Genomic DNA, 60,948 nt, shown 5'->3' with positions numbered 1-60,948 from the left:
CAAGGTCGACTTTCTTACCCAATACACCATGCTACATATATGTATGTAAAAATAAAAACCCCTGTGAACTGAAAAGGGTCCAAACTTAAGCTCATTTTGGTCCTTAATTGCTAATCCATAGGCATGTTTTGGTCCTTATTTGCTAATCCATAGGCGTGCACACCTGCCCCCAAGGCATGATTAGGTCAGCACTTGGCCCTCCCCTTGTCTGGGGCTGCCAGAAGCTGCTTCAGAAGACCTCTCCCTGCAGCTCCAGTGCTTTAGGGTTCAGCGCCCCTCCAGGGCCTTTATTTCCTTCTGGGCTCAAAAGCAGATACTGTGCCAGATACAGATGACCACTTTCTGGGCTCCAAAACTCACATGCACCCCTTTTCCTGGTCCCTCACATTTGCTGTGACCAACCCAAGCCTCAGGTGGTCGTCTGCTAAGACTATCCACTCACACTGTCGACAGAGCCCTTCCAGGAGCTCTGTTTATGGGGAATTGCTGTGTACTTGGCACTGTGCAAAGAACCCCCCCCATGTCGTCCTTCCAGACGCCATGTGCGGTGCCGAGCGGGCTGCGCTACCACCATTGTCAGAGACAGAAACAGGCTCCGTGAGGAAGGATAAGTGTGGGTTATGGAATCAGGGCTGGCAGATCCCAAACTTTGGCTCCCAGATACCATGGGGTCTTTAGGAAGATCCCTGGTCACTTCAGGGAGGAGGGAGAGGGCGAAGGCTGAGAATCGGGGTCCTGGGTCGGAGGAGGGAGAGGGGTGGTGGTGTGGGCTTGGAGGTGGTGTGGGTTGGAGATTGGCCGTTGAGCTGGAGATGCTCCAGGTGGTCTGTGTCCAGGTTCCTCTGGGGGCGGGGGGGCAGAGCCGGCAGGGGTGGGTCGGGGCTCCAAGCCAGCCCCGGGGGCGGCCGCCCCGACAAGCGGCCCTCGTGTGACGCAAATCGAAGGAGGATGGGGAGAGGCGTGACCAAGAGGCCAAGCACAGCTCAGGGTCGCAGGCGTCCCAGGAGGGCTCAGGAATATCATGTCCTGTTCAACTGCACGCTGATAAACCCGGCAGCCACCACAAGGTAGAAAAATGCCCTTAAAAGTCCACGCCTGGGTCCTGCCGGGCCGCTCTGGGGTTCCCGCGAAATGTTGAGTGGATCAGATGGCACGTTCGAGAATCAGCCCCGTGCCCGCGGGCTTGGAGAAGGCACTGAGGACACTGGGAAAGACGCAAATGCCATTTCAGCCCATCTCGCGGGCCCTGCCCAACGAGGGAGGACACAGAGACCTTGCAGAGGGTTTACGACCCGGCGCGGGGGAGCAGCCCTGCTGACCCGGGATCCGCCGCACCGCACTTCCTCCTCCAGGAAACCTCCCGTGAGCTGCCGCTGCTCGAGTCCCGTGCGGGCGGCGGAAACTGCGCCTGGCCCCGCCCCTCCCCGCTCCTCCAGGAGCTGCGGCCACTTCCGGGACTATCTAGGAAGGCGTGGAGGACCGCCGGGCTCGCCTCTCCAGTCGCAGCGGGCGAGAGTCCATCCCGGGAGCCGGGGGCGCCCTCTTCAGGTCTCATCTCCCCTCCCGTTGTGACTCATCCAGAACCCCGGGCCTGGCCCCCAGGCGTGCCTGTGGCGGGCCTGTGAGGTCACTGTCCTGGTGAAGATGAAGGCTACCGTCCCCGCTTTTTGGCGGTGTCTGCGGGGGCCTGCGCAGCGCGCATCTGATGTCATCAGCCCCCAGCAAGCCCGTTTTCCAGAGAAGAACCCGGAGGCTCCGAGGTGACTCGTGGCTTGCTCAAGGTCACACGATCAGTGACGGCACCAGATGAATCCCCGAGTAGAGCCAGCACCTCGGCCTGGCTGCCCACGCGTGTTACTGAACAAGGAGAATGCAGGCGTCCTCACCCTTACCTTTCAGGCAGACAGTCAGAATCCCAGGCCCACCGCACACCAGCAAGGACGCCTCAAGTAGGCGCCTGCCTCCCAGCTGACTTCGGACAGACACACTGACCTCCAGCCAGCACCCCTAAACTCGTTCTCACCCGGCGGAGTGGGGCGTCCAGAGCGCTAGTGGCCATAGGGCCCCCAGAGGATGGCCTGGAGAGGGTGGCGGGGGCTGGCGGAGCCTGGGGCCGCCTTCCCCAAGGGGCTGCACAGGGCCCTGTGCCGCAGGCTCCCAGGCCGGGCAGCCGCATTGCCGGGGCTTCTGAGTTGGAAACGAGGGCCCGCTGTCTCAGCAGGGGCCTGGGTGGATGGCTGGTCAGGGAGCTCAGGGATTCATCTGGTGCCGTCACTGATCGTGTGACCTCGAGCAAGCCACAAGTCACCTCGGAGGCTCCGGGTTCTCTTCTGCAAAACGGGCTTGCTGGGGGCTGATGACATCAGATGCGCGCTGCGCAGGCCCCCGCAGACACCGCCAAAAAGCGGGGACGGTAGCCTCCGTCTTCACCAGGACAGTGACCTCACAGGCCCACCACAGGCACATCTGGGGGCCAGGCCCGGGGTTCTGGATGAGTCACAACCGGAGGGGAGGTGAGACCTGGAGAGTCTGGGCAGCCTCGCAGGAGCCAGGCTGGGGTCCGGGGTCTGCCAGCTGTCCCGGAGGGCACAGGCAGGGCAGGGAGAAAGCACTGGCAGAATCACTGGCATTCAGCACTTGGAGCCACCCCGAGCTGAGCTCTCTCAGAGCTTCGTGGCCCAGACTCCCCTGCCCAGAAGCAGTGTCCCGGCAGCTCTGAAGAGGGCCCGGCAGGCCCAGCTGTACCAGCCCACACCTGTCAAAACCTGAACACCCTGGGTCCCCACACCCCAGGGCAAGGGGCTGGTGCAGAGGAAGCCCGGGCCACTGCTGCCCAGCAGGCCCCCCGCTGAATGGAGGCAGCAGAGCTGACAGGGCACGTGGGGAAGCCTGCTCATTTACAGAAGTAGAGGCCTCCCAGATACATAAGGGAACCGAGTTGCCAGAGACCCCTCGCCGAGGTGGCAGACAGGCAGCCTGGCCAGGCCTGTGGGCACTTCTAGACTGGCCCTGTCCTCGACCCCTGCTCTGGGTGCGCCCCCCCGCCTCCCGTGTTGACGATAGGGTATCAGTTCTGGGCAAGTCAGGACACCTCCAGGCCTCAGATCCTCCCCTAGGACACTCAGGCCGCCTGCCAGGCCCCAGGAATCCCGTGGCCCCATATGGCAGGTCTTGGTGGAGCAGCCCCACCATCCCTATCCCGCAGCGGGTCCTTGGGGATGGTAAGCTGCCCCAAGGCCTCACCCAGGTAGGTGCCGGCTCCCACTTCCAACAATCAAAAAGAATTTATTCCGGACACGTGGCATGCGGTGCTGGGCAGTGCCCACCGGGGGGGTGGGTGGGGGGCGGGTGCGGGGCAGGTAGGAGGCCGAGCCCCGAGCCCCCGCCCGGCTACTCGCGATAGTGCACCCGCTGGTGCTGGATGAGCTGGGAGCTCTGGCCGAAGGCCTTGCCGCAGGCGCCGCAAGCGAAAGGCTTCTCGCCCGTGTGGGTCCGCAGGTGCCGGAAGAAGTGCGAGCGGCCGCGGAAGGCTTTCCCGCAGTCGGCGCACTCGTAGGGCTTCTCGCCAGTGTGGATGCGCTGGTGCTCGATGAGCACGGAGCTCCAGATGAAGGCCTTGCCGCACTGGCTGCAGGCGTAGGGCTTCTCACCCGTGTGCAGCCGCTGGTGGCGCACCAGGTTGGAGCTCTGGCTGAAGGCCTGGCCGCACTCGCCGCACTTGTAGGGCTTCTCGCCGTTGTGGATGCGCAGGTGCTGCGTGAAGTGTGAGCTGTGACTAAAGGCGCGGCCGCACTGGCCGCACTCGTAGGGCTTCTCGCCCGTGTGGATGCGGTGGTGCTGGATGAAGCCCGACCAGCCGCGGAAGCGCTTGCCGCACTCGTGGCAGGCGTAGGGCTTCTCGCCCGTGTGGATGCGCTGGTGCTTCAGTAGCAGCGAGTTATACTTGAAACTCTTGCCGCAGGCCTCGCACCTGTGCGGCTTGGCCCCCCGCGCGCTGCCCTGCCGGCTCCGACCGAAGTTGACTCCCAGCTCGGCGGCCCGCTCGGACGCACCCTCGGGCCCGGCCGCAGCTTGCTGCACAAGCGTCACGCGCCAGGCGCCCCGCGGCTGGGCGCAAGGGACGGCCCCAGGCGGCTGGCCCGCCGGCCGCTCCGCGCTGGATTCAGGCCCGAAGCCGGCGCCGCACCGGGCCCTGCGGGGAAGGCTCCTCAGGAGGCTGCGCAGCGTCCCGCCCGCCCCCTCGTCAGGGGCCTGAGAGCCGGGGGAGCGTGGAGCCTGCTCCGGCTCGGGCTCGGAGTCTGAAATGAGAAACGGCAGAGGCGGATAGTACCCGCGTGCCCCCACTGTGGCACGGAGGGACGGGGACGGGGAGTGAAAGCAGAGCTGGACAGGGGGGCTCAGAGGGGACAAGGAGGGGCCGGGCACCCAGTGGATGGGAGACAAGCGGAGAGGGGCTCGGAGTGCCGTGCCCGGGAAGGCTGACATAGACACAGGGGTGGGGGGCGTTGCAGGGTGACCCAGAGCTGCTGGGACCATCCGCAGTCACCACGGTGGCCGTGCCGGTGCACGGAGCCACAGTGGCAAGACCGTGGGGTCACCCTTAGCCAGGAGGAAGCACTAAGTGTTGGTGAGGACCTGGAACCTGGGGGACTCCAGAGCTCCAGAGGGCGCCTCGAAGCCCTTGCCGAGGATGTGGTGCACAACTCCTCATGGGGCTGCCCCAGGCCTCGGTGGCAAGGGCGCTGCCGCCCAGCTCCCATGCCCACCCCAGGAACTTCCCACGCAAATCTCTGGCCCAGGGTCTCTTTCCAGGGACCTGACCTCAGACACCTGCTCCTCAACCCAGGGCCACCCAGGTGTGGGCGAGGGCTCAGCACTGTTAAATCCAGCCATATCACTAACATCGCCCAGAGGGAACCCTGGGAGCTTCTCAAAGGGGAGGTGCAGGGGACCTGGACTAACACAGCTCCAGCCAGGCTGAGGGGAGGCCATCTAGGGGATGCAGGAGGAGGAGGGGACCCAGGATAACTCTGGTGGATCTGGGGGGACAATGGTGCCCTGAGCCAGAGGCCCCAGCCCAGGCAGGTGGAGGGGAGGGAGGAGTTCCTGATTCACTGTGTCCGGCTGGGGCCGGCAGGAGTCCACGTGGGGCCACTGGGGCCGGTGGCCATGGGCTGCTGTCACCGCCTCGGGAAGCATCAGTGACTGGACTGGCATTAGAGTGGGGGAGGGGCCGCGGGGCAGAGGTGAGCTGGTACCAGGGAAGAAAAGGGGCCCCAGGAAGAGGGTGGGTGCCAGCACTGGGGATGCCACAGCGGGGGGGGGGTTGTGACGAGCCTGGCACACGCAGAGCTCTGGTCCCCCAGTAACCCGATTCTGCTCACTCACCGGGCCAGAAGGTGTCTCTGCCGATCTCCACTTCCTCTACGTCTTGGAGATCCAGGTCAGACGGCTGGGAGAGCACCTTAGGGCTGGAGCCAGGGGAGCCTGGGGGTCAGGGAGGTTGGGGCTCACCTCCACCCTCTGGACCACTGCCTCCGCTCCTCTCTGACTGCCACGTGCTCCAGGACTGTGGCCCTGACACAGGACACCTCCTGGCCCTCCCAATCCCAACAGCAGACCCGCTGCTTGGGCTTCTCTAGTCACGAATGCCCTTTACCTTCCTTCCCAGCTCGTTTCAAGAGCCTCCTCCTCCAGGGACCAGCATTGGGAGCTCATTCCCCTTCAGCCCAGTAAGCAGAGCCAAAACCTGGGGTGGCTTCAAAGCGGCCCTCCTGCCGCTGAAGGCGGCTTTGTCACCTTGGTGGGCTGTGGCCGGCGCTCCTCCCTGCCCCACCATCCTGCAGTGCTGCTCTGGAGCGGCCTCTCAAAGTGCTGGCCCTGCGGGCTCCCACACTGGTACCTCACAAACCCTCCCTCCCTTGGCCCCAGACCTTTCTGTCCCTCCGGGGCTCTCGGCTGTCCTTGACGAGCGCCCACAAACAACAGAGGCAGCTGCTTCCAGCAGGCCCAGCGCACTGGCCCCTGGCTTCCTCAGGTGGAGACTGAGGAATGGGCTGGGCCCATCTATGAGTCCCTCACCCCTGGGCACACCAGGCTTGGGCACCCAGGACCAAGACCCCCCTCCTATCCAAGACTTGGTGGGGGCAGGGTGGGGGGATGGCCTTAACGCTCAAGGAGCACAGACTCAAAAGGGAGGGGCGTGGGCTCTGCTGCCTGAGGCCAGTGGTCAACTCTCCTCAAGCCGGCAAGGGCACCAGGCCCCTTTGGGGGTCTCACCTGTCTCCTCAGTGCTGTGCCACCCTGGTGCCTCACCTGCCCTCTGCCCACAGCAGAGAGGGTGGCTGGGGGCTGTACTCAAGGACAGGTGTGTCTCTTAGCCCCGTGAGGCCAAATCTGGGTGTCCCCAGCGATGACAATGCACAGATGGGCACAGAAAGACACAGGGCTGGGGTGGGCAAAGGCTCCTGTCCACACCCCGTTCATAACACAGTGCCTGGCTGTGAGCTTCTCATGGGGCTTTCCAGCCTCAGGCAGGCCTGCCCCGGCTGTGGTGGGGTGACCAGCTTGGCCCAACACGGAGGGCGGACCTCCCCAGTCTGGCCAGCCACTCACTCACCCGACACGCCCGCCCGCCCTCAGGTCGGCCCCTGGGAGACCTTCCAAGCCCAGGCTGAGGGGTGAGGGGGGGCCTGACACAAAGGGCTGGGAAGTTCAGCAGGTGGGGGCAGCTGTGCGACGTCCCTTCCTCGAGAGCCGAGGGTCCAGAGCTGCTTGGCTGCTCCAAAGCAGGATGTGGGGGGTCCCAAACCACCTTTGGGCCTTTCGGATACACTCCCCATTGTGGAGACAGGCCTGGGGGCACTGGCCTCTCTGGGCTATGACCCTCACCCCCAGCTTGTGGCCACCATGTCACCGTCCCCTGGCAGCCACCATGTCACCGTCCCCTGGCAGCCACCATGTCACTGTCCCCTGGCAGCCAGGGGAGCTGGCTTGTTCCACAGATGGCCAAATGCAGGGCAGGCTCCAGTGTGGTGCTCCTGCAGAGGTGGCGGTGAGGACATCACCTGAGACAGCCTTGCCACCTTTGCCCTGTGCTGGGACACAACTGGAGGGGATCTGGCAGCACTTTGAGAAAGAAAGCGACCCCGATTCCAGCTTTGTTCCTGGGGCCATGCCCCGGCACTGACAGGCGGGATGTTCCCCCGGCTGTCACTTTAAGAGGGCCAGTGACATTACCAAGATAGGAAGCACGCCAAAGCCACTGCCAGCTGTAGGGGTGCCCGGAGCCACCCTCAGAGTCAAGCAACGCCAGGTGGTGTGCACCGTCTCCACCCTGCTGCGGAACAAGCCAACTCAGGATGGCCCCCAGCTCCCTGGGAACCTGCCCTGTTCAGGTAGCAAAGCACTTCCTAGGACCTTCTCTAGGGGAGGATGGGGGTGGCCTAGGGTCAGGTGTGGGCCGCACACAGTATGGGTCACTGTCATTCCACTGCCTAACCCTGGCTCCTGACACCTGCTCACATTCGGGCCATTTCTGCAGAGCTCAGTCACCTGCCACCTGCTGGCTGTGCCCGGGCCGTGCCAGGTCTCCACGGGGTGCACACCCAGACCCTGCTCCCCAGCCTGCTGGCTCTGTGCAGAAGTACCCCTGCCTCAGTTTCGCTATCCCTCACCTGGCCAGCGCCCTCCTACTGCTGTGCTGTGATACAGGGACAGTGTGGCCCGAACTGGAGAAACACCAGGGCTGCCCACCTGCTGGGGCTGGTCTTCCAGGTGGGGCGAGGTGGTTGTACACATCTGGGGACAGGCGGGAGGTGGGTGCTTTCCTGGCTGGAAGGGCCTTTCTTTGTGTATAAAATGGCACAGCAAGTGCTGTGTGCCCGGGCCCGGACCAGGGTGAGTTAGGGGAGCAAGCTAGGCGCTGGGGGGTGGTCAGTGGGCACCTAGCGTCCAGATCTCAGGTGCCAAGGCCAGGCACTCCATGTGGAAGATGCTGTGCCTGTCGCAGGGTGGCCCTGCCCTGCCCATGGGGTCCTCCCTAACAGCCTGGGCACTCAGTAACCCCCACAGGGCTGCAAGCCCCCAAGGGTCCCAGGCCTCCCCTCCCTCACTTCCTCCTGCCCACAGACTGCCCCTCCACCTGCAGGACCCCTGGGTAAACCTTCCAGAACCAGCCCAGGCAGTGCTGGCTCTGGTGGGCGTGGTCTTGGGGCACAACACAATCCCCGAGAAGCTGTGTGGGGACCCTCAGTCCCCCAAGCCCAGCCCAGCTCCTGATCTGCATCTCAGTGGGGACCACAGAGGTCCTGGGAGATGAGGAACTGTGTCCTGTTCCCACTGCCTGGTCTCCCTGCTCTGCAAGGCTTGGGCTAGGCCATGGCCCAGGTCCTTTGCTGTGGGACCCCAGCTTCATGTCTGCAAGGACCACCGCAGAGAACCTTACCCGGCGGCTCCCCATGCCCCTCACGGCCCTCCCCACTGATAAACGGCTCCTCCTCGGGACCTCCTCTGCTCCCCGACACCTCACAGCCCGGTGCCCAGCAATGCACCCACCAGAGGCTCCTGAAGTGACCACGTGTGCCTGTGGTGGGCCCCAGGAACCTCGGTCTGGCCCACTGCAAACTTCTTTCTGGAAGTTGGGAGGCTGCGGCTCCAAGTCCTGTCTTGATCCCTAACTGGCAGGATGGCCCTGGGCAAGTTCCAGAAACACCGAGGTCTCCCCTGCTTAGGAATCTGTGGCCCCGGGGCATTCCCAAGGAGCAGAGGAAGCTGGAAACGCCCAGAAGCAGCCCCTGCCTTCACCCAGTGCTTGGAAGTTAGGACAAGAGCTGCCCATTGCTGCGGCCTGGCCCCGTTCTCTCTACACCAAGCCTGTCAGCATGAAGACGGGATGAAGGCCACCCCCTTATCTGGCTCTGGCTACCTGACAGCCTTCCCAGGCCCCACTGTGCCTCAGCCACAATCTCCTCCTGCCACAATCTCTTGCTGGGGGCAAGCAGCCACACCTGCTGTTCTCAGGGCCCAGCTCGTCTGTCCTCCCTGGATGTTGTTTCTAGCACAGCACAGAGAGGGCGGAAGCTGCTGGTGCAGCCCCCACTCCCTCCCACGGGGCAAAACCCCTGGGGGTTTCAGGGCACTCGGACGTGGCTCCAGTGCCCAGGAGGCTTCCAGGCTGGGGCTGGGGACTCATGCCTGGCTTTCTGGGCCTGGCTGCCCACAGCTGGTGGAGACAGGGCCGGGGGTAGCGCAACCCTGCAGGCTCAGGGGGCCTGGCCCCAGGCCCCTCCATGCTCCCCAGGCCCACCCTCCACCTGGGCATCAGCTTCTTATCCTGCAGAAACTGGCCTGCAGCCACCTCAGCGTGTGTCCTGTGCTGTGCCAAGATGATCTGCTGGGCTGTGCCCTCCTTCAGAAACTGTCCCCCTAGAGAAGTCACACCTCACCAGGCCTGGGGGGGTGCCAGGGTGTGCCCTGAGTCTGCTGACCTCCTGGCCTTGTCTCTAGGCTTCTGTGTCCCCACTGGTAACGGGACAGGAGGACTCCTCTCAGCCATTGTACAGGTGACATGAGAGGGCAAGGGTGAGGAGCACAGCCTTCGGGGGCATGGGCTGGAGGCCCAGCCACAGCGTGTGCTGCGGGGGCTTGGGATCCTTCCAGGTAGCCCCTGGCCAGGCCCACCAGGACAGGCAGCCCAGGCAGCCCACAGGCGCCCCTTCCCAGCCTCCTCGTAGTCCCTGGGGAGTTGCTCGGCACACAGCAGCGGAGACGGCAGGGCTGCAGGCTGCTGCTCCTCGGGGGAGTGGATGCCAAGCCGCCTGGCTCCCTGCTCCTCTAACTCACCCTGGTCCTGGCTCCTTGGGGGAGCCCCCTGGCCTCTCTGTTCCCATCTGAGTGCCCACCTGAGGGCCCCATGCAGCGCAGCTGCTCTCCACAAGCCTCAGTGGTCCCTTCAGCCACCAGGACTTTGACTCCCCAAGAGGGAGAACCCTGTGCCAGGTTGACCCCATTCCTGGGCCAGGCACGGGCTCTCCAGGCTTGATCTATGTGGCGCCTTGCCCCTGCTATCAGCAGCTCATGTGCTGGGTTGGGCCACAAGGGCCGAGGCCAGGCCTCCTGTGGAACACCCAGCAGAGATGGAGCCTCAGGATCCCTGACCTCTGGGAGGGAGTAGAGCCAGGGGCACCATGGGGCTGGGACTCCCCCACACCTCAACTCCCAGAGCCTGCCACGTGACCATGAGGCCACAACATCAGGGGTGGAGCACGGCCGGCGCTCTGTCCCTGCGAGTCCCGGGGGATCACACCCAAAACCAGCTTGGCAAGGACTCTGGCTGCTCCACTTCCTGAATGACAACACACATTCAGAGGGGCGATGCCTTGCTCCTCATCACGCTGGATCCAGATTTTGAGGCCGCTTTCCCTCCTATACCTCAACTCAGGAAAGAAACAATGTGGGGAGCCGTCCCTAGGGAGCCAGAGCTCAGGCTTGGCCCCAGCCTCAACCACTGCTGCCCCAACCCAACCTGCGCCCAGCCCCTGGCCTGAGGGTGCGGGAACCCCAGCTGCTGAAGGAGCTGCATACAGGTGTCTGGAGGCGCCTCTCAAGTCAGCCAGGGTGGCAGGTCAGGAGGAGACAGGGCGGGGGATGCAGGGTGGAGGGTGCACAGCGGGCTGGGTGAGTACCATGTTGATGCCCATGGAGGTGAAGCTGAGGCTCGTGGTGCTGGGCTCCAGGTGTCCCCGGTGATGAGAGACTGACAGGGGACGGGACAGAAGGGGACTCCTGAATGTCCCCTAGGGCTGCCATCTTCCCTGAGACCTGCTGAAGGTGTCACACCTGGGACCTGGGGAAAATGAAAACCATGGCAGATGAGGGGATTGAGAGGAATGTAGGGGTGATGGTGCAGGAGGAGGCAACATGCCAGCTCTCCAAGGGGAGATGGAGGTTTATCCACTCCAGGAGGAGCAAGGATGGAGGGTGAACCCACAGAGACACACAGGCCTGGGGTGAGGCAGTCGGGGGACCTGGCACGTTTATTCAGTAAGGAATGACGCTTTGAGTGGCTGGGTGCGGTGGCTCATGCCTGTAATCCCAGCACTTTGGGAGGCCAAGGCGGGTAGATCATGAGGTCAGGAGTTTGAGACCAGCCTGGCCAATATGGTGAAACCTCGTCTCTACTAAAAATATAAAAATTAGCTGGGTGCAGTGGCAGGCGCCTGTAATCCCAGCTACCTGGGAAGCTGAGGCAGGAGAATCACTTGAACTCGGGAGGCGGAGGTTGCAGTGAGCCATGATTGCACTACTGCACTCCAGCCTGGGCAACAGAGCAAGACTCTGCCTCAAACAACAACAACAACAAAGGAGTAATGCCTTGGAAGGAGTGCTTAGGAAGTAGCCACCGCCTGGGCAGCACAGCAGACACCTGTGGGGGCTAAAGCGAAGCTCCTGTCCCAGCAGAGGCTCTGGCATCTCCTTCCAACCCGTAGCATCACCCCTCCCCCAGAGAAAGGCATAGAGAGTCTTCCAGAAAAACCTCAGCTGCTGGCCCTGTGGGAGGGCTGAAAACCGAACCATGCCTGCTGCGCATGAGTGTTTTGGAGGAAATCTTAACAAGGCTTTTCCTGAACAGCAGAGAACAGACATTTCCAGAGAGGGGAACCCTCTTCCTCAGACCCTACAGAGCCCTCAGAGACTGCTGGCTGGAATCCCCTAGTCCAGCCCTGCAGCAGCACTGGGAGACTCACTCAGGGCTCCAAGATACTTCTTAGTTTACTTTGCAAAAACGGCTTGAGTCCAATGTGAAAAGTGACTTTTCTTTCATACTGTGATAGAGTAGGAACTCCTAATCTGCGGCAGGGAGTGAAGAAAGGAACGGGAAGAGAGGACAAAAGTTAACGGATACTCAGATCTAAGGACAGCAGACAGTGCCTGCTTCGAGGAAGTGGGAAAGGCAGCTCCCACACGGCCGCCACCCCAGTGCCCGGCCTTCTGGGCCAGCCTCCATCCCCTAATGATGGGAAGGGTCGGGCCACCAGGTAGGTGGCCACTGGGTGCAGGTCCTCCACCCTGAAGTCACATCTCAAGTTACTTAGTTAACTTACTGGGCACATCTGGTAAAAGGGCCTGCTCGATCACCCCGACCCTGGCTTGGCCCCCAGGACTGAGCGGAGGCGGCCATCACAGCGTGGACGCCCCTTCACCCCTAGGGACGCACAAACTCTGAGCTCCAGGCTGAAGGGGGAGGGGCACTTCTGCCAGCGGCTCGGGGGAAGCATCCTCTGCCCCTCTGTTCCCAGCCCCGTGGGAGCGGACCCGATCGCCGGGAGCTCGGCACAGAGCGCGTCCGCCCGGCGGTGCGGCGCTGGGGTCCGGCGGCTCCACGCTCCCGAGTGGCCGGACCTCCGGGCCTCAGTTTCCCATCTGCAGAGTGGCGATGACGACAGCTGCCATCACTGGGTGCCTGGGAAAGGCGCTCTGCGAACGGACACCCGCGATCGCCAGGGCCGCCGGGCGGGGCGGTCCGCTGCTGCCCCGCGACCCCCAGGAGCCCACCCCACTCCCCGGGCCTGGCCCGAGGCCAAGGTCACGGCGAGCGGCGGCTGCAAGGGCCGCACGGCCCGGCTGGGCAGGGCTGCACCGCGGAGTACGGCGCACGAGCTCGGACTGGGCTGGTCCCGGGCGCCCGAAGCCGCCGCCGCCGCCCGCGCCCACTCACCTTCCGAGCGGGAGGAGGACGCCGCGCGCCGGACGGAAGTGCCCGGCCCCGCCCCACTCCGCCGGGCCGGCGCGCACTTCCGGGACGCTCTGGGCCCCGGGAGGACCGCACGCCTCCGTGGCCGTGTGGGGGCGGGGCCGGGAGCGAAGAAGAGGCCTTTCCCCGCGCTGCTCCTCCCCTCGTGGGCTGCGCCCGCGCGTGGCTTTCGCGTACACGCTGGCCCGGATCCCGCCCGCGCCTGCAGAGCGCCCGGGCGCGGGGAGCGGCGCTGCGTGGGGCGCAGAAGCCGGCGCCTCGGAGCCTCCTTCCCGACGCCGGCCCTGCACCGCCCAGGTAGCCAGCGGGGGGCCCGGGCTTCGGGAGATGACGGCGCCGTCCCCACGCTGCCCGCGGCCCCTCCGTGCACTCCAGGCCCCCGGGGGTCCTCGGCTGGAGTTGCTTCCACGTTCAGCTCGCGAATCCACCCCGCCGCCCTCTTGGATTCCCTCCTCGGGATGTGTCCGCAGCGATGGCCACCGGCCGCCGGGAACCGCTGCAAGACGCGCGACCTCCCGCCCCCCTCGCGGGGGCCCCAGCGCCCTCGATTCTGCCTGCTTTCCAGGGGCGTCCCCGGGAGCCTGAGGAGGATGTTACGGGTTCCCCAAAGCCCCTTCATGGACTCCTTCCTCATTTTCCTCTTGTTCAGCCACAGTTTCTCCCTCAGTTCTGTGCTTACGACCCGAAAAGAGAAAATTGTCACTTTCTGGGAAAAATAAACGGCCCGGGGAGGGTTCTTTGACCGTTTTGAGCAGGGGTGCAGAGAGCCAAGGCGAGGGGACCCCTGAGCTGGAGGGGCGCGCGGAGCAGAGGGCGGGGGGCCCGCAGATGGGCAACAGCTGCCTGTGCCAGGGTGGATGCTCAGGGCTGTGTGGGTGGAGAACGAGCCCCCAGGCCGATAATATATAAAAATCTCTAAACTCTACCGTAAGAAAACAAACATTCCAGTTAGAAAATTCGCAAGAGCCCCAACAGACATTTGACCGAAGAGAGCACAGAGATGGCAATAGGCTCGGGAAGGGATGGCTGCCAGAGAAGGGCCAGCCAGCATCGCGGTGGGTGCCACTGCACACTTGCCAGGTGGCTCAGGTAAAAACTGCTAACAAGTGCCAAGCATCACTGAGGTCGCGGAGCAGCTTGGGACATCGCCAGTGGTAAGGCAAAGTGGTGCTGCCATTCTAGAAATTGGCTTGGTAGTTTCTTAAAAAGTTATAAGTAGCGCCGGGCGCAGTGGCTCACGCCTGTAATCCCAGCACTTTGGGAGACTGAGGCGGGCGGATCACCAGAGGTCGGGAGTTCGAGACCAGCCTGACCAACAGGGAGAAACCCCATCTCTACTAAAAATATAAAAAACTACCTGGACACAGTGGTGGGCACCTGTAATCCCAGCTACTTGGGAGGCTGAGGCAGGAGAATCGCTTGAACCGGGAGGCAGAGGTTGCAGTGAGCCGAGATTGCGCCACTGCACTCCAGCCTGGGCAACAGAATGAGACTCTGTCTCAAAAAAAAAAAAAAAAAAAAAAAAAAAAAAGAACTAGTACTGTATCTGATACTGTTTGGAGGTGAGCCCCCTGCACATCTCATGGAAATGTAGCCCCTGATGGCGGCGGTGGGACCTCGTGGGAGGTTATTTGGGTCATGCGGGGGATTACTCATGAGTAGCTTGGTGCCCTCCCCTTGGTGATGAGTGAGAGCTGGCTGTTAAAAAGAGCCTGGCGCCTCCGCCCCTCTCTTGCTCCGGCTCTTACCAAGTGATGGATGCCCTGGCTCCCACTTTGCCTTCTGCTGTGAGTAAAAGCTTCCTGAGCCCTCCCCAGAAGCCTCTTCTTGTACAGTATGACCAGGGACAGCAGCACCCTCTGAACCCTGATCTGAACTGTGAGCCAAACAAACCTCTTTTCTTATTTATTTACTTTTGAGATGGAGTTTCTGCTCTTGTTGCCCAAGCTGGAGTGCAGTGGCGCAATCTCGGCTCACTGCAAGCTCCGCCTCCCGGATTCATGCCATTCTCCTGCCTCAGCCTCCCGAGTAGCTGGGACTACAGGCACCCACCAACTTACCCAGCCTCAGGTATTCCTTTATAGCAGTGCAAAATGGACAAACAGAACTACATCAGGAGAGCGGCAGACGACAATGCAATTGACTTGATGACAGGCTGCAGCTGCATTGCACCAGGCTGTGCAGACCCATTTTTGGGGGCAGCTGTGTCTTTGTATGTAGTTCTTGACGTTCTGCCACACGCATAGCTGTTCTGTCACACACACACAGGCTGTTGTCACCAGCTCCCTGTACATCCAGCGCATCACGGGAAGCTGAGTCACCGAAGCTACCGTCCATGTGGGCTGACCCATGGGAAGCTGTGGAACGTCTCACTCCCCAGGCCCTTTGGACAGATCCTCAGCCTGGCCGGCTCACAGGAGTGAAGGGAGAAGGGAACGGGTGTAATCAGAGTGGAAGAATCCCCTTCCCCCACTAGGGAGGCGTGAAGGTGATGGGCAGGGCTTTGGAGGGAATGCAAGGGTTGCTGATTTAATGAGCTTGGAGCCGGAGTGCAAGGGTTGCTGATTGAATGGGCTCGGAGCCAGCAGCCAGTCTGGTCTGTTGGAGCAGCAGGTCCCCACTCCTCACCTCGAGCAGGGTTTTGTTGGGTATTCACTGTAAATAATGAGCTGGTGTTCGTTATGCTGGGGGGGGGGGGGTGGTTTGAGCCTAAACAGCCCCAGAGCCCCTGGTCCTAAGACGTGGGAGTTGGCCCACAGCCCCCCAGCCTGTTGTCTTGATTTGTCCTCTTGGGCTGTGGATTAGAAAAGGCCTCCATGGGCTTCTTTTGTTGAGATCAGGGAATTCAGTGCCTGTTCAGATACCCACACAGGCATGGCCTGCTCCAGCCAGTGCTGCTGGGGTTGGGGTGAGGATGCCATCTGGACGGGCAGTGCCCTTGTCTCTAGGGGTCCCTGTGGGAACCTTCAAAGCTTCCCTGGCAGGAGGGCTGGTCAGAGCCCCCGAACCACTGGAGTAGAGAGGCTGAGAGCACTTCCTAGACCACACCTGGAGATGAGGGGCTTAGAGGAGGGGCCACCTGGAGATGAGGGGCTTAGAGGAGGGGCCACCTGGAGATGAGGGGCTTAGAGGAGGGGCCACCTGGAGATGAGGGGCTTAGAGGAGGGGCCACCTGGAGATGAGGGGCTTAGAGGGGGGGCCAGGCTTAAGGCCCAAGAAGGCTTCTCTAAGGGGCAGCATCAGAGAGAGATGGGGGTGGGAGCAGGAAGGAGGGAGAGGAGGCAGCAGAAGGGAAGGGCCAGCCCATCACAGAGAGGCGGGAGGGGCGCAGGGGCAGAGGTCTGATGCCTGAAGGAGTTGCCTGGGGTTTGAGTTTGGAAGACCAGGCAGGGGAGTGTGGTGAGCAAGAGGAGGACAGAACGGGATGGGGACAGACCGAACAGCCTTGACACCTCCACTGGGGGCTCAGACGTCATTCTCAGGGCACTGCGGGGCACAGGGGTCTGCAGGGAGGGAGGGAGGAGAGCTGACACGCACTGAAGACCTGCCTGGGGCTGTGGGGTAGAGAAGAGCAGGACAGAAGGGAGGGGGTCAGTGGCTGCAGTCCCCTGCACATGACACAGCTGGCAGAAGTCCGCCTGAGTCCCAGGCCGGGATGCGGACGATGAGGAAGCTTTAGGCCTGGGCTGGTAGGGCAAAGACGGGGCCACTCTGGGTGTTGTCCTCAAGAGTGGAGAAAGGCAGTCGAGCACACTTGCCTCTCGCCAGCGCCAGCCACCGTGTCGCCTTGCTGGCTTGGTTGTGGGGGAGAGCTGGGAGGGTTCTGGTTAAGTGTGTGAAGGCATGACCAGTCCCCACATCTCCAGCCACGGCAGAGGCTTGTTTCTGCACCGCTCAACGCCTTTCCAGCTTCTGGAACCCCAGGTGTCTCTGGGCGGTTCCCTGGGGCCTTGAGAGGCATCTTTCCCATCCTTTTCTTCATCGTCACTGGGTCTAAATCTGTATCTCTCACCTGCAGCACCTCTGGCGTCTGGGCAGGACCCCCGCACACCCCCGCCTCTGCACACCAGATTCCGATGGTGCCCCTGCCCAGCTGTGACCGCCAACACAGTCCCGGACATTGCCGAGTGGGCCCCAGGGGCAGAAGTGCCCCTGGTTGAGAGCAATTGCCCTGACGAAGGAGGCGCGAGCCAGGGAACAGAGGACCGGACAAAAGTGAGTGCTGTTTGGAACTCAGAGGGCCTGGAGAGGGGCTGATGACAGGGCCTGAAGAAGGCGTTCAGGACCCCTGGGGCCTCCTCTGGGGCATCCTGAGTGCAGGCACTAGGCCACCGAATGAACCCTTAGCTTCCCAGGTATCTGGGGTGAGAAAGGCGTGAAGGCATTTCCACACTGCAAAGGGTTGCTCCCATCGTGAGTTAGTGAACAACTTTCTCATTTATGTGTCAGTCTCCTGTGAGTCTGGCTAATGGGGAGTGGTCTTGGGGAGACCTATCACAGGCAGCGACCAGCCAGGGTCCTGTGGTCCTGGGAAGCGGCACCTGCACTGTTCCTCGAGAGGAAGCTGGTAGCCTTCGTGGGGTCGCTGACTGCATCCCCAGAGTGCAGAGAGCTCAATGAAGACAGCACTCGAGTCAGAAATCAATGTTTACTGCAGAGAACACAGAAGCCAGCAAGCAGCAGGGAAGGGAGGCGTCGCAGTGAGCGTGTCGGGCAGGCTGGGAACCAGCGCAGTGGCCCACGCGGACCGAGGACACACGCAGAGCAAGTCACAGAAAGTGCAACTGAAAACAAACGGATGCTTATCCCAGATGCACAGGACACTTACCAAGGACTGATGGTCTATCAGAGTAATGCTCAGCAGCTTTGGCTGGCAGGACAGTTAAACTTTTGGACAACAGAAAGTAACTGGGAAATGGGACATCTGCCACCAACACGAGAGGCCAAGACCACAGCTGTTACAGGAGGGGTCAGCGCCACAGTACACGGGTGGCGGCGGCTGCACATGCAGTGCCTGGGGAATCTGAGTGTTCGGACATGCCAGGCGTCCAGCCTCACCAGGAAACAGGCACACGGGGACATAGGCGCAAACACTGAAAACTCTCGCTGAATCCACTTGGCTGAGGGGTGGCCACAGGAGCACGGTGCTGCCCTCCTCACAAACTTGCACCTGGGCCCCAGGGCAAGACGGGCATGGAAGGTGCAGGGGTGCGGGTGCGGGTAGGGGCTGCTGGAGACGGGGGTGGGAGGTGCAGGGGTGCGGGTGCAGGTGCGGGTAGGGACTGCGGGAGAGGGGCGTGGGAGGTGCAGGGGTGCGGGTGCGGGCAGGGGGTGCCGGAGATGGGCGTGGGAGGTGCAGGGAAGCCGGCGCGGGCAGGGGCTGCCGGAGACTGGCGTTGGAGGTGCAGAGGTGCGGGTGCGGGCAGGGGCTGCTGGAGACAGCCGTGGAAGGTGCAAGGGTGCGGGTAGGGGCTGCCAGAGACGGGCGTGGAAGGTGCAGGGGTGCAGTAGGGGCTGCCGGCTCAGAGGCGTGTCCAGGAACCCCCGTCAGGCCGGAGCCCTGCCCTGAGCCGCCTGCAGGGGTGACTGCGGGACAGCAGCATTAGGCCCGGTCTCAGCTGTGAAGTCGCCCCCACCGCCACGCACGACCCGGGGGATTCTGTCAAGTTGGGGGCCGTCTGCTTGGCCGGGCTCCCTGACCACGTGGCTAGGTTTGCCGAGGAAACCAGGAGAGTGCCAACACCAGGCTCTGTAAGCATGAGGCTCCCTGCTGGCCCCATCCCGGAGTTCACCCCATCCTTCCCGCGTCCCTGGGCCTCAGCTGTTCCTCACTGACCTCAGACATACCCTGCCCCACACCGGCTCCACAGGAGCCCTGCCCACCACCGCCTCAGCTCTGGGGACACGGCCTTTCTCCCGGTGCAGAGGCGCAGCTCGCTGCCTCCAAGGCCCGTCTTCCTCCACAGCATGTTTTTATGTCACCTCATTCACAGGAAAGAAACGATCACATCTCAGTGCCCCAAATGGGGACCAATAAGAGAGGTCACTGGGAATGAAACCCAGGTACACCCCAGGGTCCGTGGGCTCCCCAGAAACGCAGGTGGACCCCACCACAGCCAACAGGCCTAAGTCGCTGATCGGCGCCCCCCTGCTTCCCTGGGTCGAAGAGGAAACAGAGGCCAGGACGAGGAGGGCTGGCCGGCTGCGTCCCCAGACCTCTGATTCCAGGGCTGGCTGGGAGCACCCCTCCCCTGCTCTCTTCCTGCTCTCCTGAGAAATGGCTCAGGGATGGGGCCCGCGGGGACAGATGCTGGCATGTCTCTCAAAATGCTCGCACAAGGGACACTCCATGGTAGGTTCCTGCAGCAGAGCAAAGTCACAACATTCGAGGTTCTCTGCACTCTGAGGCCCACAGAGCTCGGCTGGCCGAGTGAGGCTGGGAGGATGATGCCTGCTGGTCAGGGCAGCTGAGTGGGGCTGGGAGGATGGTGCCCGCTGGTCAGGGCAGCCCTCTAGGTCAGGGTGGCTGAGCAAGGCTGGAAGGATGGTGCCTGCTGGTCAGGATGGCCGCGTGAGGCTGGGAGGGTGGTGCCCGCTGGTCCAGGTGGCCAAGAGAGGCTGGAAGGATGGTGTCTGCTGGTCAGGGCGGCCCAGGAGGTGCTGTCCAGGCGGAGCCCGGGGCTGGTGTGGGTGCGCCATGCTCCTGAGAAGTTTCTGGGTTGTGGCTTTAATGTTCTCCTGCAATGAGAACACTGACACTTGGCTGAAAGGTCCTCACGTCTCCCCCAGTACACTTCTGAGATGCCAGGAAGGCATTCCGAACATCAGGCTGATTCCTGGGACTCCCCTCCAGGGTGGCCTCACCGGGGTCAGGAGCCCCCGCCCCACGCCCACTGCCCCACTAGGATGGCTCTGCAGTGGCCTGAGGACAGTGAACACTGGGGTCACTGGTGTAAAGTTGCCCACTGTGATGGTTTTGACCTTCTTCAAAGAAGTTTGGGAACCAAGTGAAAGCCCGGCAGCTACTTCTAGGCATTTCAGAGGGTGCTTCCCTGCACGACTTCACAGGGTGCTTCCCTGCATGATTTCCGAGGGTGCTTCCCTGCACGCACTCTGCTGCACACCGCCCTCCCTGGGCCAGGAGCCTGCTGCACAGAAGGAGGCTCCTTTTCTTCTCTTTCCAGCGCTTTTCTCCTTTTCTTCATCTCTGCTCCTCCTCTAACTGAGGAATGTGCGAATCTTTTTTGTTAGTTTTGAGGTTGCTTCTTATGCATATTTCATCTGGAACTTCCTGCTTTGGGGGTGATCTGCTCTACCAGCCTGAAAAGGACGAGAAATATCTTCTTAGTACATGAGAAGTGCGGTGATTACCCGGTTCCTCTGTTGGTAAAGACCACACTCCGAAAGCAAGAAGATGGCTTAAATTTGGGTTGAGTGGAAACAGGCACCTGCAGGCAACGCAGGCCAGGGTTGGGGGCGGGGGGGCCTCAAGATCAGTGGGGGGTGTGGAAGTGGGCGTTAACCTGTGCACCCCAGGGCTGGATGGCACCAGGTTCATGAGGAAGTGCTTCCTGTTTTCTAAAAATGTTAAGCAAGGTGGGAGGGTGTCAGATGTGTAAGCTGAGTGTACATGACATGATCCTTTAACCGCGCTAGAGCAAACGCCCACTCACCCCCCATCCGGTTTCAGCGCAAGATACCACCCAGGGCGCATGCCCTGTGCCGACCCCTCTCTCCTGAGTTCCGTGTGAACCATGCCTTTGCTTTTCTCTGCAGTTGGACCACATGTATCCCCAAACACCACACTGTTTAGTTTTGCTTGTTTTTGAACTTCGCGGTGGTTAAAATCGTGCCGTGTGACTTCTGTGCCTTACATTCTCTGCTCAGTGTGTGTCTGACACACATAGGTGTTGACGTGGGTCCTGGCTGGCTGCGCAGCCAGTATGCCAACAACTTCCCTTGACCAACAGACCATGATTTACCTGCTTTGCTACCGACAGGCATTTGGGTTCTTTCCGGCTTTCCTGACAGTGCAGGCCGTGAACGTTGTTGTGTCTCTGGCTGAGCGCACACACGTTTCTCAAGGGGAAGTAAACAGGTGGTTCCTGGGTCAGCAGGAACACACATCTTCGCCTTTGCCAGAAAATGCCAGGCTGCTCTCCAGACTGTGCTGCTGCCCAGTGCCACAGCAGCAGAGGAGGACTCCTGCCCATCCCGTGCAAGGATCCGAATCAGACTTGGCTGTCTTTACCACGCTGTGGGGCACAAAATTGGATCTCTTTGTTGTTTTAACTTGTGTTCTTTGATTTTTAAAGAGATCGAGCATGTTTTCAGGTATTTACGAGCCATGGATTTTTTTTATGATTTTGCCCATTTTTCTTTTTTTCTAGAGATGGGGTCTCGCTGCATTTTTCAGGCTGGTCTTGAACTCCTGTTTTGGCCATTTTTCTATTTAGATATTTGTCTTTAAAAATCCTGGTTCCTATGAATGCTGCACATATTCTGAAGGTTTGTCATCTGTCGCTACAGTGGTCAGGGTAAGTAATGGTGGCTGGGACAACGAAGAACCTCCGCATCTCAGCGTCTTGCTCAGGAGGCCTCCCCTTCTTGCTCACACCATGACAGGGTCTTGAGGCTCTCCCGAGGGCGACTCCAGGACATGGCTCCTTCCCTTGGTGTGTTGCTCTGCCATCTCTGAGTCCTTCTCTTTCAGTCACAGGAAGGGAGGACAGTGGATGATCACAGGGAAGATTTCAGGAGGCCAGGCCTGGAAGAGGCGTCCATTACTCCTGCTCACGTCTGCAAAACAGAATGCAGTGATGCAATCCCAGTTCGCTGAAGCGTCAACCTTCTGGGCTCAACTGATCCTCCTGCCTCAGCCTCCTGAGTATATGGGACCACAGGCGCACGCCACCATACCTAATTTTTAATTTTTATTAAATGAAATCTCACTATGTTGCCCAGGCTGGTCTCAAACTCCTGAGCTCAATCGATCCTCCCACCTCAGCCTCCCAACGTGCTGGGATGACAGGCGTGAGCCACAGCGCCTGGCCTGCAAGTGCTTAGTACCTTTGTTCATGTATATGTGTATGAGTGACACTGAACTGTAATTTTGATATCCAGATTATACTCACTTCAGAAAATAACACAGGGTGTGTTTCTTGTCTGTCTCCGAGTCTGGGTAAAACTGGAGCTGTTTCTTGAACTCATGTGCAAAGCACCTGGACTTGGCGTTCTTTGGCAAGACTGAGAATCATCCACACAATCTCTGTCATGGCGATGGATTCTGCGTGCATGTCTCCTCGAGCTGGGCTGCCGCGTGACTTTCCTCCCGATGGTCGAACCCTTTCAGTGGAGTTCTCTTTGTCAGTACAGGCTTTTCTCACCTTTTCAGCACTGGATGTGGCTGAACTCTTCCCTTCTCATTCCTGATGGCTGATTTGCTCTTTTTTTCGTAGTCATTTTGCTAGAGGATGTCAATTTTGATAGTCCTTTCAAAGAACCAACTCTTAGCTCTTTTGTCCTCTCAATGGTGTCTGTTTCCATTAATTGTATTAATAAGTGGCTTTATTTACTTATTTATTTAATTATTTTTTTGAGACAGAGTTTTGCTCTTATTGCCCGAGCTGTAGTGCAATGGCACGATCTTGGCTCACTGCAACCTCTGCCTCCCAGGTTCAAGCAATTCTCCTGCCTCAGCCTCCCAAGTAGCTAGGAATACAGGCATGCGCCACCACACCCAGCTAATTTTTTTCTGTATTTTTAGTAGAAATGGGGTTTCACCATGTTAGCCATGACTTGTCTTGAACTCCTGTCCTCAGGTGATCTGCCCGCCTTGGCCTCCTAAAGTGCTGGGATTACAGGCGTGAGCCACCGTGCCCGGCCTGGGCCTTTCTTTTTCTAACTGTTACACTGGGTGCTTCCCTCCTGACTTCCAGCTCCTCTCCTAACAGCAACAGAAGCACGCAGGGCTGGACACTGCCCTTGGCTTCCGCTGCCCCCAGGTGCTCTGTTAAGTCGTATGATCACTGAGTTTTAAGTGTCTTATCTTTGACCTGGGTCATGTAGGTTTTCTCTTCCTGGAATAAGAGCTTCATGTAAACAAGACACCGAAGCAGAGGTCAGCCTAGACGGCCGCCGGCTTCAGCTCTTGGTCTTGCTGTGACATCAGGAGTTCATCTGTCTGTGCCTCCGACTTCAGCTCTTGGTCTTGCTGTGACGTCAGGAGTTCATCTGTCTGTGCCAAATGATAGGGGCAAAAAAGATGGCAGACTGGTTTTGGTTTGGTTGTGCGATTTTTCTCATAACCATAAACGTTAAAAAAAATTTCCAAGTGGATTTAAAAAAATGTATCTTTTATTTTTGAGACAGGGTCTTGTTCTGTCATCCAAGCAGGCCTTGAACTCCTGGCCTCAAGTGATCCTCCTGCCTCGGCCTCCCAAAGCACTGGGATTACAGGTGTGAGTCACCACATCTGGCCCAAAAAATGTATCTTTTGTTGTTGTTTTCCACGCTGATATTGTTGAAGCCAGCTCTCTCATCTTTTCCTTGGCGAGGTATCCAAGGCTGTCAGTTTGCATGGCCCCCATTTCATGTGTAAACCAATATCTGATCTCACTAACACCAGCACGCGGGGCAAGCCCTGATCTCACTAACTCCAGCACGCAGGGGGAGCTCTGATCTCACTAACACCAGATGCGGGGCGAGCCCTGATCTCACTAACTCCAGCACGCGGGGCGAGCCCTGATCTCACTAACACCAGCACGCGGGGCGAGCCCTGATCTCACTAACACCAGCACGCGGGGCGAGCCCTGATCTCACTAACACCAGCACGCGGGGCGAGCCCTGATCTCACTAACACCAGCACGCGGGGCGAGCCCTGATCTCACTAACACCAGCACGCGGGGCGAGCCCTGATCTCACTAACACCAGCACGCGGGGCGAGCCCTGATCTCACTAACACCAGCACGCGGGGCGAGCCCTGATCTCACTAACACCAGCACGCGGGGCGAGCCCTGATCTCACTAACACCAGCACGCGGGGCGAGCCCTGATCTCACTAACACCAGCACGCGGGGCGAGCCCTGATCTCACTAACACCAGCACGCGGGGCGAGCCCTGATCTCAAGAACACCAGCACGCGGGGCGAGCTCTGATCTCACTAACACCAGATGCAGGGTGAGCTGACACGGCCACACAGTTAGTAGGATCCAGCACTGTGCTTACGACACCACGTATTAAGGCTCTGGTTCTCGGCAACCCTGTGGGGTTAAGCACTGTCAGCATCGCCATTTCACACCTGGGAAAACTGAGGCAAAGGTCCCAGAGTTCCAGAGTGAGGGGTCAAGTCCACAGCCCCTGACTTGAGAGCTATGCTCTTGACCGCCTACGTCCATCCTAGAAATCAAAGACATCGGATTAAGGTGTGAGTTTAGGAACCCACCTGCCTGCTGCTAGAGTGGCCGAGGTGGTCCTGCCAGCCGTGCGCTGCTGCAGGCGTCTCTGTGGGCGTGACCTGGGGCCGGCGTTTGGTGAGATGTCATTCCACACCTGGGGGTCCGTCCTATCGGCCCTAAATATGGAAAAGATATTTATTGTGGCATTATTTATAATAATCTAGGTCGGAAACAGCCCACATGCCCATGCTGGGAAGTGGATAAGTCACCTGTACCTTTTCGATTCAACTGGTCATTGTGCAGGCATTAAAAGTAATGCTTCCTTCCCAGCCAACCTGGTGAATCCCTGTCTCTACTAAAAGTACAAAAATTAGCTGGGCATGGTGGCACGCGCCTGTAATCCCAGCTACTCGGGACGCTGAAGCAGGGGAATCACTTGACCGTGGGAGGTGGAGGTTGTGGTGAGCCGAGATCGCGCCACTGCACTCCAGCCTGGCAACAGAACGAGACTCTGTCTCAAAAAAAAAAAAAAAAAAAAAAAAAAAAGTAACACTCCCTACTGTCAGTAACGGGTAAAAGCAACGATCATACTATCATAAGTAAAATCAAACCAAATGCAGACACCACCAGGGCATGCGTGCCATCTCCTGGGCCGTCCTAGACAGCTGTGCCACACTTGCCACCCTCCCTGGCACATCCCGACAGACAGCAGAGGATGCCTGCCCTGAGCAGCTCCCTGTCCCGCCCCTGGTTTCTTTCTTGTGTCTGAGTTCCTGACTTCTGACGCCGGCTCTTCCAACAGCTAATTCTGAAGGACACTAAGACACAGAGACACTGTGCAAGGACTGGGAGTTGTGTTAGTTCATTGTGTGTTACTATAAAGGAACACCCGAGGCTGGGTAAGTTTTTGTAACGAGGCTTACGTGGCTGGCGGTTCTGCAGGCTGCACAGGTATCTGCTTGGCTTCTGGTGAGGCTGTAGGGAGGGAGTAAGAGATGGGAGGAGGCACCAGGCTCTTTAATGCAGGAGTCCCCCACCTCAAGACGGGTCCATGGCCTGTTAGAAGCGGGTCACACAGCGGGAGGTGGGCGGCAGGCGAGCGAGCATTACCGCCTGCGCTTCACCTCCTGTCAGATCGGCAGTGGCATTAGATTCTCACTGGACCGTGAACCCCACTGTGAACTGCGTGCGAGGGATCTAGGCTGCACGCTCCTTATGAGAATCAAATGCCTGATGATCTGAGGTGGGACAGTTTCATCCTCAAACCATCCACACCACTCCCTGTCCACGGAAAAAACTGGTCCCAGGTGCCAAGAAGGTTGGGGACCACTGCTTTAAACAACTATCTCTCCCGTGAACCTAAAGAGTGAGAACTCACTCATTACTGTGAGGAGGGCACCAAGCCATTCTCGAGGGATCTGCCCCCATGACCCAAATACCTCCCGCCAGGCCCCCTTCCCACACTGGGGATCACATTTCCACATAAGATCTGGAGGGGACAGACGTCCAAACTATACCAGGAGCTCTAATGCACCCTTCACCTAGGACAGGATCGCAAGCAAATCCGGCCCACTTTCTATGTTTGTAAATAAAGTTTTATTGGCACAGCCGTGCTCGTTCATTCATATGCCATTGACATCTGCTGTTGCCCTACACAGCAGGGTGGGGACCTGCTCTTCACGGGAGAGCTAGTTGTTTAAAGCAGTAGTCCCCAACCTTCTGTGGTGCCCTGTGGGTGCTAAGGCACAGGCTGTATGGCTGCAGTGCCAAGAATATTTCCTGTCTGACCCTTCATCGGAGAAGTTTGCCAACCTCTGTTCTAGATTCCCCATGACTGACATTTAGCCAGTCTCCTCTGTCACTCTCCGGTGACATGCACACACTGTTGGCATGAACTGCAGATGTCACGCTCTGCGGCTGAGAGCCTCAGTGTGCATCTGCAGTAGGAGGACGTCAGTGAGGACTGCCCTGTCCCTGCTGCGCTGGTGCCGACTGTGCCTACAGTTGACTGTGCCTAGAGTCTACACTCCAGGTCGGCCAAACGTCCCAGCAAAGTCCTTCAAAGCAACTCTTCTGATCCAGGATCACACATCACATGTTCTCTGATGCCTGCTTCTGAACAATTTAACCTCCTGAGATGTCCATTTCTGGGAGTGCAAGTCTTCCTCTCCTGGTGACAGCTGGCTGAGGCTGTCCAGCCTCAGGACATACCGGGAATGGCTGCATAAGGAGATCTGGGCCAGGGGGCCCACCAGGATGTTCTGCCCTGTGGGGGTCAACACTGGCCGTGGTCCACCGGCGGCATCCAGGGACAGTCTATCTAGGTGAGGCTGAGGCTGCCCGCCCCCTCGTTCCCTCATCCCCATGCTGACGGCAGTGGGCTGACCACAGCCCCGGGGAGCCCCTCGGGAAGACTGACCTCCCCAGCACACGCCCAACAGTGTGAGACACAGTCATCACAGAGGCAGGTACACGACACCACGGGACTTGCCACCTACCTACCCCCATTGGGACCACGGGCCATTGAGAAGCCACGAAGGCCGTGCTTCCAGCAGCGACTGCGGCGGCAGGACCATCAGGAGGCCACAGGCGCCACAGCTCCCCTCTGGTGGTTCACCTGCTCACCTGCGCCGGGGAGGCCCCTCCAGTGCGTGCAGTCCCGAGAGCAGACCCCCCCCAGGCAACACGTCTGATGAAGGCCAACACAGCCTCAACCCAAACAAGGCAGGGCCCGCAGGCGAGCACAGCCGCACCAGCAATGCCATGGGGGCGTGGCGGGGTGGGGCCTTCCGGGTGGACCAGCCTGCCTGGGTCCATAGCCAGCCCAGGCACTGAGTGTCACCTGACTTTAGAGAGCCCTACAGCCATCTGGGAGATGCTGCCCTACGGGTCAGGACCCAGTGCGAGCAGGTGACGGGCTGGGCTCTGGGACCTGCTATATAGAAAGTTAACCAGGCCAGAGGCAAAGCTAGTGTGGGTGACAGTGTGGTTCTGGGATTTAGGGGAGTTTTATTTTCCAGTTCTAGGCTATTTCTATTTCTGCGGGGATGGGGAAGTGAGGAGACACATCTGTCAGTGCAGCCCACGGGCAGTGTGCATGAGAGAGGCCGGGAGCTGAGCAGCCTCCCCACGATACTACAAGTGGCAGCACTCAGGACCCCCTGCCATGGAACAGGCTCCTCTGGCCAGGCCAGCAGCGGGAGCAGCCGGGAGAAGAGACATACTCTGCATGTGGAATGTGCTTCCAACACGTCTGAGTGCAGAGATTGAAGCATCCTCCTAGTGGGAGGGGAGGCCTGCCGAGAGGCTCCCTTTCCAAGTGACCCCACAGTGGCCAAGCTGGTATGGGGCCTATACAGACAGGCAGGAATATTACAGCCCTCAGAAAGACCGCGGCAGGAAAAATGTGTTAACCCAGTAAACGTTTCCACCCAGACATGACTGCTCTCCATCATCCGGGCAGTGTGCCCTAGTCCGTTTCGGAGACTGCTCAATGGACAGGGCCAAGGCCATCTCCAGCTCGAATCGGGACCCTCCTTCCAGGACAGAATCCCCAAAGACTAGGGCCCTGATTAGTGTTTCACATCTAAACAGCTGAAAACATAGGCGCCAACATTTCCCAATAAAAAACCTTACCTCCTGGTTTACAAAGTCATTTGCTACCTCTTATAAACCACAGTCCCCAGAGAGCACAGGGTCCCGTTCACACTGCTCCTGGATGGACACAAGGGTGGCACAGGCCTGTGAACCTGTCGCGGGGTGGGACAGGACTGGGTACAGGCATGAAGAAGTAGAACTAACCTGAATGCCGGACTGGTCTGTGGGGCTGGGTCCCACCGCCCATGTCGGAAGGCCGAGGGGCAGATGCAGGCTGGACTGAAGCTGCCGAGGGCACCCCAGGGGCTTCACCGCGTGGCTGGGGCGGGAAGCTCAGCAGGTGGTGGTGTCCAAGGTCCTGAGGAACCTTTGTCCTGAGTCCATCCAGGTAAGTCAGGCCGCCTCTCTGGGAGGAGGGCTGGGCCAAGAGGACGTGTGGTGTGGCCCAGTTCTGGGGATGGGGGTCTGAGCTCAGGGACTGGCGCTCCAGCAGGAGGAGAGAAGCCAGAGGACCAAGCACAGTTGGGGCACAGAGGCCGGGCAGGGACGAGCTGCCCCCGGCACTGAAGCTGGCTGGGCAGGGACGAGTGGTCCCAGGGCTCGCTGCAGAGCTCGGGGACCCAGAGGGCAAAGAGTCCAGACTGGGGCCTTCAGCGGCAGATGAAAGGCTTAAGCAGAGAGGACATCACAGGCAGGTGGCAGCGGGAAGTGCTGGGCTGCCCACCACACCAGGAGGCTCTCCTGCTGGGTGCTCTGAGGTGACCCAAACACGTCCAGTGGATGGCAGTGAATACACCCTGGTCTCTGGTGCTGAGCCCCGTGGGCCATCGGGAACTTGGAAAATGGTCTGTGGCTGCAAGGAGCCTCTGTGGCTTCTACATGACTGCAGTGTCTTGATCAAAGAGATTCTCTGCAGTGGAAAGGTCTCTCACTCGTTGGCACGTTCCCACATCTGACTGGGCTGATTTTCCGGGGGTCCCCAGGGCACGGAACACAGTGCACACAGCCCTGCGCCCCCATCAGACGCTGAAAACGAGGGAGCCATACAGCAGGTGTCCGGCGAGGCTCACACTGCAGGGCCCGAGTCCGCAGATGGCCCCAGCTCAGGGCTTCTTCCGAGGGTGGCGTTTCCGATGGCGGATGAGACAGGAGCTGTAGGCAAAGGCTTTCCCACAGTCCGTGCATTCGTAGGGCTTCTCCCCGGTGTGCGTCTTCTGATGTTTCAGGAGATTGGAGCCGCAGTTAAAGGCTTTCCCGCACTCCCTGCATTTGAAGGGCTTCTCTCCCGTGTGAGTCCTCTGGTGTTTGGTGACATCAGAGCTGTGCCGGAAGGCCTTCCCGCACTGCACACACTTGAAGGGCTTCTCTCCAGTGTGGACCCTCTGATGGCGAATGTGGTCTGTCTTGTGCTTAAAGATCCGCCCACACTCACTGCACTCATAGGGTTTCTTCCTCTGAAAAGGAATGAACACGGGAACCCCCTCAAAGTCATCTTTAAACGAAGCGTCGAAGGCATCAAAGATGTGCTCTTCGTCTTCAGGACTCAGGCGGGGCTCTGTGCGGGGCTTCCTGGGCACAGTGGGCCTCTCAGGTGGCTTTCTGTCCCTGGACACCCTCTCCTCTCTGAGGGCGCTCTTCTGCACATCTGCTTCCTCCCTCGGGGTCGGCGTCTTCTTTTTTCTGCCTGCAGGCTTCTCCATCGTTCTGTTCCTTGGAACCGTGAGGGCTAAGGGGCTGCTGACCTCTCTGTTGGCCCCACTTCCTCAAGAATGGCTTGCTTCCCACACACCTCTCCACACTCCCAGCGCGGGACTGATGCTCTGCACCAGGAGGCCGAGGGCCACCATCCTCTTGGTGCTGGGGAGGAGCAAGAACATGAACCTCAGATTAAAGGTTTGCCTTTCAGGAGATGTGGGATTCAGGTGTGGCCCCTCCGTTCCCACGTGTTCCCCCACCAGTGTCTCAAACGGAATTGCTGATCTCCTCAGAGCTCCACCTGACTCTCTCCCAGCCTTTGCTTGTCTCGATGAAGGGATCAGTTGCTCACCAAGGAATCCTTGCTCCTCTGCCAGGGTTCGGGGTCTGTACACCGTGTCCACAGGATCCGATGTGCCCACCAACTGCCCTGCGGCTTCCCTCCTCCACCCCTGAATCCCCCTGGTTCCTGCCCTAGTCTCCTTCTCCACCATACTGGGCTTGGAACCAGTCACCATGCTTTGGAGTTACAGGCTGCAGGGGCCACACGTGCCCAGTGGAGGGTGCTTCCATCCCCCAGAGGCTGGGTTCTGAGTTCATGAAACCAGGGCTGCCCCCTGCCATGGACCACAGCAGCCAGCAGACCCCCTCATGTCACATCCTTTCCACCTCAGCTTCCTGAGTAGCTAGAACTACAGGTGGGAGCCACCATGCCCAGTCATATTCTAAGAAATAATATTCCATACCCTTTGTATTAGTTCTTGGTCAACCAGGCTGAAGTTTGAGGCCAGGGTTGAGCCTAGGTAGAAAGTGGAGGTGACATGCATGTCGTAAGTGACACATCTCAACACATAAATACTTTGAATTCTCTTTGTTAAGTCGAGAGGAGGTTGGTGGCCTTCCCTCCTCTCCCTCATGAGTGCAGGTAACACATAAACTCACTACAGATTTCCTATCGCAACAAGGAGAGGGTCTGGTCTTTTCTACAGGAAAATGTTTAGATGAATGTGGCTCAGTTTCAGGCCAACATCACTTTCTAGGGCTCTATCTAGAGGTGGCGTGTGGGAGGAGACAGATCAGGTGGGTGCCGGAACTGAAGATGAAGGCCACGTGTGCTGAGGGAGGATGCAGGCATAAAGCAGCATCTCTGCTGGGGTGGGCAGGGGGAGCCCTGGTGCCCAGGACAGAGGATCACAGCCCAAGCTGGCTGGAGTTTGAGGCCGGGGTCCAGCTCTGGTAGGAAACAAAGATGAGAACCAAGAAGCAACACAAAAGACCAGTTGACCAGCTGTTTGCCTCATCGGCAGGGCGGAGCTGGAGAAGCGGCAGCTCTCCAGGGCATGGTGGGAACCTGTCTAGCTCTCTGCAGACTCCACTCCACGGCGGGGCGGGGTGGGGGGTGGTTTGTGAACCCACTGAGCCTAACGCCTGCTGCCTGAGGCCTGTGTGGGGGTCCTCCGTGCTGTACAGCCCCTGACGCCTGCTGCCCCAGGCCTGTGTGGGGGTCCTCCGTGCTGTACAGCCCCTGACGCCTGCTGCCCGAGGCCTGTGTGGGGGTCCTCTGTGCTGTACAGCACCTGACGCCTGCTGCCCGGGGCCTGTGTGGGGGTCCTCTGTGCTGTACAGCACCTGACACCTGCTGCCCGGGGCCTGTGTGGGGGTTCTTTCTGCTGTACAGCACCTGACGCCTGCTGCCCGGGGCCTGTGTGGGGGTCCTCCGTGCTGTACAGCACTGTTCCTTCTTCCAGACACTTGTCACTGCACGTGTGGCTGGTCACTGACACGGCAGTCTCCTTATGCGGCAGGGGCTCCTGAAGGTGAGGATCATATCTTTTTTATCTCCAAATCCTGGTCACATACTGTGCACAGGGAACATTCTCCATAATGGCTCTGTCGACTCAACCTAGGCTGGCAGGTACTAACCGGCAGAGACTGGAATGACTCACTTCTCTACACGCTGCCCACCCTGAGAAATAAAATACTTGTTAAAAACAGAGTGGACTGGCCGGGCGCGGTGGCTCACGCCTGTAATCCCAGCACTTTGGGAGGCCGAGGCGGGCGGATCACGAGGTCAGGAGATCGAGACCATCCTGGCCAACATGGTGAAACCCCGTCCCTACCAAAATACAAAAAATTAGCTGGGAGTGGTGGCACGTGCCTGTAGTCCTAGCTACTCGGGAGGCTGAGGGAGGGGAATTGCTTGAACCCAGGAGACAGAAATTGCAGTGAGCAACGGTCGCGCAGTGCGCTCCTGCCTGGCGACAGAACAAGATTCCGTCTCAAAACAAAACAAAAATCAAAAAACAAAACAAAAAACCCCACACGCAAAAAACAAAAACGGATTGAACCACAGCGATTTTCTTGGCCTCACCTCACAAGCCTGTAGACAGGAGTGATTAGCTAGTTACAGACAGCGCAACCCACGCTTGCCACACCCCTAAAGACTGGGGTTCTGGTTCTGTCGTGCAACTCCAGCGTAGCTCCGTCGCCTCTCTGGGCGGAGGACCCTTCACTTGTAATATGAAGCTCTGGGTATCCGTGGGCGGTAACGGCTGCCTAGAAAACCTCACACACCCTGGCGCCTCCCTCCACTACTTTCAGGGATCTGGGTCTCATGGAGCGACTGGAACATTAGTGGGCTTGAGATTCAGGGGCAATCTGCACTAAAACAGCCTGCTGGGTCCACGGCCTGCCAGGGGCCTGCTAGCTGTGCCAAGGCCTGAGATGCCAGGCATCTGAGCCAGGCGGAGGGGCCCGCCAGGGTCTCGTGCGTGCTCCTAGTTAGAGGCTCCCCTTTCAACGGCAGAGCCCCCCGGCCCGCGTGCGGAGCTAGGTCGGCCTCGGGGCCGGCGCCCGGGAGGCACTCAGAGCCGGGTCTTGCCACATCCCTAGAGCGCCGGGGTGCGGGGAGGCGGCGGGGCCCATACCGACGCTGCGCGTCCTGGGCCGGAGGCGGCGGGCAGGAGCCCAGTGAGTACCTTGGCTGGAGACGAGGGGCGACGAGGACCTCCCGCTGCAGAGCGCGGACGCGCCCCGGCCCTACCAGGACTGCTGGAGGGCGGGGAGAGGCGCGCGCCCCTCGCGGGGGCCGGAAGCAGAAAAAGAGAGCCCTCGATGCGGGACGCCCCCCACCGCTCCCCGCCAGTGCCAGCGTCCAGGTCGGCCCTAGGCACCGGCAGGAAATGCCCGCCCGCTGACCCGCCCCTTCCGGCGGCCGCGCTAGGAGCCTGGGCCGGACTCGGTGATGGTGGGCGGTGGAGGGCTTGGCCCGAGCGGCTCCACCCCCAGCCGACTCCGCCCCCGAAGAACCCGCCCCGATCAGGCCCCGCCCCCTCAGACTTCACCCATAACTGCCGCCGCGCCCGCAGGTTCCTCCCCGAGCTGACCCCGCCCCTTCACAGTCGTCTGTGGCAGGCGCTCTCCCGAAGGCTCCGCCCTGATCAGGTCCCGCCCCGAGCGGGCCCCACCTCCGAAAGTTCGTTCCCGAGCCGGCTTCCCCTCATGCCCCGCCCCCTCAGGCTTTGCCCTCGTTCCCCGCCCCCGAAAGCTCCCCCCCAGCCACCTCCCCTCATGCCCCGCCCCCCATTCCCCGCTCATGTCCCGCCCCCAAAAGCCCCGCCCCGAACCGGCACCCTCATGCCCCGCCCCCACCGGCCCCGCCCCGCTAAAGCCCAGTCCCCAGCAGCTCCGTCCCGAGCCGACCTTGTCAAGTAGGCTGCGCCCACCAGACTCCGGATCCGACGCGCGTGGGCTCCTGGCTCCAGACCCCCAGCGGGGAGGTCGCGGCCGCGTGCTGGGAGACTTATCCCTGAGGACGCTCCCCGCCGACCCCCAGCCCCCGGCGACCCCCAGCCCCCGGCGACCCCCAGCCCCCGCCGACCCCCAGCCCCCGCCTCCGCTGACGCCCACGGCGTGCCTCCACGGGAAGTCGCTGCCTCCGCCTTCAGCGCGGAAGGAGAACCGACGCCTCTCCAGGCCGCGGGGCCCTAGCTAGGCGGGCACCGCCTCCACCACCGCGGCCACCGCGTGCGCGCCCGGGCGAGCCGTCCCCCAGCACGGCCCCTGCCGCTCCTCCCGCCGCAGGCAGCCCCTCCGCGATGTGCTCCCAGCAGCTGGCTGTGCTCGCTCCACCTCCTGCCCGCCCAGATGGCACTGGGCCGCCAGGCTCGCCAGAGCCCCGCGTGTTAGTTCCCTACGTACCGCAAATTGGGTGTCCTGAAACGACATCCGCGTATTATCTCAAGGCTTCTGTGGGCCAGAAGGCCAGGCTTAGCTGGGTCCTCAGCTCAGGTCAGCCGCTGTGTTCTCATCTGGGGGCTGGACTGGGGAAGGATCACTTCCCACCTCATGTGATTGCTGGCAGAAGTCATGTCCTGGTGCCTGTAGGACCGAGGGCCGGCAGGAGCTGCTCTCAGCTCCTGGGGGCTGCCTGCCAGTCCCTGCTGTGTGGCCATCTGTGAGGGTGGGCGGTTCCCCAGGGTCCGTGGGAGAGCCCCACCCCTAGATGGAGTCCTATGGAACAGAACCTAATTGTGGGTGACATGCCACCCCCTCTGCCCATTTCTACTCAGATTCAAGTCACAAGTGCCACCTGTAGCCAACGGAAGGATGCGCATTGGGCTGGCTGTGGGGGATCGCCTTAGGATATCCACAGCATTCTGCCCCCCCAACACTTTCCATTTCCACTTTCTGTATGATTTCCTTATTATATTTATTATTAATTATCCCCCACTCCCATGCAAATCAGCTCTTGGAGGGCAGCCACCTGTTCTTGTTCTGGGTGCTTGATGGGTGCTGGGCCCTTGTGTCGTGTGGACTGAGTGAGCGTGGGTGGAGATCTTAGGTGCTGCTGGTGCCGTGGCACCCTAGGAACTGCCAGTCCCCACCCAGCCCTCTCTCCAACTGCCTCCTGGACTTAGCAAGGTGTTGAAAACCAGGCAGTTCTGCTCCCTCCTCCTCCCACCCCCCTCTTCCATCCTGTTGCTTATACCTCCCAATGTTTTAAACCACCCGCTCTTGTCCAGCCTGCTTCCTCTGTCCAGGCTGCAACCCCATCTAGTGTCACCAGCACTACTTCTGTGCCCTGCCCTGGGGTCTCCCTGCCTTCATTTGGGCCCCTCTGTCCACCCCTCCTACAGCAGCTGGAGGAACTGACTTACCGGGCAAACCCGCAGTGGCCCTCCCAGCTTCACAACTATCCGGCAGGATGAGGTCTGGGCCCCCTTAGCAGCTGCAAAGGGGCCTGCACGGACTTGCAGGCCGCCCCTCTCACCACCCTTTCCCCTTCCAGGAGACTCAGCAGCAAGTGCTTGCCCTGCCACACACCATCGGCTGCATGCCTCAACCCTGGGCCTTGAATACCCCCGCTCCGCCTCCACCTGACGGACCCTTTCCTGCTTTTTAAGACTCCACCTGTTCGAGCTCCTCTGTGCCAGCCCCGGCCTCGCCCCTGCCATCCTCAGGCCAAAGCTGCGTGGGTAGCTGTCCTTACGGGTTACATGCCGCACATGACCCTCGGTCAGGGCTTGTCTTTTTCATGTTTGTATTATTGGGGGCCAACACATAGCCCATAGCAGGTGCCTAATCCATATTTATTGAGCAATTGATGACTGATGGGGCTGGGACAGAGAGAATGAGACTGAGAATAAGAATGGCAGGCTGGGCGCGGTGGCTCATGCCTGTAACCCTAGCACTTTGGAAGGCCAAGGTGGGTGGATTGCTTGAGGTCAGGAGTTCGAGACCAGCCTGGCCAACATAGTGAAAACCTGTCTCTACTAAAAATACAAAAATTAGCCGGGTGTGGTGGTACGTGCCTATAGTTCCAGCTACCTGGGAGGCTGAGGCAAAAGAACTGCTTAAACCTGGGAGGCAGAGGTTGCAGTGATGCTGAAATCATGCCACTGCACTTCAGCCTGGGTGACAAAGCGAGACTCCATCTCAAAAAAAAAAAAAAAAAAGCAGAGGAAGGAGAAAGGTGTCCTTCCCCTATCTCAAAAGAGACAGCCCCTTGCCTTCTAAATGAGCCTGGTGGCCCCTCCAGTCCCTTCAGGCATGGTGGTGGCTGGGCCGGCCCACCAGAGACTCCATTTGGTGCCAACACCATTGGTATATAATACGTGGGCAGAGGCTTGTTTCCCTGACCCGGAATCTCCCATTGTCACCAGACTTCCCCCTCCAGCTGCCCTGTAAATATGGAAAGAAGCTCCAGGGGCTGAGGACCCCTTTCCTGCAGAGCTTCCCACAGAGGCAGCCTCTCTGAAGAGGGGCTAGGGGCCCCAGGCTCTGCTGTGTCTCTGCTCCTCATTTCTCTCGCACATCCCTGTTTTGTGCCCTTCCTGCGTGCTGCAAAGGCTGGAGCTGCCCGGAAGCCCGGGCCTCTTGTTCTGGGTGGCGGGCTGCCTTCTATGGCTGCTTGGGCACCTCTGGGTCACCATCCCGTGTTCCGATGTGGGAGTCCTATTGCTAGTGAGTGGGGTCCCAGTCTGCTCTGCAGGGGACAGCCACCAGAGAAGAGGACTGAGGACAGGAGACAAGCACTTCAGTCTCTTAGCTTAGAGAGGGACAGAGAACTGCTTTCCTCCTGAGTGGTTTACTGTCTGGCTTGTTGGATTGAATGGTGCCCTTTCACTTTTCCCTACTGCCTGCACAACCGTCCGGGAGCTTTTCCCTTTTCCTCCTCCCCCTCCTCCTCCCCCGCTCCTCCCCCTCTCTCCCTCCCTGTGGGTGGCAAGCCACCCAGGTGCCGAGGCAAGAGACCGAGGACACGAGCTGTTCCAGTATAATAAAATATAAGACAAGAATAGTTATACCAGATGTAGATCTTAGGTATGATTATATATGAATATAATTAATCATTAGTAGCAATTACTCTTTATTCCAATATTATAATAATCCTCGCTCTGTAATCATAACCTAGGAAAAACCAGGCCATACTGAGATAGGAGCTGAGGGGACATAGTGAGGAATGACCAGAAGACCTTCTGTTATGCCCAGACAGGGCCACCAGAGGGCTCCTTGGTCTAGCGGTAACACCAGCATCTGGGAAGACGCCTGTTGCCAAGCGGACCGTGGTCTAGCGGTAGCATCAGTGTCAAGGAAAATCACCCGCTACTTAGCAGACCGGGAAAGGGAGTCTCCCTTTCCCCGGGGGAGTTTAGAGAAGACTCTACTCCTCCACCTCTTGTGGAGGATCTGACATTAGTCAGGCTTGCCCACAGTCATCCAGAGGACTGTCTCCCTGTGATGCTGTGCTTCAGTGGTCACGCTCCTAGTCCGCCTTCATGTTCCATCCTGTACACCTGGCTCTGCCTTTTAGATAACAGTAGCAAATTAGTGAAAGTACTAAAAGTCTCTGATATGCAGAAATAATGGTGTAAGCTGTCTCTCTCTGTCTCCTCTCTCTCTCTGCCTCGGCTGCCAGGCAGGGAAGGGCCCCTGTCCAGTGGACACGTGACCCACGTGACCTTACCTATCATTGGAGATGACTCACACTCCTTATCCTGCCGCTTTGTCTTGTATCCAATAAATATCAGTGCAGCCTGGCATTTGGGGCCACTACCGGTCTCCGCAGCTTGGTGGTAGTGGTCCCCCGGGCCCAGCTGTCTTTTCTTTTATCTCTTTGTCTTCTGTCTTTATTTCTACACTCTCTCGTCTCCGCATAGGGGGAGAGACCCACCGACCCTGTGGGGCTAAACCCTCCCCCTCCCCTCCCCCTCCCCTCCCCTCCCCCTCCCCCTTCCCCTCCCCCTCCCCTCCCCCTCCCCCTCCCCCTCCCCTCCCCCTCCCCCTCCCCTTCTTCCTCCCCCCTTCTGCTCGTCCCCCTCCCCCTCCTCCTCCCCTTCCTCCTCTCCCTCCCCCTCCCCCTCCTTCTCCTCGTCCCCCTCCCCCTCCTCCTCCCCCTCCCCCTCCTTCTCCTCCCCCTCCCCCTCCTTCTCCTCCCCCTCCTTCTCCTCGTCCCCCTCCCCCTCCCCCTCCTTCTCCTCCCCCTCTCCCTCCTCCTCCTCCCCCTCCCCCTCCTTCTCCTCCCCCTCCCCCTCCTTCTCCTCCTCCTCCCCCCTCCTCCTCCCCTCCCCCTCCTCCTCCCCCTTCCCCTCCTCTCCCTCCTTTTCCTCCCCCTCCCCCTCCTCCTCCCCTTCCCCCTTCCCCTCCCCCTCCTTCTCTTCCCCCTCCTCCTCTTCCCCCTCCTCCTCCTCCCCCTCCTCCTTCTCTTCCTCCTCCCCCTTCCCTTCCTCCTTATCCCCCCCTTCTCCTCCCCCTCCTCCTCCTCCTGGCGTTTTTTTTGAAGTCATGCTATTTCAACTTTGTCAGAACACACCCAGCACATATGGTTCTTCCCCTCTCAACTGCACTTCTCTTTCTATGTTGAGTCCGCCATTCAATGTATCACCCCTGTGCGTCTTATGGCTGAGGTTCTCCCAGCAACTTGTGGTTGGAGGAAGCCCATCTAGGAGGTTCCTCCTGATGGGCCTATAGTTGCAGGACCCCTGAGCTCTGGCAAGTTTAAAACTGCTCTCCTGGAGCTGTAATTCCTTGAAGGAAAGATTGAATGGCTGCACAGTTCGTGGTTTTCTTCCTTTTCTTGAGATTTTTGAAAATGCTGCTTCATTGTTGCTTTGTTCATTTTTATTGATTTTGAGGAGTTTCAGGCCCATCTAATTCTCATGCTCCTGAAAGTTATTTGCTGTTTCTGCCTGGAAGCCCTGATTTTTACAGTATATTGTGTAGGGTCCAGCCCCACAGGGTCGGTGGGTTGGGAATTTTCTTTTTCTTTTTTTTTTTTTTGAGATGGAGTTCCATTCTTGTTGCCCAGGCTGGAATGCAATGGTGTGATCTTGGCTCACTGTGGCCTCCACCTCCCGGGTTCAAGTGATTCTCCTGCCTCAGCTTCCCGAGTAGCTGGGATTACAGGCATGCGCCACCACACCCGGCCAATTTTGTATTTTCAGTAGATACAGGGTTTCTCCATGTTGGTCAGGCTGGTCTTGAACTCCTGACCTCAGGTGATCTGCCTGCCTCGGCCTCCCAAAGTGCTGGAATTACAGGCGTGAGCCACCACACCTGGCGTTATTTTGGGAATTTTCATAAACTAAATCATCTTTTCATTTTCCCCTTTCTTTTTATAGTGGTTTTAAATAGATGAAGATACCCCTTAGCATGTCTGTGGACAAAATTTTCGGTTATTTTATGAGATTCTTAGTCCAAGAGGGACCTTTCATGTCAGGGTAGCAAGGTATGGTTTCTTTACTTAGTGCCTGTTGTTTTATTTATTTCTCTATTATTTATTTATTTTTTGCAGGGGGTGAGGGGAGTCAGTGGGGAAGGGTGCTGTGATGTTTGATTTTTTTTTTCTTTTTTTTGAGATGGAGTCTTGCTCTGTCGCCCAGTCTGGACTGCAGCAGTGTGATCTCGGCTCACTGTAGTCTCCGTCTCCAGGGTTCAAGGAATTCTCCTGCCTCAGCCTCCCGAGTAGCTGGGACTACAGGCGTGCACTACTATGCCCGGCTAATTTCTGTATTTTTAGTAGAGACAGGGTTTCACCATGTTGGCCAGGATGGTCTTGATCTCCTGACCTCGTGATCTGCCTGCCCCTGCCTCCCAAAGTGCTTGGGTTACAGGTGTGAGCCACTGTGCCTGGTCGATGTTTGACTTTTTAAAAAGGTCTTTTGTCTTTCAGCATCTTAATTTCCCCTTCTTGCTTCTTTTTCTCTTTATAACATGGCTTTCAAAGGCTGTACCTCCCTAACTTTTTTTTTTTTTTTTTTTTTTTGAGACAGAGTTTCACTCTCGTTGCCCAGGCTGGAGTGCAGTGGCACAATCTGGGCTAACTGCAACCTCCGCCTCCCGGGTTCAAGCGATTCACCTGCCTCAGCCTCCCGAGTAGCTGGGATTACAGGCACCCACTACCACGCCCAGCTAATTTTTTGTATTTTTAGTAGAGACAGGTTTTCGCCATGTTGGCCAGGCTGGTCTTGAACTCGTGACCTCAGGTGATCCACCCACCTTGGCCTTCCAAAGTGCTGGGATTACAGGGATGAGCCACTGCACCCGACTACTCCTGCCTAACTTTTAACCCTCTTCTCTCTTGCATTACCTTCCCAAGACTGTCCTCCTGTGTCCCACAGTCTTTTACTTTTTTGGCTACCAAGTCTCACTCTGTTGCCTCAGCTCGTCTAAAACTCCTGGGCTCCAGCAGTCCTCCCACCTCAGCTTCCCAGAGTGTTGGGATTACAGTCGTGAGCTGCTGCACCTGTTCCATAGTCATTTTAAATTTCTTTCCAAAATGCAGACACTTTTCTGTATTTTGGCACTAAGATGGACTTTCTTTTTTCTGGAAAATGTTTTGAGAACAACCTCAGGCCCACAGCCAGTTCCTTTTCTCTCTTCTATGCAGTTTTCCTGGGTGGCCCTTACTTTGTGAAGGTCTGTGCAGGGCACTGGAGAGAGAGCTCACTGGGATTTTGTGTTTTCTTTTCTTTTCTTTTTTTTTTTTTTTTGAGACAGATTTTCGCTCTTGTCTGCCAGGCTGGAGTCCAATGGTGTGATCTCGGCTCACCACAACCTCCGCCTCCCGGGTTCAGGAGATTCTCCTGCTCCAGCCTCCCAAGTAGCTGTGATTATAGGCATGCACCACCACATCTGGATAATTTTGTATTTTTAGTAGAGATGGGGTTTCTCCATGTTGGTCAGGCTAGTCTTGAACTCCCAATCTCAGGTGATCCACCCACCTCAGCCTCCCAAAGTGCTGGGATTACAGGCGTGAGCCACCGCGCCTGGCCTGCGTTTGCTTCTTTTTACCTTTTTTAATGCGGCTACGAGAACCTTAGCAGTGACCCCAGGGCTGCAGTGCTGAACTCCTGAACCGCAGTGTCCACTTCTTTACTGCCCAAGGATAACAGCGTCAGCTCCACGAGGGTGATTCACAGATAGCGGGCGCTCACTTAGTGCCTGTGGACTGACTGACTGGCTAACTGATGAGCGGACACTCTCTCAGCCCTGGGTTGGGGGTCCTCCTGGGGCCCAGGACTTGCACTGGAACCCCTGTGGGCATTGAGCCTGGGATACCAGCCTCAGTGGGTGACTGGGCCGCTGACACTGCCCCTGGAGAGCCCATCGCCCTGGTGCCCTGTGCCTGTGGCATCCTTCTCCCCAGCGGCTGGCACAGGCGACAGCTGTGGCTGAGATCCTCCTGGAATCCTGGGCACAGGCATCAATCACCTCGTTTCGTGCTTGACTCACTGCTGGTGGTGTCTCCACATTGCAGATAAAACAATCAAGGCTCAGAGGGTTTAAGAAACTCGCCAGTGTCAAAGCACTGGGCCTGGACATCAGCACCACTACTGGCTGTGTGCCTTGGGATGGTTAGTAGATTTCCTGTCAAATGGGGCAACATGATAGCACCTGCCCTGTGGGGTCATTGTGAAGGCTGTGTGAAAAGTCCTCACAAAGCCCTTAGCACAGTACCCACTTGCGAAACTTGGCTTGTAATTTATAAGTTATTTTAAAATGGGGGCAATGTGCCCACTGGCTGCACCCATGGCCGTCTCGGGAGCTGCCATCCGGAGTGACTGGTATGGGGCCAATCAGCACCTCTGCCCTCATTTCACTGTCTCTCCAGCCCAAACCTTTGAGGGGCTTAAAGAATCTTCCCACTGGATGGACCGAGCCATCCTAAAACCATCCTAAAACAGCGCCACACTTTTAGAAGCCAGAATCCAACTTTTAGAAGTTAGAAAGTTTTGATTCCGGTCAGGCGCGGTAGCTCACGCCTGTAATTCCAGCACTTTGGGAGGCCAAGGCAGGTGGATGATGAGGTCAGGAGTTCAAGACCAGCCTGACCAACATGGCGAAACCCCGTCTCTACTAAAAATACAAAAAAAATTAGCTGGGCATGGTGGCGGGTGCCTCTAATCCCAGCTACTTGGGAGGCTGAGGCAGGAGAATCCCTTGAACCTAGGAGGCAGAGGGTGCAGTGAGCTGAGATTGTGCCACTGTACTCCAGCCTGGGTGATAGGGCAAGACTCTGTCTAAAGAAAAAAAAAAAAGAAAGTTTTGATCCCAAAGACTTTCCAGTCATACTAATGGATCCGTCAGGGTTGCATCAGAGGAGCAGAGCCCACAGAGACGGGTGTGCAGACATAGGCCCGTGCTTTGCTTTGTTCCAGGGCTTGGACCTCCCAGGACTGTGGGGCCTGCTGAGCGGCGTGCTGGAGCCTGGATCCACAGGCAGGTGCCCAGAGTCTCGGACAGCAGGTGGCATGGAGCCAAGGCAGGCGGGTCTGGGTCTGGATTCCAACCCCTGCACCCCACTGCTGATGCGGGCAAGCTCCTCAACTTCAGATGCCCTTAGCGTTCCCTCCTACACAATGTTCAGATGCCCTCAGCGTTCCCTCCTGCATGATGTTCAGATGCCCTCAGTGTTCCCTCCTGCATGATGTTCAGATGCCCTCAGCGTTCCCTCCTGCATGATGTTCAGATGCCCTCAGCGTTCCCTCCTGCATGATGTTCAGATGCCCTCAGCGTACCCTCCTACACGATGTTCAGATGCCCTCAGCGTTCCCTCCTGCATGATGTTCAGATGCCCTCAGCGTTCCCTCCTGCGTGACGGGGTAGGAACTGGATCTCATGGGATCTTCAATGAAGACCAAATGGTGTGAAGATAGAGGATACCCAGGATGGTGTAGGGCATGGCAGGGCCTAGGGAGTGCCCAGGTCTTCCCTGCCTGGTGGGACAGCTGCTACCTTGGTTTTCACGCTTTTTATGGCACTGGTTCCTAAACCTGCTCATAATCAGAATCAGTTTGGAATCCTTTTAAGAAATAATAAAAAAAGGGGATTTCCAGACATCATCCAAGAGCTGGTCAAACAGAATTGGGGTTAAGCCTCATAACCTGTAATTTTAGAAGCTTCCCAGTGACTCTGATGATAAGGCAGGGCCTAAGTGGCAGCAGATGGCACAAGCTCCCTAGTGCAGCGGGGCACAGCTCGGGCTGTTCATTTGAAACTCCTAAGAGCTTGGAGAAATGCTGACCAGGCCCCCACCTCTAAGAGATCCCACAGTAGTTGGGGTAGGGGCAGAGGGGCTGGCATCTAACATCAGCGTTTTGAAAAATCACCCCCAGATGATTCTTGTGTGCGGCTGGGGTCCAGAATCTCTGTTTTGGAGCACAGGCGAGGAGACTGCGTGAACATGTGAACCGGTGAGGCTTTTGGATGCAGAGCAAGCAAGAGACACAAAAATGTCAGGCCACTAAGCAGAATCATTCTTCCAAGAAACCTCAGCTCCTTACCTGTGGGCACATTCCTTAATTATATGTCACACCAATTTAATTGGAAAAATTAACACCTGCCCCTCGGGCTTATAATCTATGACAAGACATTGGTGGTAAATCCATTTATTCTCCAATTATGTAATCTTTCCCATGTTCACCCACTAACGGACTCACTTGGAGGTAACTCATCCAGTGTGGCACAGGCTGGGCAGTAGAGGAAGCTCCCTTCCAGCGTAAACCCACTCTCTGAGCTAATTCTAGAACTTACATGGACATACCAAAAGGCTGCAGTTTGTCCAGCTCTTCCACGCCACATTTAAAAGTCCATTCTCATGATCATTGCAAGCCTTCTTTTTTCTTTCTTTTTTTGAGACAGGGTCTTGCTCTGTCGCCTAGGGTGGAGTGCAGTGGCTCCATCTCTGCTCACTGCAGCTTCAACCTCCCTGGGTCAAGCGATCCTCCTGCCCCAGCCTCCTGAGTCGCTGGGACCACCATGGTCCCATGCCTGGCTAATTTTTTCATTTTTTTTTTTTTTTGTAGAGGCAGGACCTTGCTATATTGCCCAGGCTGATCTTGAACCCTTGGGCTCAAGCCATCTGCCTGTCTCGGCCTCCAAAAGCATGGGATTACAGGCGTGAGCCGCACACCGGGCCAGGGCTTCTTCCTGTGCAAATTATCTGTGTGGATTCTCTGGTGTTGGTAACAGGTTACCTAGACCTGAACGTTTCTGTGAGTTCATTGTACTCACAGGGTGAATGTTCTCCCCTTGGGATTTCATGGGGTTTCTCTGCAGGATGAATCTCCTTACGTGGACTGGGGTCGGAGCCCCTCCTAGGGCACAGCCCACCCACCACATCAGGGTTCTTCCCAGGATGAAGTTTATGATGTTAAATAAGGCAGGGCAGGCAAGAGGAGCGGGCCCTAGGCAGGGTATGAGGGCATCCGCCGGCCTCAGGCCAGCCCTGGGAAGCAGGCTCATGGCCTGGCTTGGAGAGTCCCCACTTCTCACTGCCCATTCAGTTGAACTCCTAGAAGGGGAGGCCGAGGAGCTGGGTCCGGGGTGGGCAGAGTCCTCTCACCCCACCACTGGTCCACCTAGAGCAATGGCTGCTGGGTGCCCAAGGAGGCCCCTGTCGAGCTGGTCTTCTGGGAAGCCAGAGAAGAGGATGTGAAGGCTCTGGGGCCCGTGGGTCCTGACTAGGAGTGAGGATTCTACTTTAGGGTCGTCAGAAGCCAGTTCTGATGGTCACAATGAAAATGAAAATGGAAAGACACCATTCACAACATCAAAGGCATAAAGTAACTTGGAATCAATCCAACAAAACATGTGGAGGATCTTCATGGGGAAAATTTATAGTGTTTTTGTGAGACATTAAACAAGACCCAAATAAATGGTGATAAAGCCCAGGCTCATGAATTGCCTGACTTAATATTTTTAAAATGTCAGCTCTCAATTTCACCTTACAGATGCAATGCAATTCCGGTCAAAATCCTAGCAAGACTTTTGTAAGCTTGAAAAGCTACAAAAGCTACAAAAAGCTACAAAAAGGCTGGGCATGGTGGCTCACATCTGTAATCACAGCACTTTGGGAGGCCAAGGCGGGAGGATCACTTGAACCCAGAATTTTGAGACTAGCCTGGGAGCATAATGAGACCCCATCTCTACCAAAAAAAAAAAAAAAAAAAAAAATTAGCTGGGCATGGTGGCACATGCTGTAGTCCCAGCTCCTCGGGAAGCTGAGGCAGGAGGATCACTTGGGCCTGGGAGGCTGAGGCTGCAGTGACCTATGATTGTGCTAGTGCACTCCAGCCTGGAAGACAGAGTGGACCTTGTCTTTAAAAAAAAAAAAAAAAAAAAAAAGGAAGAAAGAAAGTTAAAGAAAAAGGAAAGCTAATTCTATAACTTACACGGACATACCAATGGTAAGACGCAGCAGCTGAGGAACCAACAAAGAACACTGGAAGAGAGTTTGCTCAAGCAGACACAGCTCTTCAGAAGCAACAGTAACTGGCACAGCCTGGTCAGCACAGGAGGAGACAAGCAGCCCAGAGGAAGAGTGGGCTGCACGCCTGGGCAGACACCTGACCGTGGCAGTGGTGGGGATGTGGGGAAGGGTAGGCTTCTCCATTCGAGGTGCTGGAACAAAGGACATGTGTCCATGCTTCGCTTCACACCAGCAGCAGCCCCCGTCATTCACGGTTTGGCTTCCTGCAACCCTCAAGCACTACGGCATGGCCTCAGGGAAGCCTCCTCAGAAGCCTGAAGGAGGGATGGTGGGTGTGCCATGCTGTCTACAGCAGAGGGACTGTCCTGGCAGAGGGACAGACAGCAAGTACCATGGCCCATGGCTGTGTTCTCACTCATGCAGACATGGCCATGGAGCATCTGTCCGTGAGGACGCATAGTCAGGAATGTATTTTGGGGGTGTGTTTCTTTACAACCTTCTGTTTCCCATCTCTCTGTCATCTGGCAGCAGCCAGGACCTGGGACACGAACACGACTTGTCTTACAGAGCTGTAACGAACAGTGAATGGAAGTGGTCAGTGAAAACGAAATGGTTCTATTTTAAAACCTGGGGCAAAACTCTTGGCCACTCCTCCTATCCAGAGACAGAACCTCATTTGCCTCTATGAGTGTGGCCTGGGCTGAGTGACTCACTTCCACAGATGGAATAAAGTGAGGTCCAGACAGAGTGACTTCAGACACAGGTCCTAAGGGGCTCCATGGCGTCCGACTGCTCTCACCCTATGGTCACTTGCTCTGGGAGAAGCCGGCCACCAGGCTGTGAGGAAACCCAGAAGCCTATGGAGACGCTCATGTAGTAAGAAACAGCCGCCTGTGGAGCCATCTTGGGAGCCAGCCCCAGACGACACAGCTCCGGCCGACAGCACGGCTGCAGCCCCACGAGGGACCCTGAGCCTGAGGGACCTGCTGAACTGCTCCTGTGAGCCTGAGCCACAGAAGCCTGAGAGAAGCGTTTGCTGTTCCAGCCAGTACATGTCGGGGGAATGGGTTTCGCAGCATCAGATAACAAGTGCAGTTCCGTGGCCGTTTTGCGAGCAGTCACACTGGCTTTGGTGAATTGGCCATTTGGATAACTGCCAGGACTATGTTAGTCCTGCACCACGTGCCTTGTAGGCAGGTGCTGTGTGTAGTCCTGCCAGCTCAATGTGGTAGGAGCCATGGACACCATCATTTTACAGATGAAGAACCACAGCTCAGAGAGGGCAGGGGACCAGGCTGATTTGCACAGCAAGTAAGCTGTTGAGCCAGCATTCGATATCAGCCCACCTGGCCCTGGAGACCAGTGCTGCCTCATGATTCTCCAAGGCAGAGACCATCCTGAGTATGGTGCATGGCCAAGGCCTTGTCCCCACCTGTTCTGTGCCGCTGGCAGAGGTTGGAAGGCCACCGTGCGTGACCCACCATGTTGAGGGGCTGTGGGTAGGGATGAGTGTGTGGACCCAGGAGTCAGGCCGCCTGTGCTTAGATTCCAGCACTGCCTCAGAATTGCTGTCTGGTCCTGGACAAGGCACTTAGCCTTCCTGTGCCTCAGTTTCCTCATCTGTAAGATGGGAGTGATGAAGGTCACAGTCATCTCCTCCCAGGGATGTGAAGAGGTCTGTTCTAAGATTATTTTTGTCATAGCTATTATGCTCCTTGGAATCCTCAGTGGGGGTGAGCTGTGGTCTTGAGCCAACCGAGCTGCACTGCCCTGGGTCCAGAAAGCCGGCGGGGAAGATACGAGAGTCCTGTGTCTGTGGGGAAGGCAGACACCTGGTCTCATAGTGCTGAGGCCGCCCACATCACAGTCCAGGAGAGACGGGCTCCTGGGTAGAAGAGACCTGGCCCAGGAAGAGATAGACCCGAACCATGGTGCCTGGGGGAGGGTGATACGAGTCCGCCAGAGATCTCAGCACTGGGGTGCATTGCTGTGGAGGAGTGTGGGCAACGGGCAGGGGGTGGCTGGACCAGGGCCCCCCCGCACCTGAGGGAGGTCTGTGTGATACTAGGGTTTGTGTGTGGCCTTGGGACTGATTTACAGGACAACTTAGCACATGGTTAAGACAGAGCTGCTATGACCCTGGTAGTCGTGCAGCGCTGGCTGGGGGTCCCTCGGGAGTGTGTGAAGGTGGACCTCACGGATGCCTGACCTTCACTGCACGCTCATGTGCACCCAGGGCCCTCAGTTGTAGCTGCTGTCATGGCACGGAGAGAGAACTGGAGCAACGTGGCCACCTAAAGTGCACGCCAGGAACGTGGCAGATCGAAGCCCAGTCTGTCTGGCCTCATGGCCCCAGGGTGCGAGGGCAGAGCGTGAAGGTGGGTGACCACAGGGAGGAGAACCCAGCAGCTGGCATACAGGATCTGCACTGGCTGGGCACTGTCTCGGCCTTTTGTGCGTCTTCCCTGTGTCCAGAGCTGGCCCTCCCGCGGTGGTACCAGGCACACCCTATCCGCTGGGTGCTCATGAAGCTGGTGGCCTGGGCACCTTTAGGGAAACACAGGAGAGAGTACCCAGGTTTTCCCACGCCAGTTGAAACCAGTCAGTACATACCTATCTTCTGTTTTCTGCAGGGTTTGAGCAAGGGCTGTGCCAAAACACACAATAAAACCAAACCAAACCCAAACTACGACAACATGGCTGGGCACTGTGGCTCACGCCTGTGATGCCAGCACTTTAGGAGGCCAAGGCGGGAGGATCACTTGTGCTCAGGAGTATGAGACCATTCTGGGCAACACAGCGAGACTCTGTCTCTACAAAAAAACACCAAAAAATTAGCCAGGTGTGGTGGTGGGTGCCTGTGGTCCCGGCTACTTGGGAGGCTGAGGTGGGAGGATGGCTTGAGCCTGAGAGGTCAAGGCAGCAGTGAGCCAAGATCACGCCACTGCACTCCCACCTGGGTGGGAAGGTGAGTCCCTGTCTCTGAAAAAAAAAAAGAAAAAAGAAAAAACCAAAACAACAATAGCAAAACAGCACACAACCAGCTTTGTTCGCACGGAGCTCAATCACCTTGACTTTTCTTCCAAGCTGACTCAGCCTTGAGCTCTCAGTCCCTCGCATTCTGCCCACTCTTGGGTCTCCTGGGCCTCAATCCTGACATGTGAGCAAGGGCCTCCTTCTCTCTCTCTTTTTTTTTTTTTTTTGAGAGAGGGTGTCCCTCTGTCACCCAGGCTGGAGTGCAGTGGCGCGATCTTGGCTCACTGCAACCTCCACTTCTTGGTTCAAGCGATTCTCCTGCCTCAGCCTCCCAAGTAGCTGGGATTAACAGGCGCCCACCACCACGCCTGGCTAATTTTTGTATTTTTAGTAGAGACCGGGTTTCACCATGTTGGCCAGGCTGGTCTTGATCTCCTGACCTCAGGTGATCCGTCCACCTTGGCCTCCCAAAGTGCTGAGATAACAGTCATGAGCCACTGTGCCTGGCCAAGGGCCTCCCTCTCTAGGGGGCAGAAGGGCTGGGGCCCGTGCGCCCCCCAGCATGTTCCCACTGCATGACAGGCCCTCCCTCCAGGGAAGATCTTCAGTGCCCAGCGAGGGCTGATCTGCGCAGAGCCTTCCATGCTCCCTGCCACAGCTTCCCCGCACTGGGCTCCAGGGGTCCGGTGAGCACCTGGCACCCAATTCTCCCCAGGACGCCCACAGGCTCTCTCTCCAGCGGGGCTCCCTGAGGCTTTGGACACCTGCTTTTATTAAAAATAGTCTGCCTTTAGTTTTTTAAAAATATTTTATTTTATTTTATGTTTTTTAAGGTGGAGTCTCGCTCTGTCACCCAGGCTGGAGTGCAGTGGCGCGATCTCGGCTCACTGCAAGCTCTGCCTCCCAGGTTCACTCCATTCTCCTGCCTCAGCCTCCCAAGTAGCTGGGACTACAGGCGCCTGCCACCATGCCCAGCTAATTTTTTTGTGTTTTTAGTCGAGACGGGGTTTCACCGTGTTAGCCAGGATGGTCTTGATCTCCTGACCTCGTGATCTGCCCATCTTGGCCTCCCAAAGTGCTGGGATTACAGGCGTGAGCCACCATGCCCAGCCGCCTTTAGTTTTTAATTAAAAATTATAATGAGGTCATTGTTGATTCACATATGGTTGTAAGAAATAACAGAGAGACATTCATTATATGCTTTGCTTGGTTTCTTCCAGGGGTAACCTTTTCTTTCTTTCTTTTTTTTTTTTTTGAGATGGAGTTTCACTCTGTTGCCTAGGCTGGAGTGCAGTGGCGTGATCTCAGCTAGCTGCAGCCTCTACCTCCTGGGTTCAAGCTATTCTCCTGCCTCAGCCTCCCAAGTAGCTGGGATTACAGGTGCCTGCCACCACGCCTGGCTAATTTTTTTTTTTTTTTTTGTATTTTTAGTAGAGATGTGGTTTCACTACGTTGGCCAGGCTAGTCTCGAACTCCCGACCTTAGGTGATCCGCTGGCCTTGGCCTCCCAAAGTGCTGGGATTACAGGCATGAGCTACCGTGCCCGGCCCAAGGCTATCATTTTGCATAACTGTGGTGCAATATTACACCCTCCACTGTGGGGAGGGGCATCTGGGATCCCCTGTGGCCACTCATCGGTTCTCTCCGTTTCCAGAATTGTCACTGCAGAGAGCTGTGCGGAGGAAGTCGTCCTGGAGGTCGCCTGTTGAGAAGCCACTTTCACTCCAGAGAGTCTCTGTAGCTCCCCTTGGCGGCTGTGCCGTTCAGCGGTGCCGCCTTCCTGTGGCTGGGCTGTCTCCCCTGGTGCCCATGGAACCAGCTGAACCCTTTGCCATTGAAGGACATCTGGGCTGCTTCCCAGGTTTTGGCTAAAACAAGTAAAGCTGCTGTGAACACTCATGCGCAGGTTTTTGTATGAACATGACTTTCATTTCTCTGGGGCGCATCAGGGGGTCGTGGGAGTTGCATGTCTAGTTTGATAAGAAACAGCCAAGCTGTCTTCCAGAGCAGCTGCTCCATCGTCCACTCCCAGCAGCAGCAGGTAGGTGACCCAGCTTCTCTGCCTCCCCATCAACATGTGGGGTGGTCATGGTTTATTTATTTATTTATTTGATTTATTTTTATTTTTTCAGATGGAGTCTCTCTCTGTCACTCAGGCTGGAGTGCAATGGTGCGATCTTGGCTCACTGCATCCTCCACCTTCTGGGTTCAAGCAATTCTTCTGCCTTAGCCTCCTGAGTAGCTGGGATTACAGGCGCACACCACCACACCTGGCTGATTTTTATATTTTTAGTAGAGATAGGGTTTCACCATGTTGGCCAGACTGGTCTCAAACTCCTGACCTCAAGTGATCCTCCTTCTTTGGCCTCCCAAAGTGCTGGTATTACAGGCATGAGCCACCGCAGCCAGCAACGGTTTATTTTTTTATGTAGCCGTTCTGATAGGTGTATACTGAGATCTCACTGTGAATTTTTTGTTTGTTTAGAAACAGGGTTTGCTATGTTGCCCAGTCTGATCTTGAACTTTGGGGCTCAAGTGATACACCCCCCTTGTCCTCCCAAAGTCCTGGGGTTACATGAGTGAGCCATCGCTGCAGTCTCGCCGTGGTTTTAGTGTTGGAACGCCGAGGGTGCATGGTGTTGACCATCTGTTCCTGTGCACGTTTGCCTTCTGCGTGTCCTCGTCAGGGAAATAGCTCTTTATGTCATTTGTCCATGTTGTAAGCGGGTTGTTTTTGTGCTGTTGAATTTTGAGATAAGGTGAATAGATCGTAGATTCCAGTCCATTGTCCACAATTTGCAAACATTTTCTCCTAGTCTGTGGTTTGTCTTTCCTTCCTCTTCCCTGGGTCTTTTGTGGAGCAGTTTTTATGTCGAGGAGGTCATCCTCTGCTGGGTTCCTATCCTCCTCCTGTTCGTGGGATGTCCCAGCCGGGAGCCGGGTCCAGGCTTCCTTCATCACCAAAGCGGCAGTGAAAGGGCTCACCCTCGTGAGGTCTCTGCTGCTGGAAGCCTGAGTGTCAGGCAGCGCTCCCACCTCCTGACGTCTGGAAGCCCCTACACCCCGTGGTATCCAGTGTGGAACTAGCTGAACCCCCTTCCCCTCCCACCTGCGGACCCTAGAGGGCAGGAAGCCTTGGCCCTGCCCTGATCTGAGGCCAGCCTGAAGGTGCATGACCTGCTTCCATGACAGGAGCTGGGGACGCCTCCCTCCTCTGGAAAGGTCCCGATATGGGCATCTCCTGTCAGGGACCTGGGTGCAGGAGCCATGGCTTCGCCCTGCTTCCTGCAGAGCTGACCCATCCCGGTGACCATCAGCTTCTGCAGACCTCAGTGGTCTCAGGAAGGCATCCCTAGGGTCTGTCTGGGACCGAAGGCAGAGGTTCCTTCCTCAGGAATTTCCTGCTTTGGGGACACTGCCTCCTTCTCCAGCGAGTTCCCACAGACTAGAACAAGGAGCCGGAGGCCCAGCCGTGGATGCCCGCTTCCTGTCCTGGGGGACAGGAAATCCCCAGGAAGACATCAGATTAAAGCAGATCCCCACGTTCTCTCACCTTCCTCTGGGTGAGTGGAGAAGGAACAGGTGACCCCGGGGAAGGGGCGTGGGCTTGGGATATACTTCGTCTGAGCAGGTGACCCGGGAAATGGGGCATGGGCACACGACACAGTCTGGACACGCGACCCGGGGGGATGGGGTGTGGGCACGGGACACACTCGGTCTGGACAGGCGACCTGGGGGATGGGGTGTGGGCACGGGGCACATGGTCTGGACAGGCGACCCAGGGGGACGGGCAGGACACACTCGGTCTGGACACGCGACCCGGGGGGATGGGGTGTGGGCACGGGACACACTCGGTCTGGACAGGCGACCTGGGGGATGGGGTGTGGGCACGGGACACACGGTCTGGACAGGTGACCCAGGGGGACAGGCAGGACACACTCGGTCTGGACACGCGACCCGGGGGGATGGGGTGTGGGCACGGGACACACTCGGTCTGGACAGGTGACCCGGCGGATGGGGCGTGGGCACGGGACACACTTAGTCTGGACAGGCGACCCGGGGGGATGGGGTGTGGGCACAGGACACACTCGGTCTGGACAGGCGGCCTGGGGGATGGGGTGTGGGCACGGGACACACTCGGTCTGGACAGGTGACCCGGGGGACGGGGCGTGGGCACGGGACTCACTTAGTCTGGAGGCTGCCATGCTGGAGAGAAGGAGCCCTCAGGGTCTGTGTGGAGGAGGGAGGCAGGCCCTTTCAGACCCGTCCAACAGACTCGAGCAGGGTCAGCATGCTGGGCAGGGCCCTCTCCTCTACTCCTGGAGCCAGGCCCAAGTGCCCCTCACTCCAGCTGCAGGTCAGGGCCGCCCTGAGCTAGGAGGAAACAGGGTGTTCTCACTGCACTTGCTCCTGGGGCAGGGGCGGTTCAGGGTCACAGGAGCCAGATGGTGGCCCCAGGGCTGGGTTCTGGGTGGGCGGTGAGCCAGCTGGGGGTGGGGCTTGGTCCCCGTGGGTTTGCTGGTCCCTCCCTATTAAGGGTGTGTAGGTGTGGCAGGGGTGTGTGAGGAGCTGGGCCTCGGGCAAACTCCATGCCAGAGGAGGGTCAGAAACACTGTGGGGGGTGGGGACGAGCAAGGAACCAGAACCCCGCTTGGGAAACAGGGGGCAATGAGGCAGGGCAGGGGTCGCCCAGCACACACCAGGGTGTGGTGGCTGAAGGTCAGAAAGTCTCCACACCAGTCCCATGAGATGGGCTTAGTTTTTCCCAGTGTTGTGGATGACAGACCCGAACACAGAGCGGCTAAATGGCCAGCCTGAGACGGCACAGCTGGCAGGCAGCAGGTCCACACTCCGGTCCCAGTGGGATCTCATTGCAGGCCACACAGGTCCCTTTCTCACCTCGGGGCCCACACAGAGGCGTTGCCCCAGGCTCCAGGCCCCGGAGGTTTCCAGGGAGGGGTGCTCTCTGGACAGGCCCAAGCCCCTGCAGGTGTCAGGGCTGAGAGGCGTTGCCTGGAAGGTCACCAAGGCCTGACCGCCAGGCGGCCAAGTAGGGTCAGCGGCAGAGCCCAGCGAGAGCCCGGCTCACTGGGGCCTGTGCCCGGACGGTGCTCAGAGCCACAGCGAACAGGAGACACGGGGGCTTGGGAGGAAGCCAGGAGCAGGGTCCGACCGCAGGAGGGGTGCGCGTCGACTGAGCACCAGCTCCGGGCTCCGAATGCCTTCGAGGGCTCCCTCCATGATCCCACCTAGGGCCCACTGGGAAAGGAAGCGCCCTCCTCATCTATCTGCACTGGGAAAGCAAGCGCCCTCCTCATCTATCTGCACTGGGAAAGGAAGCGCCCTCCTCATCTATCTGTGCAGGCATCCACCGCCACCAGGACAGAAAAGGAAGCAGCGGGATCTGAACTCGCTCTCACCCCCACCTCCCTCTCCCACGGGCACCAACACTGGGCACAGGCTGCTACACTCCAGAGGGGCAGGGAACCCACTGCAGCTCCTGGTGCCCTGAGTGCTCCTTGTGGAAGGTGAGGTACGTTATGATGGAACAGGAGTAGAGAGAGGAACCCAGCCCAGGGGGACCCAGGTGGTCAGGCCTGCAGAACAAGGTGATATTTGGATTTAAATGACAAAGGAGGCCGGGTGTGGTGGCTCACACCTGTAACCCCAGCTACTTGGGAGGCTGAGGTGGGAGGATCGTTTGAGCGTGGGAGTTCCTGATGAGCCTGGGAAACATAGTGAGACCCCATCTCTACCAAAAATAAATAAATTAGCCAGGCATGGTGGCATGTGCCTGTGGGCCCAGCTACTCAGGAGGCTGAGGTGGGAGGATCGCTTGAGCCCAGGAGGTTGAGGCTGCAGTAAGCTATGATTACACCACTGCACTCCAGCTGGGGTGACAGAGTGAGACCCTGTTTCATAAATAAATAAATAAATGGGAGTTTGCTGGGAAGGTGGCCTGGGAGGAAACAGCAAGTGCTGAGGAAACAGCAGCGCAGGGCAGGGGTGGGGCCCAGGTGTTCTGGTGCCACTGGGCCAGGTCCCGTGGGTCCAGCAGGGGATGGAGCCCGAGGTCAGACCTGGGTGCCAGTGGTCCTGCTGCTGGCCAGGTCATAGTGAGAGCTGAGTCTGGAGGCGGCAGAGGCACCATATGGAATTAATTAGAAGCTCAGGTCAATGGCGCGGTGGCGCTCGCTGGCACTGTCCGTGGTTCTGAAGGAGACTGAGTGGGTAGGTGCGTCTTGCCTGGGGTGCGGAGGGTCCTGGAGTCTTGTGGGGCTCACAGACACAAAGGTCAGAGCCCAGGTGCCGGCAGGCAGCCTGTGGCCTGGCTGTTAGGAGGCCTGGGGCTGACCCCACACTCATTCCTGTCACATCGCTCATCCTCACACCCTCCCAAGCATGAGACACTTGTCTCATGGCACTGGCCTCTCTGTGCCAGCACAGTCACCCCCATAAATTAGAATCCTGTGGGTGGAAAGTCACACACAGCCCCTTCCTCTTTGCAGATTCTCTTTCACTGCAGTCTCTCTGTCTCTTTCTTTTATTCTTTTTTTTTTTTTTTTTTTTTGAGAGGGTCTCAGTCTGTTGCTCAGGCTGGAGTGCAGTGGTACAATCTTCACTCACTGCAGCTTTGACCTCCTGGGCTCAAGCGGTCCTCCCACTTCAGCCTCCTGAGTAGCTGGAACTACAGGCCTGCACCACTATGCTTGGCTAATTTTTTTTTTTTTTTTTATTCTGTAGAAATGGTGTCTCGCTATGTTGCGCAGGCTAGTCTGGAACTCCCAGGCTCAAGTGGTCCTCCTGCCTTGGCCTCTCAAAGTGCTGGGATTACAGGCGTGAGCCGCCACGCCTGGCCACTGCAGTCTTAACAACAACTTCAGAACCTTCTTCAGAGAGCTGTCCCTGCACCGGTCTGCCCTTCAGGAGCTTCCCACCAACTGAGACACTGGGCAGGACCCCAGGCGGCAGCAACGTAAAACTGTGAGCTGATGGGTGCAGGACGGAAGGATCCTGGGGGTCAGAGAAGGATGGAGAGGGCAGGGCAGTCAGGATGCTCACCGGAGGACAGAGGAAGCAGGCAGAGCCCAGAATTTGGAAAACTCTGGGAGAGGCAGCCCCGTGCTCCGGAGCCGAGAAAGCTCCTTGAATCCTGGCTCCATCAGGTCTCCTCACAGCCTCCGCGTTTTTTAGAATGGGGCACAACAGCAACCTCACAAGTTGTGTGGGATTGCATGAGACCTTCACAAAGACCCAGCCTGGGCCCGGGATGGGGGGAGCCAAGGTGGGGGGCACTGGCCTGCAAGTTGGGGGCTCCCACGTTATGTTGTGAGGAAAGTTGCATCACTTGTGCAACCTTTGTCAGAACAAGAAGCTGAGTCCTTTCCTCTGCCTGGGCTTCAGTTTCCTCATTCAGAACAGGAGGGGCTTTCGGGTCAAGAAGGTCTAAAGCATGGGGCTTGGGTTGGGGAGAGAAGTCCAGGGAAGAGGTGGGGCTGGAGTATGGAAAGGCCCCTGGGGCACTTCATACATATTCCCAAAGCACTCAGGAGGGACTTCACGGGGACCAACTGCGTGTGGGGAGGCGCAGGATGCAGGGGCCAGGCAGCTGGGCACCCCCTCCTCCAGGCAGGCCTCCCTGTACCACACGGCTGTCTCCGCTTGTGCCCGTGTTCACCAGCCTGGGCTTTGTGGGGTCTGGGATGTTCTCACTCAGATGTGTCTCCCCCAGCCCCAGCCCCACTTCCCACACAGCGCCTGGCACAGAGTTCTGGGAAGGTTTGTGGAATGAACCCGGGAATGACTCACAGGCACCGCAGGGAGGGGAAGCTGGGGGCAAGGGGGGCCCTCCCTGAGGGCCATGCTCTCTCCCACCGCCACCTCCTTGTTCCTGTGGCTGACATCCCAGATCCCTGACCTGGGTCCCCACTCACCTTGGTCCAGCACAGAGCACCCTGCCCAGCACCCCAAGGCCTGCTGGGCTGAGGGGGGCTCCCAGTCTCTCCTGGAAGCCCCACCCCTGCCCAGTTGCTCCTGGGCTGCCTTTCCGCCCTTCTTTCCCTGACTTCAGTGCTCAGTGGAGCGTCACCTCCCTGGAGGCCTCCTGCAAACCCAGACAGGAGAGCAGGGGCCTAGTTGCTGTGGGGATTCAGCCACATACATCTTTTCTTTTATTGACATTGACTCTTCATTACAGAATTAGCATGCCTGCCGAGAAGATCCAAATGAAAGAGCAGTACCTCAAGTGAGAAGCAGCGCCCTCCCCACTGCTGTCTCTGAAAGCAACTCCCAGGAGTTTGCTCCTGCTTCCAGACAGTTTTCTCTGCCTATGCAAAAGCACACGTTGAAAACAACAATTTGTGAAAAAAAAAAAAAGGCTGAGCCTGGTTGCTCATGCCTGTAATCCCAGCACTTTGGAAGGCTGAGACAGGAGGATGAACTGAGGTCAGGAGTTTGAGACCAGCCTGGCCAACAGGGTGAAACCCCAACTCTACCAAAAAACAACAAAAAAAAACCCCAAAAATTAGCCAGGCATGTTGGTGCATGCCTGTAGTCTCAGCTACTCGGGAGGCTGAGGCAGGAGACTTGCTTGAACCCAGGAGGCAGAGGTTGCAGTGAGCCGAGATCGTGCCACTGCACTCAGCCTGGGTAACAGAGAGAGACTCCGTCTCAAAAAAAAAAGGAAAAAAAAAACCACTAACTTGTAACCGGCAGGGTTGCTACATGAGTTTGTTCCCCTCTGTGAGGCTGTTCTTGGGTGTAAGTGAGCCAGTGTGGCCAGGAGGGTGACAAGCAGTGTACACCTTGCTGTCACCTGGGCTCAGAGATTCTGGAGGCGACAGTCCAGGGCTGGTGGGAAATGACACTGAGGCAGCAAGAGGGGGTCCTTAAGATCTGTTAAAATCTCTGCAGGACATCACTGTACCCTGTACAGCCAGGGAGGCTGAGGCCGGGGGCTAGGAACCATCTCCCTTGTCAGGGGGCTTACCACAAAGGCAGTGCTTCCTCACGTCACTCCACCGACCTCAAGGATATCAAAGCCAAGCTCCTTCTACAGAGCAGAAATGAGGACTGTTACTAGTGATAAGTGCCAGAGCCACTGAGGTTTGAAAGGCCCCTAGCTGGCTTCTGTCACAGACCATCCAAGCTACTGAAATGCACGCTGCTCCAGGTGGCCATGACACGATCCCAGCAAAAACGCAGGAGACAAAGCTGTGCGCGGAGTTTGTCCAGAATGAAACAGTCATTAGATAAACTAGATAAAAGTCTCCAAAACATGGACAAGGAAAAAAAATCTGGCATAAATCAGTTGGCTGGTGGTGTGTAGGTCATTGTCATTACTTTCTAAGTTTTCTAAAAGAATTACCTGGAGGCTTCATCTACATGATAATGTAATCGGCAGAAGGGTCTGGCCACTCGTGGCTTGTAGAAGTAAGCCAAAATAGTAATGAGGTGTGATAGAGAATGAGACTTTATTATCTGTCGTAGCAGAAAGCAATTCCACTCTTCCATTTGTGGAGGGAACACGGGGATTTTCTTGTCTTTTTTTCTTTTTCTTTTTTTTGAGACAGGCTTTTGCTTTTGTGGCCCAGGCTGGAGTGCAGTGATGAAATCTCGGCTCACTGCAACCTCTGCCTCCCACGTTCAAGCGATTCTCCTGCCTCAGCCTCCCAAGTAGCTGGGATTACAGGTGTGTGCTACCATGCCCAGCTAATTTTTGTATTTTTAGTCAAGTTAAGGTTTCACCATATTGGTCAGGCTGATCTTGAACTCCTGACCTCAGACGATCCACCTGCCTCGGCCTCCCAAAGTGTTGGAATTATAGGCGTGAGCCACCGCCCCCCGCCATGCAGGGGATTTTAAAGAGAGGGTTTGCAGAAAAGGCTGGGGGGTGAGGAGGTGCCAGGTGCATGATCCACTCCCGTGGCTTGTCTTGAATTATTGTTCCTTCTGGTGCAGGGGCCAGTGTGGCTTCTACCAGGTTATAAACTAATTGTTGTCAATCTTGTTGTCAGTCTCTAGCCAAGAGTGGGTTCCTGCCTTTAAGTAATCTTTTGCTGGAGAGAGAATTCCAGAGGTGTCTGGTCTGTATCAGGATCTGACCCTTGAAGGTTTTAAGGAAACAGATGACCAGATTGGTGAGCATGGTGTGTGCCTAACAACCTTCCAAGTAAATAAGTGTGCGTGAGGCCTGGAGCACAGAACGGGAAAAGACAGCGGAGGTCACAGCACATTCCGAGGCTATAAAGTTCATCTCCAGAGCTATGGCTTGAAACTGGGGAGAAAGGAGAAAAGGGGAAAGAAAAAGAAGTTTTAAAGCGCGGTTTGAGGTGAAGCTGCTAAGCGGCTCGGTTACAAGAACCTTGGCTTCCACACCCTCCTGCACCCCTCTTAGCTTGACTCTAGCTGATCTCGACTCTTCGGGCAGAGCTTGACCCCTCCAGCCAATGGTCAATCAGGGAAGCTTTCCACCTGTGGCCTGGAAGCCCCTGCTTCCAAATGTCCCGTCTTTCTGGGCCAAACCAGGGTATACATTAGGTGTGCTGATTTCTGGCCTTGCCTGTAACTTCTGCCTCCCTAAAAGGTATAAAATCAAGCTGTACCCCAATCACCTTGAGCATATGCTCTCAGGATGTCCTAAGGCTGTGTCAAGGGTCACAATCCTTAACCTTAGCAAAATAAACCTCTAAATTGATTGAGACCCATCTCAGACACTTTTTGGCTTATAAGGGGCAGCTCCAGCTCAGGGTAGGAGATTTCTGGCCACAGTCTAGTTACTGTCGCAAATATGGGGCAAGTTCCAGGGAAAGCTGACTCCAAGGACCCTGAAGGAGCGAGGATGCTGGCACCAGCCCTGGGGTGCGCCCCCAGAGCCTCAAGGAAAGGAAGGGCCTGACCACCGGGGCTTCTGGGTCCCAGGGTTCCCAGGTTCTAGGTTGGTTTGCCAGTTACCTTAGTTAGCGGAAAGGGGTCCCAATCTAGACCCTAAGAGAGGGTTCTTGGATCTTGTGCAAGAAAGAATTCAGGTCGAATCCACAGAAAGCAAGTTTATTAAGAAAGTAAAGGAATAAAACAATGGCTACTCTGTAGACAGAGCAGGGTGTTCCTGAAAGCAAGAGGAGGAAGGTGCCCACCTCAGGTATAGTGCGAGTTTATATGTGAGACAAGAAAGCCAAAAAATCATGGGGGAGGTTGCTCTGCTGCCAGGGCTCCTGACAAAGGATTGTTTATCTTTGTGTAACTACTGTCTAGCGAGAATCTATGTTATTATCTTCAAAGCGAAATTCATTCTTAAACTAAGAATGCTTTTGTTCCTAAGATATCGGACATCAGGACATGATTTCCTGGATCTTTTTGGTAAACATTATTAACTTGTTCCCTTAACTGTAATATCTGGTGACTGAAAGCCCAAGGTCCTGGAACCCAGCTGGTCTCAGCCTCATTTCACCCAGCCCCTATTCAAGATGCAGTCGCTCTGGTTGGAAGGGCCGTGACACCTTCATGCCGCCAGGAACACCAGGGGCTTGCTGAGTAGATGGTGACGTGCGCACAGAGCACGGCGGAGAGCTGCAGAACCTTCTCACACGGGACCTGGAAGGCGTGGCTGCCACTCGGAGCTGCCAAAGTGCTCAGGCGATGGTCCCTGGGGAACCCACATGGAGGCCACACAGAGAACAGGACAGAGTCCCCCTGGGGACACAGGCCAGAGGCAGGGGACAGAGGCTGAAGGGGGGCACAGAGGCACGGAGTTGGGGGCAAGAGGTCCAGGGTGGGGGTCAGTGGCTGGGGACGGGGGAAACAGAGGCCCAGGAGAGGGGCCTGGAGTAGGGGGCAGAGCCCAGGGTTGGGGAGAGGCCAGGGGCAGGGGACAGAGGCTGGGTGCGGAGGTCGGCAGCTCCTTGGGTCGCCCTAGGCTCGGGAGGACCGGCTGTTGATGGCCCTTGGTGGCTCGAGACCAGGGCAGGGCCGGTGGAGGGGGTGGGGCGCTAGCACCAGGCCTCACCCCTGCCCCAGGTGGCTCCCAGTCTGGTCTGGTCTGGCCACGACCCGCGCTCCCCAGACGGCATGCGGCATGGTGACCGGGCTGGAGGCCGTGTTCTGGCTGCATCTCTGCATCCCCTCCTCCTACCCGGTCTCCTGCAGGCTGACCAGGTTCCCTTGGAAGCTACTGGAAGCTCCTGGGCCAGCTTCCCCTTTACAGAAGAGGACAAGGCCTGGAGGGGCAGGAGCAGGTCTCCAGGCCTGGGACCGCCTGGACAGGACCCCTCTGCGCACGCCTGGAGGCCTGGCCGCGCCCCCGGCCCTCCCCAGGGGCATCCGGGGAGCCTAAGGCACTGGCCGCCTCCCCCGGTGCCCCGTACGCATCCGAGCTGTGGCCTGCGGTGAGTGGTCTGATTGCGGAGATCCCCGGGCCCTTTTGCTAGAAGCAGACTCTGGTTGATGGTGCAATTCCAGGGCCACCACGGGTGAACATGAAGGGCAGTGCTCCCTGACTCCCTGTGGCGTAAGCAGGGTCTCCCCGACAGGCACGGCCAGGCCCCACTCACTCATCCCTGGCTCGTTCAGGGGTACCCGCAGCCACCCGCCTCCACGGTTCTCTTTACAGGAGCAAAATGAAGCTTCTATTTTAAAGTTGCAGTGACAGGATTTTCGGTTCCTGTACCTTGCTACTGAAAGCACTGGGGCCTGATCCAGACCTCGGGCTGACCGGCTCAGGTGCGGAGAGGCTTCTCCTCCCACTCAGAGTGCTGGAGGCCCCTGCTGGCCCCGGAGCTCCGGGAAGGGCTGAGGGCCAGGGAGGGAGGATGCTGCCTCGCCTTTGGTAGGATGACATCCAGCCGAGGTTTCGCCCTCTTCCCTTCATCTTGTTTCTCAGATGCTGGGTCTCTTCACGTGGAGGTGGAGTTTGTGTTTCCTGCAGCAGTGGTCCGGAGCCAAGGCCCGGGGAGTTAGAAGCTGCGAGAGGTTTCGGGGAGTTAGAAGCTGCGAGAGGTTTCGGGGAGTTAGAAGCCGTGAGAGGTTTCGGGGAGTTAGAAGCCGCGAGAGGTTTCGGGGAGTTAGAAGCCGCGAGAGGTTTTGGGGAGTTAGCAGCTGCGAGAGGTTTCGGGGAGGGGCGTGGCAGGGTTCCCTTTCCCTGGGTTCCTGGGCTCCCTAGCCTGAGGCAGGGGGCAGGAGCCTGAGGCGCTGCAGGGTCAAGGCAGAGCGGTGGCTGTGCAAGCCAGGGCTCCAGGGGAGGCTGGCCTGTGGCCTTCAGACCCCAGAGGGGAGAGAAGGGGAAGAGGGAGCTGGCTTTTGCTCAGGGTGTGGTGTGACTTG

The 60,948-nt window shown here is 57.7% G+C and overlaps 2 protein-coding genes and 1 long non-coding RNA gene across 19 annotated transcripts; 1 reads left to right on the top strand and 2 right to left on the bottom strand.

Annotated features, from left to right (window-relative positions):
- Positions 1 to 3,265: 3,265 nt before the first annotated feature.
- GLI4 (GLI family zinc finger 4) lies at positions 3,266 to 14,249 on the bottom strand. 2 transcript variants are annotated; one of them, XM_063726869.1, is made up of 3 exons: positions 12,719 to 14,249; positions 5,389 to 5,487; positions 3,266 to 4,298 (listed from the first exon to the last, which is right to left on the bottom strand). In XM_063726869.1, exons 1-3 carry the CDS (start codon positions 13,386 to 13,388, stop codon positions 3,391 to 3,393), a joined length of 1,677 nt encoding a protein of 558 aa, XP_063582939.1. In that variant the 5' UTR covers positions 13,389 to 14,249; the 3' UTR covers positions 3,266 to 3,390. The 2 variants fall into 2 exon arrangements, with proteins under 2 accessions (XP_063582939.1, XP_024107344.2); XM_024251576.3 differs by lacking the exon at positions 12,719 to 14,249 and adding an exon at positions 10,686 to 10,818.
- A 23-nt stretch (positions 14,250 to 14,272) lies between these two features.
- LOC129047565 (uncharacterized) lies at positions 14,273 to 21,900 on the top strand. The gene is made up of 2 exons (XR_010141355.1): positions 14,273 to 14,824; positions 16,773 to 21,900. It is a non-coding gene; the product is annotated as an uncharacterized LOC129047565 (long non-coding RNA).
- Positions 17,384 to 29,553, bottom strand: ZFP41 (ZFP41 zinc finger protein). Of its 16 annotated transcripts, none has more exons than XM_063726881.1 (5): positions 27,951 to 29,446; positions 24,419 to 25,124; positions 24,197 to 24,325; positions 20,737 to 21,553; positions 17,384 to 20,074 (listed from the first exon to the last, which is right to left on the bottom strand). In XM_063726881.1, exon 1 carries the CDS (start codon positions 29,444 to 29,446, stop codon positions 28,850 to 28,852), a length of 597 nt encoding a protein of 198 aa, XP_063582951.1. In that variant the 3' UTR covers positions 17,384 to 20,074; positions 20,737 to 21,553; positions 24,197 to 24,325; positions 24,419 to 25,124; positions 27,951 to 28,849. The 16 variants fall into 16 exon arrangements, with proteins under 16 accessions (XP_063582951.1, XP_063582952.1, XP_063582945.1 ...); XM_063726882.1 differs by lacking the exon at positions 20,737 to 21,553 and having other exon boundaries at positions 17,384 to 19,492; positions 19,867 to 20,074; XM_063726875.1 differs by having other exon boundaries at positions 20,428 to 21,553; positions 25,073 to 25,124.
- Positions 29,554 to 60,948: the final 31,395 nt, after the last annotated feature.

Source organism: Pongo abelii, chromosome 7 (genome assembly GCF_028885655.2).
Source record: "Pongo abelii isolate AG06213 chromosome 7, NHGRI_mPonAbe1-v2.0_pri, whole genome shotgun sequence".
In the NCBI taxonomy this organism is placed as follows: Eukaryota; Metazoa; Chordata; class Mammalia; order Primates; family Hominidae; genus Pongo; species Pongo abelii.
Note: the sequence above shows the minus strand (reverse complement) of the source record. Positions and strands in the feature narration are given on the sequence as shown.

Bases quoted from the DNA above. Each gene is read 5' to 3' on its own strand.
- GLI4 (XM_063726869.1), bottom strand. From the start codon at position 13,388: ATGAGGAAGGAGTCCATGAAGGGGCTTTGGGGAACCCGTAACATCCTC. The intron at 5,488-12,718 runs GTGAGTGGGCGC...CCTGACCCCCAG, and splicing joins GTCCTCCTCCCGCTCGGAAG to GCTCCCCTGGCTCCAGCCCT. The intron at 4,299-5,388 runs GTGAGTGAGCAG...TTCTCATTTCAG, and splicing joins CAGAGACACCTTCTGGCCCG to ACTCCGAGCCCGAGCCGGAG.
- ZFP41 (XM_063726883.1), bottom strand. From the start codon at position 29,446: ATGGAGAAGCCTGCAGGCAGAAAAAAGAAGACGCCGACCCCGAGGGAG.